Source organism: Taudactylus pleione, unplaced genomic scaffold (assembly GCF_031769625.1).
Source record: "Taudactylus pleione unplaced genomic scaffold, aTauple2 ptg000095l, whole genome shotgun sequence".
In the NCBI taxonomy this organism is placed as follows: Eukaryota; Metazoa; Chordata; class Amphibia; order Anura; family Myobatrachidae; genus Taudactylus; species Taudactylus pleione.
The window spans coordinates 21,202,044-21,269,204 of NW_028284497.1; the positions used below are offsets into that span (position 1 = coordinate 21,202,044).

The window sequence follows — 67,161 nt, forward strand, 5'->3', positions numbered from 1 at the left end:
CTGTATTGTTTTGTGCCAGTAATTCCACTAATGCTTGCACCACTGTTGGCGAAAATGTGTCTGTGTGGGAGTGACCAGGTAAAGGCTGTAGGGGTTACTATGTGTCTGCTGGGGAGGGTGCCATACGTGTGTGCAGTCACTAAATGCTGGCAGAAAGCCCAGGCTGAGGGAGAGGAGAGACACGCTGCAGCATCTCGCCCCCCCTGTGACAGTAATCTACACACGCAGGAACAATACCCCCCTACTGTGAGTACATTTCAAGCAGAGCAGAAGGCTGACTTTGGACAAGTGATGTCACACTGTGTGCCAGCTATCTCCAAGTCTATTGAACCAAGTGACTCATCTCAGGTGTTATGTGATGGTTTTAAATGGTGCCAGGATGTGACTCTGTGTAAAGCACCTGAAATGCCCGGTGACCATTGTGCATATTCTAATGGAATAGGGATATGTGGAGATGAGAAGCGGATAGGTACCAGAGGGAACCCTCAAAATTATAGGGACTTGCAAGGTACCCGATATAGTGTGGAATGATGACAAAACCCCTAATACTGATATGTTTAGGGAGAGTACGGTCACCCATGCTCCTGGGTTAGAAGGTAAATCGGTCTGTCCTCCAATTCAAGTGTCTGGATTGGGAAGCAGGACAAGGCATTAGAGAAGAGAGTCATTTGCCTATTAATGGTTTGCTGAGGGCAGATCTGGGAAGGTATTTGAAGGTCCCAGAGGAATGTTCTGTTGTAAGGAAGTCTGCTAACGCCACTTCCCCTCAGGTACCCGTGGATGCTCATCTGGGCATGGGTAAAGATGCTAATGGGGCTGATAATGGGTCTTTGTTGAGAAATGGCCTGTTGGAACCCCTATGCCGTACTGAACTTTCCTCTGAACTAACAAATACTTTGGTGAATATCTGTGGTATCGGTGGTAATACTGTTGCTGGGAAACGTGTGTCAGACACAGGCAGTCAGAGTGGAGGCCAGGACTCAGGTGATGTGATGCTGAGGGAGGTGTCTGTGGCCGCTGAGGTCACACAGCCTACACAAGTCTGTGAGGGAGACCTGCATGATTTTGCAGACTCCCCCCTCTTGCCATCAGCTCACGTACACACACGAGCAGATCTCCACCCCCTTCTTCAGCCCTCTATGAAAAGCCTAGCTATTCAGATGGAACAGGGGTCTGTCTGCAGCACAGAACAGGGGGAGGATAGGAGTGGGTGTGAAACAGAGGTTGCTGTATGTCCCACTGTATGGGATGATACAGAACCTTCTTTCACCTTTGAGACAGCCATTGCTAGAGAAATGAACAGGAGTTTGTTAGCAACCATGGGTGTACCAAACTTTGTGGCTGCTGACACACTGCAGGTAGCATCCCTGCCCACCAGAGTGGAGCTCATTAGACTGGTTACCATGGGCAATGAGGGGCCTGATATAGTAACTCATATGCTAGACTCTACTCTTGATAGTCGAAACATAGGGACAGATGAGTCTGGTCCCCAAGACATGATGTCTAAATCTATAGTGAACAAGTTATGTTCCCCACATGTTTCTGATGGGACATGTAGGATTTCTGGAGTACCAGCAACAGCAGATTGTCAAATGTTGCTTTGTACTGAGATGGTTTCAGAGGGGGGAGACTTGTCCAGCCCCCTGGACCTGCCAAATCAGGACATGCAGGTAATGATAGATGGTAATGCCTTGGCTGACACTGCTAAGAAGGGTCTGTCAGTCTCAGCCTGCACTCCAGGAAACCCCATCCCCTGAGCCAGCAACCCAGGAGAACGATAACCACATTAGTAAAAATATGATGTCTGGGTGTGCTGTCTATCCTGATATAGGTACTAGGGAACGAGACATGGATGTTTGTTCTCAGGTGCTATATATGGAAATGGTAAGCCCGAGTTCTATGGAGGCAGGACAGAGGGACAAAGGCACCAGGTTCTGGATGGGCCTCAGGAGTCTGAGTAAGCCCACAGTGTTTGATGCCTATCCATTGCCCAGGATGGATGAACTGTTAGTACCCTGCCTGATTGGGCTGAGCTGACAGCTGCTAGGGCACAGCACAGATAACTGAGGCATGCATTGCCTCTGCCCCTGTGCTGAACTAAAGGGGAGGTGTCACGAAAAGACAGATTTTGCGTCCGTGTGGGCATAACTGCGCTGAATGCAAATGGCATAAACATGTAACTTGTTTCTTTTTTTTTTATCCTCTTTAACTTGGCATGAAATGTTATCTGTGTGTAGAAAATGATAAGTCTTTGAACATAGGGCCTGATTCAGAGCTGAATGCTCTGACCAGAGCGCTCGCTCTGAATCGGGGCCCTCCTACCTTTTTTTGGAACGTCCTCATGGACGCTCGCATAGCTGTGGGTTACCACCCACAGCTATAGCGAGCGTCCATGATGGTCGCGATGGTCTTGACCATCGCGACCATCGGGCTTGCGACGGAGACCCTGCGGTAGAGTCTCGCTGCCGCAAGCCCTGGAGTGATTTTGGCTCTATCAGAGCCAAAATCACTCCCACTGACATCACTAGCGATGTCAGTGGGGCCGGCTTGAGACGGTAGGCGTTTCCATGGGAACGCCTCCGTCTGGCAGGTACGCCCCCGGCACGCCCACCAAAGGGGGCGTGCTGTCAATCAACATCGACAACACGCCCCCTTTGGTGCGAGACCCGGAGTGATGGTGAGCCCGTCGCTCGCCGGGTCTCGCGCATGCGCACGACGGAGCTCCCTCCGTCGTGCGCATGCGCAGTGGGGAACATCGACCCGCTTGCGAGCGTCCTGCCGCTCGCGAGCGGGTCTGAATGACCCCCGTAGGTTGAATGAGAGGTTAAGGAAGTTCTGTGTTCCTGCCCAGACATAAATGTCCAAGGGTACTGTTTACATTGTATGTGCAATCTAACTATTCTCTGTAGAAGAAATGCTTTTAAAATTGTATAACAGAGTTAATGGACTGGCTAGTGTTTACTTATTGCCCTAGGCTCAGGGTACAAGCTGTTAATGTCTGTGGTTTCCTCACGTGAAGCAGGAATGAAAGAGTGGAGTCTGGTTATAACCCCACAGGGGGTTAGGCTTACAGGACAACGAGAGTCAGACTGACCAGCCAGGTGTCAAATCATTCCCCTAGCCATCTTTAAGAAGTGTCCAGTTCTGTGGACACAGGCCTAATCTCTGAGCTCCAAACAGGATGGAGTGAGCAATGATTAATTAAATGAATTAACCCTTGCTCAAGTGACCAAGAAACCCTGTGTTTCAGTCACCTAAGCAATGGAAGGGTTAAACTACCCCAAGGGAGGGGAGTGACCCAGAGCTGCCTGGAGAAACAGGCATAAAACTGTAACCAACTTCTGGGTCAGCGTTCATTTCTGAGGGGCTATCATGTGATACAGATTGAATTGGAGTTCGTCACTAGGGGCTGCCCTGTCCCCCATATCACTTAAGACAACGGTGTGGTTTGTTTCTTCCCTTTTATTTTATTTTTGAAATTGTAAGTAACTTGTGTGCAACCTTTTAATATTATTATAATCTTGTAACTTTCTGTAACTAAGCTTTGAAAGTATTCTTGAATTAAAACATTAATTCTAGTTCTGGAACTGTGTTTTTAGGACCCAAGGCCTAAACTTGGCCCACGTTATCTCTTTTATATAAGCGTGTATGCAGGTGAGAGCAAAAGCTCACCTTATGCTGAAGCATTAAAGTTACTTTTGCTGGTGGCAGCTTACAGGTTTATTTAACCACGCGTGCCGAGTTAACTTGTAAAAGTCACGGGCGGCAATTCTCAGATTGGCGTATCTGGAGAGATTGGCCGGAGCTTTGTGACAATTGTATCTCTGATTTGCTGATATTGATGCGATATCCGGCTGTCATGCCAAAAGAGTCAATTAATTTTAAAATCTCTGGTATCGAGGTTGAGTTTGAGACGAATAGGAGCATGTCGTCTGCAACCAAGGATACTTTCAGCTCAACATCTCCAACTTTAATTCCTTGAAAAAGAGTATGATGCTCGTTGCGCTATTGCCATGGGTTCTAAAGCAATGGCAGATAAGAGAGGAGAAAGAGGGCAGCCCTGCCTTGTTCCTTTTTGAATAGAAATAGGGGAGGAAGTAAGGCCATTACAGGATATTTGAGTTAGGGGTTGGGAGTATAAATTTTTTAAAATTTCAATGACTGGTTCTGGGAATCCGAACCGGGTGAGGGTCTTGAATAAATGTTCCCATTCTATTAACTTGGATGCATTTTCGGTGTATAGGGATAAAATCACGTTTGTTTGTGGAGTTTGGATCGCAGAGGAAGCATGTATAGTTGATATAACTCTCCTTACGTTAACTTCTGAATGATGGCCCCATATGAAGCCTGTTTGGTCTGTGTGGATTATATAAAAGAGAATGACTTTTATTCAGTCTGCTAAGACTTTGGTTAGCAATTTGTAATCGAAGTTTAACAGGGAAATGGGGCGATAGGAGCCTGGGAGTGAGAAATCTCTTCCAGGTTTCGGAAGGACTTTTAGGATTGCAGAATTAAAATGAGGAGGTAGCTTTACTGAACTATGCAAATAATTTAGCACCAATACTAGGGAATCTCCTATTCTAGGGAGTAGTATTTTGTAAAAGTCCGCTGTATGCATCTTGGCCGGGGGCTTTGTCACTCTTAAGAAGGCAGATGGAGTGTTGAATTTCCTCTAAAGTTATTGGGGTTAGAAGTGATTGAGCCATCTCAGGTGTAAATTTGGGAACAAGGCAGGGCATCCCAAAAGTCTGGGGAAGATGGGGTAGGTGTGGGAGTGACAGCTCTAGGAGAGGAATAAAGGTTAGCATAGAAAGATCGGAGAGTTTCCACTATTTCTGAGTTGGATGATGTAAGGGAGCCCTGGGGAGTTTGAAGTGGGTGGACTACCATTGGAGTACGGGGTGCTATTGAGTAAGTTAGTAAGAAGTTTTCCAGTGATTTACAGAAAAGAGATATCTTTCCCCCAATCCCTCCATATGTTTGTCAAAAGTGTGTCTTAGCCAAGACACACAGTTGCTTGTTGTGAGGGTTCAGGTTAATTTTAAATTGATGAAATGCCGTTGTGAGTGAAGACTGGAAATTTAGGTATTGTTTCGCATATTTTGTGGTTGAGACATAAGAGATTATCACACCTCTAATAACTGATTCAGCTGTTAGCCAAAACAAAAGGGGATCTGATTCTAAATGTGAAATATTGTCATTTTTATATTCCTCCCATGCAGGCTACAGTCTGCTCCTCAACTTAGTGGATTTGGAGAGATAAGATGGGAATTTCCAGGATTTTGAAGCACCAGAAAGCTCAGGAATATGTAGGGTGGCCATACCTAAGGCATGGTCAGATACTGAAATTGATTCTTTTTGGGAATCGGTGATATTAGAGAATATGGTTTGTGCTCCGAAGATGTAATCTTTCCTGGAGAAAGTATGGTGGGCAGCAGATAAGTAGGAATATTCCCTCTCAATTGGATGGAGGGCTCTCCAAACATCTATATATTGAAGATCCTTAGTCATAGAAGGGATTCCCAATTTAGGCAAAGAAGGGGGATGACGTAGTTGTTGAGATTTGTCCAAAATCTCTGAAGATATAAGATTAAAGTCTTTGCGTAAAATTAGGGGAGTTTGAAGGAGTGGCGTTAGATGAGCTAGCAGTTTTTGGAAAAATATTTTAAACATTAGAGAGTAGATATGGGTACCCCCTGATTTTGAGAGATAATGTCACAAATCTACCATTTGGATCAGTGTCTGCAAAACCTCCACTGGGATGTGGCGTTTAATTACAATAGCTACACCCCGTGCTTTGGAATTGTAGGAGCTGGATCTCAATACATGCCAATTGAGCATATTAAGTTTCATGACCTCCTCAGGAACCAGGTGTGTCTCCTGTAAAAATGCCAGGTCTACATTATGTTTATTAAGATACAGGAGTATTTTTCTCCTTTTTGCTGGAGTATTAAAACCACCCACATTTAAAGTACCTATTCTCAGATCAGCCATAGAGTATCAAAGGGTATATACACATTACAGACAGCATATAAGAGAGGGAGGGGAGGAAAGATGGGAAGGGGTCATCCAGGGTAGGTAGTACCATATACACATATGGCAACATATTATAGAGACACGGTATCTATACCGTACTTCCGGGATACTAATCTGTAAGTGCGCAAGCAATATATCACAGACTAGGTGAAACAAACAGTAGTCGCGAGAATGAGCACCGACAGGATCGCCAAGACTTCAGAAAATGTTTGAACACATATCATTAAAATATACCCATTAGCAACCAGGGTAGCTTTTAAATGGGATAGTGAGTACTGTCCTAATAGTAGATGAGGTAAGGTGAACATTAGAGATCTATTAGGTGTGAGCAACAAACAATTTAAAGCAATGTAGTAGACATTAAGTAACACACATAATTAAACCGTGTCCATTTGCAGGAGGACATCCTACATGTGACATTGAGTGCCGTCCTAACAGTAGATGTAGGAAACAATAGAAATCTATTAAGTGTGAACAACAAGCAATTCAAAGCAATATAGTAGTCATCAAGTCAAATATCAGGGACAACAGATGACACAGAGAATAAACTGAATATGCGTACGAGAAAAAGAAACAAAAAAAAAAAAAAAAAAAAAATATGTGAGGAACAATATTAAAATAACCAATGAGCAAAGGGGTCCAACATTTAGTAGGATAAGATTATCATGTGGCTTAGACAATAGGGGGATCACCGATGTCAGCATCTGCAGCCTGTGTTAGCTCTAAATATGCTGTTGCATCAGCCAGTGAGATGAAATCTGTGTGGGAAGATCCGGCATAGATACGGAGACGAGCCGGATAAATTAGGCTAAATTTACGGCCTTCTGCACTTAATTTCGAGCATGTGGGTGAAAACGCTTTCCTGGCCTTTGTTTTCCAAGATTATTCAGTGGAATTAACTAAGTTTGTGACCTTCCCAAGTCAGATTTTTAATGTGACGAGAAGCTTTCCAGAACGCGACCTTGTGAAAGTAGTTTAAACATTTGAAGAGAGTGACCCTGGGACGTGGTTTATTCGGAGAGGGGGTTGGTCCAACCCTATGCACTCTTTCGATGACTAAGTCACTGCATTCTTGTTCAATCCCCAATAGTGAAGGAAGGGTATTACGTACAAAATGTGTTTAAAGAGCTTCCCTTTACGGATTCAGGTAATCCTACCAATCGTATATTGTTCCTGCGAGAACGATTTTCTATGTCGTCTAATTTGTTGTGAATCTGATAATTTTCTGTAGTGAGCTCCTTAACAGCTTGTTTAAGAATTTCTACCTCATGCACTGTTGCTCCTATTTGGTTTTCTGCGTGTGAAACCCTCTGGGAGAGCTGTTGCATTTGCTGTGCTATATCATGTACAGCCTGTGAAAGGAGTGGAGCCATGGTGGACTGTATTGCCTTCACTACATCCCCATATGTGACCGGTAAGTCCAGCAATGGGCATACCTTTGTCCCCCACAGTAATGTCAGCCTCTGCCATAGGCTTCTTAGAGCTGGGAGAAGCTGGGTCGGGCCAGCGTCCGGCACCATATTGCCTGTTGCGCTGCGTTTTTCCTGGCGTGTCTGCTACTGCAGGACCGGCGTTGCGGAGATGACGAAGCGGTCCATGGTGTGCCAGCGATATCGGGGAGTAGAGTGATTGATTTACATCAGTGCTGAAGTGGGAGCAAGACTAGGGGCCAAATGTAATAGGGTGAGAGTGTAGAAAAGTGAGAGTTTCTGACACTTTTTAAACTTTGCCAATGTAAGAGTCCAAAAACAAAGTAACAGAGCGAACTTGCATGTTTTTTTAGACTTAAAAAACTCTCAAGATTTAAAATCTCATACAGATGTTTTCCCATTTTGAAGATAAAACTCAACCAATGTGAGAGTTTACTGCTAAACTCTCACATTTTCTAAACTCTCACCCTATTACATTTGGCCCCAGGTATTTAAACAAATCATTTAAGAGCTAGAATCTTCAAACCCTGAGGTATTATGGGTTTTAATTCCAACATTGTATACAGGTTCTTATTGGCTTTCCATACCATGTGGATAAAAGGGCTGGCATCTTGTTCTGTTTTACCATGCAGTTTGGCATGAACAAAATGTAAAAAATGTTAAACCCATTTTTGGCAATGTAAAAATGGGTTTTAAAACCAACACATTAGATGCGGTTTTCATTTTCAGGTTTCTAAATCCTGCAGTATATATCTGAAAACTGTATCCAATGTGTGGCGGTGTGCAAATCGCATTATAAGGTGCGTATCCACTACACGAGAGTGGAACGACTGCACGAATACAACATTGTAATCGTTCTCCATCCTGTGCAGTGGATAATGGGCCTGATTCAGACCCACTCGCAAGCGGCTGTCCGCTCGCAAGTGGGTCAATGGTGTGCACTGCGCTTGCGCACGACGGAGGGAGCTCCGTTGTGCGCATGCGCGAGACGCGACGAGCGAAGGACTTTATTTCGCTCGTTGTGTCTGATCAAAGGGGGCGTGCTGTCGATGTTGATTGACAGCATGCCCCCTTTGTTGGGCGTGCCGGGGGCGTGCCTGCCAGACGGAGGCGTTCCCATGGGAACGCCTACCGTCAGAAGCCGGCCCCACTGACATCACTAGTGATGTCAGTGGGAGTGATTTTGGCTCTGATAGAGCCAAAATCACTCCTGGCCTTGCGGTTGAGAAACTCAACCGCAGGCTTCTGCTCGCACTGGCGATGGTCAAGACCATCGCGACCATCATCCTGCACGCTCGTATAGGCTGTGGGTGGTGACCCACAGCTATACGAGCGTCCAGGAGGACGCTCCATATTAATGGAGGTGGGTCCTGATTCAGAGCGAGCGCTCTGGTCAGAGCGTCCGGCGCTGAATCAGGGCCAATGTGCCTACACTGAACGATATGTTGTTCAGTGCAGACACCCTCCCTCCACGAACATGCCCAATCTGTCGTTATCGGCAGATTGACCGGCGTGTTCAGGCGATGATTGATGTCGAAAACGACCAACGGGAGCGCGCATCGCTGGTTGTTTTTCACATTTTAATGCCCGATTTGTGAACAATTAATGAGCGATTGAACGATAACTATGTAGTTATCGTTCAATCGCTCATTTTAATCGCCTAGTGGATACGCACCATTAGTAAGTCTCTCCATAAATCTAATTTCTTACAACTACTTTAGTGTTTAAATAAGTTTTAAGAGAATTATGATAAAGATATAAAAACCTCAGCTTAATTTTGCTCGTAAATGAAAGGTCAGCATCAATAAATTATTCACATATTTATTGACCATAAAAAACATCATATTTGGTAATTGTTAAAAAAAAAAAAAAGTACAATATGCAAATGTTAGCATTTAGATCATAATTGTGGCTTCAGTCCTTCAAAATGTGGTAAATAGATTATTGGGAACTTCATTGCCACCATTCATTCTCAAATCACAAAATGATGTTTAATGACAGATCACGTTCTCTGCAATTCTCTTATCATTAGAATTCTAGATCATGTGTTTAAATGTAATATCCTGTTCTAAACTCAAACAGCATTTTTTCTTATTGCCCGCAAATATAGGGCTGCTCCAATACCAAATAAAATGGTCATTGTAATGTCATCAGGTCTGGTGTGTAGATATGTCTTCAGGTCTGTGCATTGGGACACCTTGAACAACAAATCTGCATGAAAGATCAACCTGAATAAATGTGGAGTCCCCCTTTAAGTAGAAGGTAATCAATTGGTGGATCAATCTCTCCTGATCATAAACCAGATTACAATAAGAAACTTGTCCATTTAGAAAAAAACAGGTAATTGTAATGTCAGTTGAAATATCTAATTGCCAACACTTGATTAATAAAAGTCTATGATGTAATATTACTGTGATTTATATAATTTCTTAAATTTTCAGATTTGCAATGGTTTTACTTTTCTCTAAAGCCACTATGTAATAAATGCAGATTAAATCCTACAGTATTTTCATGGTACATTGCAATGATGATCTTATTTTTTAAAGGACCAATTCAATCTGTAAAGTGAAACCCAAGTGATTGTGAATTAGTACGGAATTACATTGAAATACAATGTTCATTATCAGGACTATAGTCCTAACTGGAAGTTCAGTTTCACATTCGATTTCAATATGGTATACTGCACCATACACATTTTGGAGTGTGACCAAATCAAAATAAGGACATGTCATTGCAGATCAGTATTTAATATAATCAGTTGTTAATTATTTGAAGGATATTTAAAGTGATATTGCATTTTAACTCAGAGCTGGCAAATTACATTTTAAAGCCATCCTTGGTAAGTACAGTATATGGGTTCCCCTGCAGTATACTGACCCTGACTGCCACTGAGCTGCAATGTTCCCAAGCTGGAGTCATTTGATGTGGATAAACCCTTTATACCCATATACATGTGGAGTTTACTCTTTTTCGTTGTGTACTTCCAGCAGTAGCAAACAATGGTCTGTAATGTACAGTATTCTGATACATTTATTACTTAGAACCAGTCTTGCTACTGTTGAGATATAGCTGAAAATAATTGGTTGTGTTCATTCATATGATCTTATTTTTCAAATATTAATGAAAATGTTATCAGTCTAATGCAGTGGTTCTCAAACTCGATCCTTAGCACCCCAAACAGTTCACATTTTCCAGGTTACCCAGCAAGTGCACAGGTGTAGTCATTACTCACCGACACATTTTAAAAGATCCATAAGTGGAGCTAATTATTTCACTTGTGATTCTACGAGGAGACCTGGAAAACATGAACTGTTTGGGGTCCTGAGGACAGAGTTTGAGAACCTATGGTCTAATAGCAAAGCGATTTACACCTTTAATTTTAAACACTATACGCCATGTGGTGCAAGTGAGCCGCCAGGTGCACAAATGACCTGGTCAGAATAACAAAGTTATCATGCGGACATGATAAAATAAAGTTGAATGCTTAAAATCCTTCTTGCAAACTGACTTAGGGTCCATTCTAACCGTATCTCACTCAGAAAAGGTGCAGGGACCCATTCTTGAAGCAGAAGTAATCATAAATGGAAATTGAACATGTCATTAGCAACAGTTTCCTCAAGGTTCAGCGCATATGGAGAATAGTTTTCCTCTAGCATCCTTTTCCACACTTTAACTGGAACATACAAAAAAAAAAAAAAAAATCTCAATTAGCAAAAATAATTATAGGAGTTAAATGAAGCTAATAACAGACTACACGGTCATAGTCTTTACATTTGGCCTCGTTTATAGTAAATTCATCACCAGGTTTACAGCGCTGACAAACCATGTTGCACTAAATGAAGGGGGAGTGGTGGTGGGCTAACATGTGCTTACAGATGTACAGTTGTGAGTGCACTGCATCCTAACTCAACTATAAATCACAGTGAAGAAAGAAACCTGCCTGGTATTTGTGTGCTAGATTGAAAAGCAGGATATATTTTCCATCCATGTAAAAAACAGAAATTAGCTGCATTTGCAACCCCCAAATTTACACCCTCTAAAGGATTTGCTGCCAACTCTACATAAACCCCGTAGCGTGTATATCTGTACACTAGCCAGAGAACACTAAGAGGCACAATTACAGAACTTTTACATAATTGAGTTTTTTCTTTTGCAATAAGCAACAGTTACAAATTCATGGGTACTTCCAAAAAGACAATCAGCAATATTTGACTTACAGCGTAAGTAGTATTTAAAAAAAGAGGCTGAATGCAGTTCAAACCTGACGTACCATGGATGCAGAGAAGCGCTGTGTGTACGCAGCCTTAGATAACAAATTTGAATTGAACACATATGCGAACATGCATTTACTGTACTTGACCCATCTTAGTTCGCCCCTATGCTTCCCGCCTCTCCAGGTGCATGCGGGTGTAAGACTGATGCAAATAATTATGGACATGCCTGTGTTCTGGGAATGCGCGCACACACAGTGTGTGTATTTACGTAGGTCTCATTGAGCCCCATTATATTTTATGCTGATGAATGAGGAATTAAGGAGTAGATGTGGACAATAGAGAGACTACAATTCCAATGGATCCTGTGTGACTCGGTAAGCCCCTATACCTTCCTGGTTTATAAATGAAGATCTGTGTTTGAGGCAGGCTCAAAATCCTCCAAAGCTCCCTGTAGAGTAAGGTCTTGTGTATACTGATATGAGGAGTTATAAACATACCGTGAATAGGAAAAAATGTAGGACACATGCCAAAACATTAAATAGGCTTCTGTGTAGAATGTTACTCTGTACCAGGCATTGGGCATCATTATCAGCATTCCTTCCACATTCTAACTAGCAGAGCTATCTTCCCTTGAGTAATAAAAAACAAAATCATAAAATGCCAGTGTTAAGAGAACAATGAATAATGCTGACATGTGCCATTATATCACCGCCTATATAAGGGAGCAATTTGCCGGTCTGAAAAGGTCTGTGATCCTCAATGATGATCTCATCAAAACTGAAGGACAAAACCTTGCCCAAATTGGTAATTGTGTGTGTGGCCAAACTGATCATCATCCCATAACTTTTATTTATTTTATAAATAGAGAACAAGACCTAAGGTGACCATTAGGCAGAGGCGCTGGGTTCTGGCACATGAATATGTTGGTGGTTTCTTACTGTAGTTTGGCTCATCTGCATCGTCTGGAGTGTACGCTGTGCTCACTTCCACAGGTTTCTGCTCAGTAGTTCCCAAGTCATTCCACTCTACCTCATCTTCTGTCTGCTGCTCTTGTAATGAGGCAACCATGTCTGTATAGGCTTTTCTAGCTTCCATTGTGAGTTCATATAACTTGTGGAAATGAACCTAGAAGACAAGTGAAAACAGACAATAAATATGTACAGGCCCTAGCAAGTCCTGTCATGCCCAATTTAAATGGCTGCTAGGGCACTAATTGCCCAGGGGTGTTGTGAAAAACCCTAGTACTATCAGCATGGGGCTGGTTCCCCCTCAGGGGAGTGGATAATATTTTGCAGGCCCGATAGAGCCCTGTGCTGACCAGCACTATGACAGTGTGGGCCCTAGTTCTTGTTTTAGAAAACTTGGGGGGTTCCCAAACTTTTTTTTATCACACAAAAATGCCCAAAGCGCATCACGGAAAGGCTTGGCTTCTCAGCCTTCAAATGACATAAAAAATGGAGGTCAAAATGCCATAAAAATCACAAAATATTCCATTCTAGCCTCTGTTTTGTTTTCACCAAAAATGACCTTGTGCATTAATACTAAGCAAATCCACTTTGATCTTATCTGTACAAAGGACATTGATCCATAAGTCATGATTTAATCAGATGCAACTTTACAAACTTAAGCCGAACCTCAATATTTCTTTGTTTAGAACAGAGGTTCCCAAACTTTTTTGAATCGCGGCGCCTTAGTGCATCAGATTTGTTTTCACGGCACCCCTATGCCAGAAGTTTGTTATTGAGAAATTCAGAAAAAAAATGTAGTAAAGTGAAGTAAATTGTGCTTACCTGTCATCCTTAGGCTCAGTTATGTGGTGGTGGACAGGTTTGCGCTTCTGTTTGTCCACATATTTACATTACATTCACCATAAATTATGTGATTTGGTGCTGGACCACCAACCTGAGGCACCCCTGCAAAAGTCCCGAGGCACCCCACGGTGACGCGGCGCACAGTTTGGGAACCACTGGTTTAGAACATAGGTTCTTAAACTCAGTCCTTAGGATCCCAAACAGTTCATGTTGTCCAGATCTCCTCACAGAATCACAAGTGGATCTTTTAAAATGTGTCAGTGAGTAATGACTACACCTTTGCACCTGCTGGGTGAGCTAGAAAACGTGACCTGTGTGGGGTCGTGAGGATAGAGTTTGAGAACCACTAGTTTAGAAGAAGGGCATTCTCCTGCTACCCTCCCATCCTAGCCATGCTTGTAAAGTCTTCCTGATAGTATAGTCATGATTGTTAACTATTACAATGTTGACAAATTATTGTAGATCCCTTGACATGGCTTCTTCATGTTGGCTTATGTGAAGATGAAGAATAAGAACAGAAAAAACACATAATAATCTGTTATAGGTTATTTGCCACATGAGATTAGATGTAGCAAATTTTTTATTTTATGTAAAAATACTTAAAAAAAAAATACAAAATAATAATTTAGGACTTTGACAGTGGCGATAACTTTCATATTTTATTATTTAGTAGACACGCCATACATCTGTGTAATAGATATAGGAGCATATTGTATTAAATCTGCTATTATACTTAGGTTACATGGAAAGAGGATTACATGTACACCTGAACAGGCTTTATTATTTTCCCAGTTACCTCAACCCTGTTCCCCAGAAATATATTAGGACTTCTAATATTTGTAGTTACAGAACAATTATAAAAGATGTTACATTTTGTAAATGTCTTTTCTCCCCATCAGGAAAGCCACATCTATTAAATTACAAGCAATATTAAGCAAAAATGTGCTTAGATGTCACAAATAACAAATCTCCTGAGAACACACTGATATACAAGAGATAATTTCATGCAGGGCTTTAACTAGGGCGGTGTGACCGATGCCCCAGCACAGTGAGCAGGGTGCCCTGGGGGTGGAACTGGCCGCCACCGCACTCTCCATTTGCCGGGTGCTCGCTGCACTGCTACTAGAGGCGCACCTGGCTCCTTCCTCTCCTGGTCTTTCTCCCCACACACAGTGCCAAACTCCTCCCCTTATTCACACCCCCCTCCACACACACCCACCTTTGCTGCTCTCTCCCCTCATACAGCTCCAAACCCCACCATTCGCAGCACCACCGAACCCTCCCACTTCCACACCTGTTCCCCTCACCTGCGCTCTCCCCTCACACAGATCCAAACTCCACACCCCCCACCTCCTCTCCCGGTCTCTCTATCCAGACAGATCCAAAAATTCCTTCATTGACTTCACTGAAAGATATCTGTCAGTGTGTACACCCAATATCGTTTGTCCTGCACTACAGAAAGTTCAAGGGAAATCTTTCACAAATATCCTTTATACAGCACATCGTCCTGTGTGTATGCACCTGTACTTTCTAATTCTCTATACAATGAATGCTATTTTACTAGAAGATAAAGGTTAAAAAGCTCCTCACCTGGGCTCCATCATAACTGAATATCCCAACCACACTAACAGGGACAGCTTTGTTCACACAGCGGCCCAGAGTTTTGCGATTAAGTGCAAACACAAAGGGAACATTCTGCTCACAGGCACAGTTAATAATTGTTTGCAGAGTGTCATCCAAACCACCTGGAAAAAGATATACATAAAGTCATTGGTACAGTATCACTGACATTTACTCACACATTATCCTCTTATAATCTACATACCACACTGACATTGTCAGTTTTCAACACAAATGAGAAGAAAAAAATTAATTATATAATTTTTTATTTATATCTAGGACGGTCTTTCAGTCCAAATAACACACAGTGAGGCATCACCCATGAACAAAAAATGAGAGTCCATTTCTGGGTGGGGGTGCCGGGTAATGACATTACCCAGCACCATAGTAACATACTGTATATACAATGAGCAGCAGTGATAAGCACACACTGTAATGTAAATGAATACAACCTCTACAAAATACAGGTGCAAATTCATCATATAAACACAACAATGCAATTGGAAACTATATCAAATAATAATATATGTAAACATCACAATATTGCACAATGCCCACGTGTCTTACTAGCAGCAAAATTGAAAGGGGCCACGGGCCCTCTATAAGAAAATAACAGTTCCTTTATATAAATAGCCAATGTAGCATTATAGAGCTACTAGTCAGAGAGAAACCTAAAAATAATAGTGCCATCGTCTACAAAGGTCTTATGAAGCCATAGCAATAGAGGACATATCCGAATTCCATGTAAACAAAAAAATCCATATAAACAAAGAGTCAACACAAGAAATAAAACAAGTATGAAGTACACAGAATGGGGGGGAAAAAACCTCCAAATACAAAACCAGGGAGTCAGATTGACCTAGGACTAAGCAATGTATGTAGTGTATGCTTATCACGGCTGGTAATTGTATATATGTTACCATGATGATGGGTCCTGAAGACAGTTGCAATACTGAATCGTTGCTGACAGCACCAATGTGTGATTTATAGATATATACACACAGTGGCAGAACTTGTGAGTGGTGAGCCCAGGTGCAAAGATTTGCTTTGGGCCCGCCTCCTCAGCCCTACTACAAGTTCAAAGTGCAGAGGGTGACAAGTAGGGGTAGAGGGTGACGGGGAGAGCCAAGATGTAGACAAAGAGGTAAGAAGGTGACAGGGAGAGATAACAGGCAGGGGGTGACAGGGTGATGCAGTGGATGCCTCCACAGATTATGCCACCCCTAGTGGCCCCCCCAGATTATGCTACACTGTTGTGCCCACACATTATGCCACCTGTAGTGCACACACATTATGCTACACTGTAGTGCACACACAGTGTGCTCACCAGCAGCATCCTCAGGCATCTGACAGAGCAGCAGTCACAGCCTCACAATACGTCACACCCATGAGGCTGCGCTGCTGCTAAACTCCAGGTAAGAGGTGCATGTGAAGGGCTCCTCCAATCAGAGCTCAGCAGATGCTCCTCTAACCCCACTGCACATACTATTGGTGCATATTACCCAGTAGTGCACTGCAGTGCTGAGCCTGACTGCACTGTACCCCGGTTCTCTCTGCGTGTAGCTGCTGGCCAGCTCATTCACAGCCTTGCTGACTGCCCAGCAAGCAGCTGCACCGCAACCTGCCATACAACTACAAACGGCACCGGGCAGTGTGGATCCTAATATTGCGGTGCTGCTGCACCGCCGGTAGTTCCGCCCCTGTATACACACACAGTCAGTACTTTACCTAGCTTATACATGATTTAATCACAAATATCAATTTCCAGTTTAGACAAGTACCTTTAGATTGTATTTTTTCACAGTTGGGAGAAATTATTACACATTTCAGTTTCTTAAGTTTCAAGTGTTTCAACACTTCCCGTAAACCCATCACCAGACGCCTTTTGGCCTTTGCCTTCACTGGATCTTTAAGATACAAGCGATCCTGGAATCGGACCAGCTCCTTTAAGAGATCTGTCACACAGCTATCCACTTCTTTGCTGAGGACCTGGCTACAGTACCTAGAAAACAGTCAGACATTGCCTAAACAAGATCACTCCCATCATAACAATAGAATCTTGAACCTAGAAACACATGATATTACTTTACAATCCCAGCTCAGCTATATCCTGATTTCCAGTTTCATGTCAGAGGCATTTTGAGACAAAATAAAACATTTAAAAAAATTAACTCTCCCTATAGTGCTCTCCTCCTTAAGCAAATAGGCCCACCCTAGTGATGCACGAGGCACTCGGTGCCTGAAGAAACAGTCTGTCCATAGTGCTAAACAGCAGTAGTTCCACGGAGCACTATGGACGGCTTTTGCTGTACACTAGTTATCCCTGCCGCGGCCTGGCAGAATTCTGAATGAAGGTGTATACAGATGATTATACAACTGCCCACTAAATGGAGAATCATCATTTACACTGCAGCAACAACACACCTGTCTGATCATTGGGACTCCAACCTATAATGCAAGTTGTTCTGAATAAAAGGATAAACACAGAACCAGTAGGATGAGTACTGTAATAGCAGACAAGGTTACTGCTGTAACTTCTGTACAGGTCTATATTATTATTAGGGGGGGGTGGATTTAACCTTCTTTAGAGGAAAAGTACAGACGTTTCTCATAGCATCCAATCAGCTTCTAGCAATTATTTAACTAGTCTATAAAGTACATAGGACCTGATTAGTTCCTATGGGAAACTTCTCCACTTGTCCTCTTTAGAAGTTTTGATTCATCTCCCCCTGATTGCTTGTTAACTATTATTATTGGTTTATTACTGGGCACTGTGGTTACAACTGGCTTATTGATGGGCATTATTACAGCTGAAATGTTAATTGGTATTCAGAGCTGGATTAAGGGGGCCACAGGGGGCAAGTAACTCCGGGCCCTACTCTCACAAGGGGCCCCCTGGACTCATAGGAAACTATCATATTTTGGCCCCAAGGTCACGCAGCTGGATTGCTGCCATCATTGAGGCTGTGCTGAGCTGTCCTTCACACACTACCACCAATGGGCTACTCCCTCCCCTTCTGCTCTGTGATGCCCCCGCCCCTTTCTCTCCTATACCCTATGCTTGTGCTTCTCCTCCCCTAGTCTCCACCCCATCCTCTCCTCACCCCTGTCTGTGGTGTGTGTCCCTGTCTCTCCTCCTACCTTGGAGCGCCGCAAATTGCTGAGAGCAGTTAGCCTACTTCCAGTTGAGGTAAGTATATGGGGAGGTGTGGGAGGCATATTAATGCAGTCTGTGGTTGGATGTATTAATATTCTATGTAGGGCTACCCAGTCATGTTAATGACATGGGGTGTGTTCCAATATTAAGAGAGGAATATTACCGATATCTGGGTGGTGGGGAGGCTGTATAGTAATACTGGGCCTGATTCAGAGGTGGACGGATCTGCAGTAGCAGCTGCAACAAAAATGTAGCCACCATTGCGTCTTTATGACAATGCTGCGGGTGGTGGGCATTCTTTTGAGCTGCTGACCACCAGCCACTACACAAATCCATCACTGTGCGCGCAAAGACTCCATCGATCGAACATCGGCTGCACCATCGGACATTAGAGCAACCATATTTGTTTTTTCGTTGTGGTTCTTAACATTGACACGCCCACCGATGTTAGCCGCTTCCCCCAGTCCCTGCCCAGGAATGCTCATGGAAGTTAAATGGATCTCCATGCAATTCCAATATGCATCCCTGGCAGTAACCATCAGGACAGTGCGTGTGCACAGAAGTAAAACATTGACCGTTTGCGTTCAATGTTTTTCTAGCATCTACCCCTGAATCAGGCCCACTATGTTGGGTGAGGAGTATGGTAATATAGCATCTGAGAGCAGATAAGGCAATGCTGTATGTCTAAATTAGATGGATAGATCTATCTACCTACATACACACACACTCATACACAGCCTGTGGTGCTTGTTAATATATATTGGCCCCACTTTTTTGCTAGGATTTACACCTTTACATCTCTGCAGATATGGAGGCTCGGGCTGAGAGAACCAACTATACAGAAGAGATGATCATTGGATTGGAGCAGATGCACTCAGCAGTAATTAACTAACATGCAAACCCCCCACCCACCCGCCCTCGTTACTGCCGGTAGTGGCTTCTATTAGTTACTAGAAAAGCAGCTGTAGCTGACAAATCATTTGATACACATACTCGTGGCCTGCAATGCTAGCCTGCGGTAGTAAAGTAATGGTTGGTCTGTATTCTTGGTATTTATGAACAGACTGTATGTGCAGACAATAAGACAAGTACTTCAGTGAAGTGGATTAGTGCTTACTGGCTCATCTTAACAGTATTAGCTGTTAGTATTACTCCTCAGCAGAGATTCTCAATTTATCTTGTTCATTATTATTTAGGCAAGATTAAAAGAAAATGGAATGTGCAGCCTTTGGAAGAGTCCATTTACCAAATGAAGCACCAAAAATGTAGCAGGTTTCCTACCACTGGTACACAATCTGAGACTGGCATATTGAAAACTGGTTGCGTTTTTCGGTGTTAAATAGCGATAGAATACGAGTTGGCATTACATTCTCATAACAGAAACCACATTAATCATACCAGGGTAGATGTCCTAAGCCTAGGAGAGAGTTAAAGGGGTGATAAAATACCAACCAATAAGCTTCTGTTATTTTTCAAACGCAGCCTGGAAAATGACAGTTAGGAGTGGATTGGTTGGTACTTTCTCGCTCTCCAAGGCTTAATACATTTACCCCCAGGTATCATAGTGACAGTATAAAAAGAACTTACTCACGAAATCGCCTGCTGTGAATTTTGGGGAGATTGGAACTTGGATGCTGAATAGGCACAGCAACATTGGTGGCATCAGGAAGGTCCTTTGATTGGTCAATAAAAGTAATGGTATCAGCTGATTCCAGTCTCTTACCTGCTGTTATAGAGAGGATAGCTTATTAAAGCGCTATCAGTCCAGAAATGAAAAGTTGATTGCACACTAATCATCTTTGTGTATCAGTACTGCACAACAGAAGGAGAAGGAAAAGTGAGTTTTGTCTTCAGAAATAGACTCTGTTTAAACAGTAATGATCACCAAAAGCCACGGAGTTCCAAGAACCCTACAGAAGCGAGTGAGAATGGATCAGACTAGAGCTCCAGGAGTTGCTACAACAGATTCTCCATGTAGTCACTGGAGAGAAGCAGCACTGGAGTAATTTGCTGTAGAAACCAAGGGGTGTAATTAATCTTGTTCCAGGAGAAAAAAAAAAAAAGATTGAAATATAAGGAAATAACACGATCTATAGTATGAAGTAGTAATGATATAGAAATAAAAGTAATCACTTTTGTCCGTGGTTTAGAGTCCCAAAACAGTGCAGTACATTTATCCCTAACACGCTTCTTCCCTATGAAGTTTCCATCAGAGGAAAGAAACGCGTTAGTGACTTTATTCAGTGACTAGCACGTGGTTTCTCTTCATCTGCCAGCTGTTACATTGATGAAAATTTAGCTTGAGAAGTACAAGCATTCATGGTTTATTTAATAGTTTATTAATTAATTATTGTGGTTCACGAATGTATCAGTTTGGTTTTATTGCTGTTATTTAGCGTACTTTATTAGCAACCATTTTCTATTGATTATGAATTATTGTTGCATTGGACGTTTAATACATTTTTCAGATTAGCACATTTGTACTTTAAAATAAATAATGAATAATATAAAAAAAATGTATAAAGATGCTTCTATACTCCTATAGCGCTGTTTTTCCTATATTATTTGTGATTGCATTAGTATAAGTCTCTGAATCAGTCCCACTATACGATATTTTGGCCGATCTTGCGATCGATATGGATCGCAGGGACCGTAGTATATTGTGTACCCCAAAAATCACCCAATTTATCGTTCGATGAATTGGGTTGTTGCATCTTCCCATCTGATGTGCTGCACGGACGACGAGGATTAGTTACATTAAGCTTGTAACGATATACTGCGTTGTGGTACGGCAATGCGATACATCATTACAGTGCATTGCTGCATTGTTGAGGTGTGCACCCAGTTTTTCAGTTAAAGAGTCTAGTGACTAAGTACCATTAATATGAGTAGTCAATAACGGTTAGAAGTAAGGAACCCAAGACATTGCCACCCTGGGTAAACCCCCAGAGTGGCAATGTAAGACCTTCCTGTCATGCAGACCGAACAGCAAAGCAAGAAAGTACTGATAAAATCAAGTACTGTATGACAGTTCCTGTAAAAGTTATTACCACCAGTATTCTTTGAGTGGTCACAATTTAGACAGATGATTTGATCTTTATTACCCATATCATTAGGATGCGGAGAAGGTGAAGACTGTTCAGGTAGGGTCTGACTCTCTGACTCTTCTACATTATCCGGAGAAATCTCTACCACTGGCTGGGCTGCATCTTGAGACTGCGACGACTGGATCTGTTTACGCTGTTCTCGCTCTTTCAAAATAATCTATTAAAATATAAATACATATAGAAAACAAGTGTAAACTAACACATTAAACAATTTAACAAAATGGTTTCTTGTAGACAGAGAAATAGGGGCAGATTCAATACTCAGTTTAAGGAAAGAAAAACTAAGTTTTGGTTCTCCTTAATTTATACTGGCTATACCCTGGCTGTACTCTGAACAGAATGCTGTACAGTAACATAATGAAGAATATAAATTCATTATGGTCTCTTATAACCATGAGACTTAAATTTCATGAGGCTGCATTTTGACGTTACTGTGGCTCAGTAAATGTTCAACCATACATTGTGCAGACTAGCAGGATACTGGTACCTGTCTGGGAGGTAAAGGGTATTCTAACCTACTATAGGTTGAGTACAGTAAGGGTGTTTTTGGGAAATTGCAAACAGATGCATATGCTCCTTAGAAAATAATATTAGTTTGCGAGTGGATCCAGGTGCAAATTCCAGATGATGATGGATATCAGCACCAGTGATCGGTTTGTTGGTGCTATCTTCATACATATATTAGAGGATTTGGGGCTGATTCTGAGTTGGACTTATCAGCATCCGCTGCAACCTGCTTTCTACCTTATGCCAATGCGAGTATTTGCTCATGTATGTCAAGTATCTATACAATTGCATGCAGAAAGCTGGTCGCTGCATGCTACTGATCTGCTTACATCTCATCATATGAAGTCCTCAGCATATGGGCATAAATACACTATTTTTATATCCAGCTGTTTTGAGTGTACATTACATCCAACTCTGCATCAGGCCCTGTGTATTTCCGTACAGAGGAAATACTTGTGTTCCCATTAGCATCCTTTACACTAACCTTTTTAAGTGAAGTAGGTTTCTTTGCTTTGGGCACCTCTCGTTGCTTCCCTTTCTTAATCAGAGGAGCGCTAGAATCAAGGGGGTTGTGTGGTGCTAGGCCTTGCTTTGATTGCGTGTGTTTGGTTATAGTGACTGGCTCTCTTGATAGCACAGGTATACCACCACCAACTATAATATCGAAAAATAATAATAAAGAAACAAAAAGTTAATTGTGTCCAAAAGTTGAATAGTCTTTAATGGGGCCCATACACCTACACGATGAGCTTCCGATCCGATTTACATCCGATTAGCCTGCAGTTCCGTCGGCACTTTTTAATTTTTTTTCTTTGCACAGGATCAGTCGTATGAGCCTCACGCGCTCATTAGGGAATGGGGACAAACAGTATTGCCATACGATGGATCGCATAAAAAAAAAAAAAAAACAACACGTTCTGAACACGATACGATGGAACATGTGCTGCACATATGATCATAAGATACGACTGAAGGATCCACGGTAGGGAGCATCGGATGAAAAAATGCATGATTTCTGAACGTACGTCGAGTCGAAAATCGTGTGATAGTCTACAAATCGCGTAGGTGTATGGGGGCCTTTAAGCTAAATTTGTGAAAGATACAAAATGACTCCTATAAAAGAAAAAAAAAAGGAAACTTTTTGCGTTTTATTACAAACAAAATTATTTTAGGGGTAATTTTAGGCCAATTTCCTTTTTAAATGAAAAAGATAATAAAGCAATTATTTTTCATTTAAATAAATGCTTTAATTAAATTTGGAGTGAATAAATTAACAAGAAAATTGATTTTGAGGTTATTTGAGGCCATTATTGGTTTCAACAACCAATAATGACATGTAATTATTGGACTAATTAGGCCAATTAGAAACTTTCAATTGCTAAATTAGTCATTAATCATTAGGGAGGGGTGTTTTAGGGGTTCTGAAGCAAATCCTGCCAATTTTTCCTTAACGATTTTAGGAAACATTGGACTTGCTCAGAAGCTGTGAGAAAAAAAAAAAAAAGCATGGTTAAGTTCTATAGAAAATTAGGCACGCTAATTTCTCGCAGGCAATTGAATAGGAAAAACCTTGCGGGAAAAACCCAGTGCCCCAAGATTTTTTCAAATTTCTTCCGCAACTGAATATGCCCCTAAGTGCTACATTTATACTGTGGAAAGCATTTTTTCCACATCAGTGCTTGCATTTAATTGTCAGTCACCAATAGCTACATTTTATACACAACTATGTGCTTTTTTTCCATATTAATGCATCAAAAATGTCTCCTTCCAATTAGAAAAACATTATTACAATTTTGGGGACCCAGTTTAATTTGCTCTTAAACTTCCTTACTCAGTTAAACCTCTAACTGGCCAATTAATTTTTTTCTTCTTTTTATTAATTACTAGCTGAAGTACCAGGCGTTGCCCGGGTTTAAATCTTCAAGTTATAAAATTTTATGTGATGTCGTCCAAATCCATCCAGTGGAAAACCCAGAACAGGCTGTCTGGGTCAAAGTTCTGCCTGACGCACTCCGCAGCAAGGTCCGACCTGGACCTCAATCACTCTACTAGTCATCCCAGACCAGTTACACCCCTCTGTGGGTCAAAAGTCTGCCCAGCGTATACCAACGGGAGGTCCGACAGGGACCTCAACATCTCTAGTTCAGGGGTGGCCAGTCAGTCAGAGGCAAAGAGCCAAAAAATATCTGTAGTCAAGCTAAAGAGCTGACAGAATGCACACGCCGAAGGCCACGTCCCATTTTTGTGTGCACACCTTTTTTATGACATTTGCAGGCGCATAACCTTGTGTCACAGCCCCCACAGTTTTTCAAGAGCCCCATTCTGCCCCCATAAGCATGAAAGGAGACATCATCCCCCAGGTCTCAGGCTGCCCCCCCCCACTGGCTCTCAGGAAGTAGTGCCCATTATGCCGTACCCCCTGTATTTGTGCACCTTATGTTGGACCCCCTGTAGTTTGCCCCATATGCAGTGCCCCCTAAAGTAGTGCCCCCAGCCCAGTACTTACCCAGCCACACTGGCTCCGGCACCCGCTGCCTCTGACTGGATGCAACTAAAGCCAGCAGGCGCGCGCAAGGCAGGCTCCTCACATCACTGGGAATGCTGGCCTCTGAAGTGATCAAAGGCTTCTTTAGCCCCTGACCACTTCAGAGACCAGTGTTCACAGTTAAATTGGCGGGAGCCGCATCTCAAAACCTAAAGAGCCGCATGCGGCTCGAGAGCCGTGGGTAGGCCACCCCTGCCCTAGTAGGACCCAGTGTTACCACTCCGAACTTTTCGTCCAAATCCATCCAGTGGAAGGCTCAGAACAGGCTCCCCGGGTCAAAGTTATGCACAGCGTACACAAACAGGAGGTCCGACCAGGGCTTTAACCCCTCCCCCCCACCCCTAAAAACTGGGCAGGATCCAACTGAACCAGTTCATGCTGGTTTCATCCCAATCGGTGGAGGGGTGTCCAACTGGACAAACAAACAGACCAATACATTTTATATAGAAGATTTGTTTGGATTTTGCAATCCACTGAAAAACGCCCTACCTCTACTCCTGTGTGTATTTCATGCTAAACCAATTCAAAACCTTGCATATGGACTTTAATTCAATAATCAATTAATTCATTAATATATAATAATCTTGGCCAACAGACCCCTGAGCAACTTAATCTTTAATGACATCACCAAAAATGTAAGGGGCAGTCTTTAAGACAGAGAAATTCTCAACATGAATAACTCTGTTGAATACAGTAATGTTTTTCTCATACTGTAGTGTAGATACCATAAAAATGTTAATTAATTTGGGCTGGTGATCTCCTGCAGGGTGGGATATACTAGCAACAAGTGAACAATCTGTTCTTGATGTTGAGGTGTTGGAAGCAGGAGAAATGGGCAAGCATAAGGATCTGAGCGACAAGGGCCAAACTTCATCGAACGAACGGACATCGGCATGTCAGGCGAGAAACATCGGAGAACAAACACCCTGCAATCATTGCAGGAAGAACACAAGCTAGTGGTGGCAACGTTATGGTCTGTGGAATGTTTTCATGGCATTCTCTGGGCCCACTCATCCATGTGGAAGGCACCCTCAACCAATTTGGTTATGAATCCATCCTTGCAGAGCACGTACACCCATACATGCAGATTGTCTTCCCTGAGGTGGATGGTATCTATCAGCAAGTGCAACATGTCACACGGCTATAAATGTCAGACAGTGGTTGGATGAGCACGACCAAGACTTCCCTTGCCCCCAAATTCCCTGAACTTGAACCCAATTGAGCATCTTTGGGACCACCTCGATCATTGTGTTCGCTCCATGGATACTCCACCACACAACCCTCCAGGAGCTGTCAGATGCACTGCAGTCAGCAGGCTCCATACCTGTGCCAACCTTACAGTACCTTACTGAGTCACTCCCAGTCCATCTAGCAGCTGTTTGTGCTGCACACGGCGGTTACTCTTGCTATTAGCTGGTGGTCATAATATTGTGGATAAATTATATATATATATATGCACACACACACACATACATATACACACACACACAGTCAGGTGCATAAATATTGGGACATTGACAGAATTTTCATATTTTGGCCTCTATTCACCACCACAATGGCTTTGAAATGAAACAAACAAGATGTGCTTTAACTGCAGACTTTCAGATTTAATTTGAGGGTAATTACATCTAAATCAGTTGAACGGTGTAGCCGTCCAGCCAGGTGTTTCTGAGCATCGTAGAGAACCAGTAGGGAATCCGTACGACAGAGGCCAGAAGTTCTGTCCAAGTAGATCCCGCAGGGCCTGGATGACGTCCAACAAAGTCAGATCGTCCCGGTAAGTCTCTTATGGAGAAAAACACAGGAAAGACAGTTTTCTGGTTCAAATAGAAAGCCAAAACAACCTTCGGTTGGAATGAGGGTACTTTTCGGAGAACCGCCCGATAGTCGTGGAATATGAGGAACGGTGGTTTGCAAGACAAGGCTCCCAACTCTGAAACGGCCATAAGGAAAACCAAAATTTCCACATGACGAATTTAAAGTCCACGGAAACCAAAGGCTCAGAGGGAGCCTGCGGAGAGGACTAAGTTAAGATCCCATTGAGCCACCGGCGGCTGAAACGAAGGTTGAACTCATAACACCACTTGCAAAAAGATCCAAACCTCTTTCAGAAGGGCTAGATGTAGCTAAATATTAATAGACAATGCTGTCCAACAGAACCAGAAGCTGAGGTGAAGAAGTCATCCGTGCGTCCCTACCAATTTCAGAGAATTTCCCACAGGAATTCCTGCGAGTGGAAGCAGGCATACTGGATGGTCTCAAAAGGTGGAGACCATCGTACCAAACAGCTTCATGCACAGCCAGATGGACAAGCAAGGCACAGACAGCACAGTCGTGACCAAATCCTGGAGGGCCCGGACTTTGGATTTGGGTAGGAAGACTCGATGGAGGGAGGTGTAAAAGATCACTCCCAGGAGCATCAGGCGCTGGCAAGGAGTCAGGTGCGACTTCTCTAGGTTCAGGATTCAGCCGTGATCCTGAAGCACCTGCACCGTACGGTCTAGATGGTGCTGCTGTTGATCTTATATCCTCAGGAAATTATGCCCTGCACCCAGGCATCGGCTGTCCACGCCACCCACCGGTACCCTGAACTGGAGCAGACGTCCACCTACACCGACCAAACTGGGTGGGCAAGACTCAGTCATGCGCTAGGCTTATCAGGAGCCTTGGTTCCAGAGTGCCTGTAAGTATCCGAAAACCTTCCCCCGAAGAGCTGAACCTCTGCTGTGGAAAAACCTGCTGCAGGCAGACTGACCTCTAGTAAACCCCTTGAAAAGGCACAAAACCACAGTCCCCGCTGTTTTTGGGCCACTATGGGTGGGAAAGTGCCTTAGCCTGGGCAATAACTGTGTACAACTCCGTGCCAAACAGATCCCCTGCCAAAGGGGAGAGGATCCAAAGAACGCTTGGATTCGTCGTGCGCATCCCAGGCACGGAACCAGAGCGCCCGCCGAGCTGAGATGGCCGTAGCCGAAACCCTGGAGGCCACCCGAGAGCAGTCCTGGACGGCCTCACACACATATTCCGGGAAAGTAAAAGCAGGGAAAGTAACCATCATCTTGCGCCTCTACGCTTGAACGGTCCCACCGCTTGCGCATCCAAGGCCAGGGACTGCTGCATTGCCGTAATGAGGTCTTCCACACTCTGAACTAAAGAGGGCTCCAGATCCGCCCACTCGGGGATAACCTCCTCCTCCAGAAGTTCACCCTCTTCTTCGGAATCCGAAAAGTCTAATGGCCCCCTGGAAAAAGGAAGACGCTTATGTGCCTTGCGCAGCTTAGGATTTTCAAAGTTCCATATAAGAGGAAACTTTCTCGAATCCTGGCGATGTGTGCTCCATGGTACGAAGCCACGGTTGGTCGGGTCCTGGCTGGAAGCAGCGCACAGTACCTGTATAAGAATGCAAAATATATATTACAAATAAAATAAAAATAATCCCTAGCAACAAAGGGCTGCAACGCAGCCCTTCCACAACATGCCCAACTTCACAGGCAATTAAACTACACTGACATGATAGGGTTCCAGAGGGGAGGAGCCTAGTGTTAAAGCTACAAGTTTAGTTAAGTGCCAGCTCCTGCAGTCCCAGCTATAACCCCATGGTCCAGTGTCACCCAGCATTGAAGAAAGAAAGGAAAGGTACAGTACAAGGTCTACAAAAATAAGATATATTTATGAGCGTCCCCGGGTTGGAAGTTTCAGTAGTGTAGGTGACAAATGGCCATAAGGGTCTATACTAGGCACCATTATAAAGGGTGTGAATAAGATTTTCTGAGATCAAACACTTCTAGGCAGGAAAGGGAGGGGACAAATAAAAGGGTTAGAGCACCACTCATATCTCAGGTGAGTTGAAGTACTAAGAACCAGTTTGTGATCTTACAGGCTGTCGAAATATATACCCCATTTTTTGTGAAAGGATGTCACTCCCTTTTCAATATGAAACTTAGCCGTGCAGCGTTGAGGATAAAGGAACTCCAGTAAAGCTAGCTTCCATTCCACTAATGTAGGGACGGTCTGAGAGATCCAGTGCTGTAATAGGAGACGTCCACAAAGAGTAGGACTCTAGCCATCATAGCCAAGTGATCAAGGAGTTTATTCCAGAATTTACTGATCTTTCTACAAGACCATAAATGATGAGAAAGTGTAGCAGAAGGGAAATTACATTTAAGGCATGAACCCATTTTGGTGGCAATAAAGTGTTTTCTTTGCGAGGGTGAAATATAGGTTTTATTTAGTACCCTAATATAGATTTCCTGCAAACAAGCCGACTTCAAGATCCTTGTGGTATACGGAACATTTCCCCAAGATCGGGTAAGTCTGGTATTTCATATTTTCATGTGTCAGAAATCATCGACCATGAGGATCCAATTAGTTCGTTGAGATCCGGATAAAGATAGCGGATTTTAAATTTACGTGTTTGGCTAAGGATGAAGACACCCTGAAGGTGGAGGCAGTCCGTGTAAGGCCTAAAATGGTCAGTAAACGACAGAATATAATGTTATCAAAGAGGTCTTTGATAACCAGGATCCCCCTACAGTACCAAGATATGTAGGCCGGGTTACCTAGGGAGGGAAGAAAGGTCGGATTTTCCTACAAGGGTATATAAAAAGGTGTAGAAAGTGGGTCGCCCTGAAGGAATTTGCAAATAGCAATCCAGGCTTTATTTGTGTCCGTAAAGTTTATTATTTTGACTCTGATCAGATTCTGTAAATTAAGAAAATTAACCCTGATATAAAATCATTTTAATAACAAATGTTTGTTAATAAAATTATACTGAATCGGGTTGAATAGCTATTTATGTAATTTGATGCTAAAAAAATATATAGAAATATTAGCCAGTTTAGTGGTTAAGGGATTATCTGGGTGACAGCTGGAAAAAAAACATTCAAACCCATTTACATCATCAGCAAATATTCAGAGGAAAAATATCTACTTCTCAAAGAGCATGAAAGCAAAAAAAGAGCATGAATCAAGGAAATATGTATTTTTTCCCCTATAATACTCTACATCAGTGAGAGACAACCTGATTCACTTCAGGGGCTGCATTGGGGTGGCCCTCTAACCTTTAAAAAGGCCATACAGTGCTCATTTGAAGGCATGCATTTTATTAATGAAAGACATCTATATCATCATATCAGGTCTTTTAAATAAGCATTATAAGCTATAACAAAAAAAAATCTGACAACAAGCATAAAGGAGGGCAGTCTGTTGCACATCACTGCTCCTGCTCTACATAGACTGAACAACATTTAACAATTACAATATGATACAAAAAGAGCCTCCGATATCCCACAGCTTACCGCACAGGGTAACAAGTATTGTTATATTGTAAGCCCCAGAGTATGCACTGCACATAGATTTTTCCTCGCAGCTCCTGAAGCTGCAAGGAAAGATCTGCGTTAAGTGCAGCCTCTGGGGCTTACCGCACGAGGTAGCGACAGTAATTGAAGAGCTCAGGGCAGAGCTGCAGCCACACGGTAAGCCCTGTGACTAATTGAATCTACCCCCAAGTGTATGAGTTTCCCCTGTCGCCTTTTTCTTTCTGCACACTTGCACCATTTAAATTGCAGAAAAAAAACAAATTCTGCACTTGCAATCACAGCTGAATAGTAGCCATGCTTTGTCTGGAAAACAAGTGACAAAGAAACGTGGTAACACATTCCCAGCTTGGGGATGATAAATTGACACACTGTATGTGCTACTATATTCATCTATTGCAGGGTTTCCCAAACGGTGCGCCGCGGCACACTTCCAGGGGTACCGCAGTCGGGTGGTCCAGTCCGGGCTGGCAAGTTAGTAGGCTGTGCCGTGCGCTGCTTTAGCAACAGCTTCAGCGCACAGCCATTTACACAGAGCAGGGCACCCAGCACAGGCTGCTGCACTGTGCATTGCAATAATACAGTTGTCGTGCATAACTGGCTCCGCCCCCACCATTTTCCCTCCTCCTCTGTGTGGCTACTCCACAGAAGACAGAACTAAGTCGGACCCTGTCCCAATAGTGGTGTCACTGGTGTGGAGAACAGCATGCCGATTAATAAGCAGGAAGTGCAGGGCTCCACCCCCTTCCTCTGCAGGCAGGACGGCACTGAAAAGGTACAGTAAGCAAAAGTGGGAAATGTTTGCAAAAATACTTTAATTTGTGACCAGAACTAGATGTGAATAAATATTTTCTAATGTAGAAACACTGTAGGCTACATGTAGTGCTCTATCTGCTGTGGAACTAAAAGTTCCAGCATAAGGTCATCCTATCTGTCCCCACTCCTATCTTACATCTGTTCCTGCAACCCTTTTGTATCCCACCTTCTCTCCCCCCTTGCCTTCTGCTTTTCATGCCTCTCCTTTCTACTGTTCTTTTCAGGGTGATAACTTAGCAATAGCCAATGTTGGTGAACAACCACAACCATGTCCATCACCCCATAATTAAAGCGAAGGATGGCAAGAAAGTTCAAAATTCTGATTTTCAAAATTTTTACTTAGTAACTCAACAGGAAACTATTTAAGCGCTGCACACAGGAGGTTATTATGTTAAGAGAATCTTGCCAGTTTTTGCTAGTGTGAGTGGTTCCAATGGAACCCCAACACTAGTTGAATCTATCCCCGTTGCCATAGGGGTGCCTCGAAAAAAGTCTGAGGCACTAAGGGTGCCATAAACCGGAAAAGTTTGGGAACCACTTAATGTATGACCAAAACTGACTGAACATATGCACAGGCCATACTTTAGTGTAATATGGTAAAGTAAAACACATTCAATAGTAGTGGAACTATAAACACAACTACATGGTTTTACATACCAGATAACACGATGGGCTTGGCAGACTGCTTGGCTTTTACTGTGTGTTGTTTCTGCTCCAATGCAGCCAACATGTCCCCTAAATCCAACTTCACAGGAGTTTTGCTCTTCTTCCCACTTCCTTTCGTCTTTGAGGACTCCTAAAAATAACAAAATGAATTTAGCAATTTATGACCAAGGTGTTTCAACTATAACTATTGTTTAGATTATGGGAAAGATTTCTGGACTGCACAACCTGACTATATATATGATGGGAGGTGCTACCTGATGAGACTAATTGCAGGCACAGAAACAGACAAATCTCAGGTGCACAACTCCAAATTATTAATAATATATATAAATGCAATACAATTTTGCAATCAATAGAGGTTTTTAGCATAATCATGGCCAAGGTTATGGGCCTACCCACCATATCCAGGCAACCTCTTTCGAGTAGGTATTGTTTAGATTAGCCAAACAAATGCCAGCTCATCCCCACCATTCCCATACTGCTCTATCTAACCGCAGCGCTCTGTAAAAATGGGTACACACCGTACACTATATTGGCAGTTCTTGCAATTCGCGATGGATCTCAATGACCATCGTATAAGTGCGTGCGGGCAAATCCCCCCCATTTCATTGTTTAATTAATTGGGTGGTTGCATCTCCCATCTAGTGTGCCGCACATCAGATGGGACGATGCCACGGATGAAGCGCTGCAGTTACATGAAGCATGTAACGATATATTGTATCGTCGGATGACAGATTGTGTAGTGTGTGCGATGTCGCAATATATCATAACACATACCCAGGTCGGACCATCATTCAGGTGTGTACCCAGATTAAGTATTGAGTCCTTAAGAGTTAGAAAAGTACAAATACATGTGAAATCTATTAGGTCAGAGGTTCCCAAACGCGGTCCTCAAGGCACCCCAACAGTTCATATTTTAGAGATATAGATTGTTGAGCACAGGTGGTTAAATCTCATTGACTGAGGTACTGATTAAGTCACCTGTGCTCAACCATGGATATATCTAAAACCTGAACTGTTGGTGAGTCCTGAGGACCGTGTTTGGGAACCTCTGTATTAGGTACGGTTCCAACTCCACAAAATTGCCCACATCAGACCCTTCATCTCCCAGGATGCCACCAAAACCATTGTCCACTGACTGTTCATCTTTCACATGGACTACTGCAACCATCTCCTCACTGAACTCCTCTGCTCCCATTTCGTTCCTCTCCAATCTACTCAACACTGCAAGCAGACTTATCTTTTTATTCAAACTACTAAGCATTACGTACAAGGCCCTCTCCAACTCCACAGTTCCTTACATCACCAACCTCATATCCTTATATGCTCCCTCCTGCCCTCACTGTTCGGCCAATGACCGCCACCTTTTCTCCACTCTGCTTACCACATCTCACTCCAAAATTTTTCTTGTGCTGTCCCCCAACATTGGAATGACCTCCCTTGTTCCATCAGCCTGCCTTGTTCTAAGCACGCAGTAAAAACCCACCTGTTCATAAAGCATATCCATCCACCATTAAAACATGTCACCACATAGTTTACCTCTTGCACTCTCCAATTCTTTCACCCCAGCTCCGGCCCTTTTACTGGCTCACTCTTTATGTCTTTCGTTTGTCTCCTCATTCCCTTTATACTATAACCTCCATGAGCAGAGACCTCCCGTTCTCATTACCTACTTCTCTTGCACACCTGCTACACTCTACACCTCCTCTTAGGTTCTTTGGCCCTGCACTCTGCTAATACGACCAATACCCTTTGCACCGCTGCCAATATATACAAGTTTCAGCTTACGCTGAATATTTCTATTGCACCTCTTGTATCAGTGGCTGTGCTGAGATTTGTAGTGCTAATTGTTACTTGTCCACTGTATTGCACGGTTTTACCCTGTATTAGCTCACTGTTTTGCCCTCTGTACGGCGCTGCAGACCACTTGTGGCACCCTATAAAGTTTATTACAGTTTCTAAAAAAGCAGAGTCAACAAAAGTACTCAAAAGACTGAAGCAAATCACACATTTGTTGTAGTAATGCAAAGGTAATATTAAATCAGACAGGCACAACAAGTAAACATTCTTGTACTAATGTAACACAAAATAAATACTGAAAGCTTGATTTTAGTGTATTCAAGTTTCGTCAATGAATTCCTTACCAATGCCTCTCTTGGTCCCCAGCTGTAGCTACTGTTACTTTTGCTGGTGTTCCCTCTCTCAGAAGCACCTGCAGAAGAGATGAGGTCAGGGAACTCTTCATCATCCTACAAGGAAAACGTATTGTGTGACTGCTTAGTAACGATGGGAATTAAGCAGTGAAGGCCATAAAGATGCTGGTGATAGGAGATTCAGTTATTAGAAGAACAATGAGTACATGGTTGCCAGGACTGTTCAACAAGGTTTAGAATTTGAACGGCAGGACATATTTAGGAGGACACAGAAAGATAGTAATGAGCGATTATGTGTAATGCATTATGTACACAAACTTGTTTAAGAGCTGCCTAGTGAGAGTAGAAATTTGAAAATTATGGAAATGTACAGACCTTATGGGTAGATACACAGAGAAAAATATACACTAGGCCAGTGGTTCTCAAACTCTGGTCCTCAGGACCCTAAGCACTTCACATTTTCCAGGTCCCCTAGTAAACACTTTGAGAAAGTCCGGCCACGTGGATGAAACACATCAGTGAGCTCCTCTCATCTAGCAGACCTGGCATTACAGATTCACCTGCAGCCAGCTTCCACCTCTGGTCCTGCACCACGATCCACATATAGCTTCCGGAAGGAAGCATTTGTCTTCGAGAAAAACTGTCTCACAGCACATTCCACCACAGTCTATTGGAACTGAGCACTGGCAGCCCGGCTTATTAACCACGGCTGCTTCACTGTTTCGCCTGCTGCTGGAGCGAACAGGTAGCTCTGCAGTACATCGCACCACCTCAAATTGCAGCCGGGCAACACCAGCCCGGCTTCTCTGAAGAGCGGGACACACATCATCCAGGAGGCTGGGGAAGACTACATGCATTCGGATCCATTGATGTAATCAGGACACTTGCTTCGAGGATAAGATAAGTCCTTTAGAAACGGCATTCATAAAGATCATCGTAGGGTGGCCACCCTTAATACCGGTAACTCGTATGCCATTTTTTAAGGTGGTGTTTTTTTTTCCCTTGTGTCAAGTATTTATTGAGCCCTACACAAAACAATACTAATGCCCTACGCTGACTGAGCAGAATTATATGGGTTGTATATCAGGCTGACACCTACTTATCTGCTTTTATTTATCCAGATCATTCCTGGATGGTTTTTACTATTTCATTATTGCTGCATTCTCGAATTTAATATTTTCTATACTTTATATTCTATGCTTTGATGTTTTTCATGGTCAATAAGAGGTCCAGACCACATATGTATAGATACATAAATCCCACTCTAGAATGTAACCAACTTTTGCAACATCTACCAATTGTTACATTGTGAGTCACATTTTAGATACAAAGGTTCCAGTGTACATCTACTGGCTTTTTGGTCGCTTACAGGGTATGATGTTTGATGTGATTTGGGACATATACAAGTATCTGTACTTGGTCTAGGGATGTTTTAGAAGGCGCACACATGTTTTGCTTATGTATAACTTTTTTTTATTTATGAACTAGTATAAATAAAATATACAAGGATTATATAATAAATAATTTATGTTTTAAAGCCAATAATATTATTCTATACTCAGGTCTAGGGCTGATATTCCATTCTCTTTGAAAAGGTTCACCTAGCAGGTGCACAGGTGTATTCATTACTAACCGATACATTTTAAAAGATACAAATGTGGAGCTAATTATTTCACTTGTGTTTCTGTGAGGAGACCTGGAAAACATGTATTGTTTGAGGTCCAGAGGACAGAGGGCGTGATTCAAAGCCGGACGCTCTTTGAGAGCACTCGGTCTGAATCAGGGCGTTCTTGTTTTTTTTTTTTTTTTTTAAAGACGGCCTCCTGGCCGCTCGCTAAGCTGTGGGTGACCACCCACAGGTTTAGCGAGCTGCCAGGTGATGGTCACGACCATCAGGGCTTGCGACGAGACCCTTGTGGTAGGGTCTCGTTCCCGCAAGCCCCAGTGAGCTTTCGGCTCTAATAGACATCACGAGTGATGTCAGTGGGGCCGCCCCCTAACGGCAGGCGTTCCTTCGGGAACGCCTCCGTTTGGCCAGCCACCCCCCCGCCCGCCTCCAAAATGGGGCAAGCTGTCAATCAAAATCGACAGCTACCCCGCTTTGGTGCGAGACCCGTAGCGACGGAGCGTCCATCGCTGGCAGGGTCTCGCGTAAGCGCAGTGGGGGACCATCGACCCGCTTGCGACCGGGTCTGAATCAGGCCCAGAGTTTGAGAACCTATGCACTAGTAAAATAGAATTTGGAGTTTGTTATAAGCAAGCCAGCATTAAAACTGTATTGGAATTCCCAGTACAGACATATAAAGAATAGATACACTTCAATTTGTCCTCGCAAAGTATCAACCTGCTTCCTAGTGGCCGAGAAGCTGCCCGCTGGACCCATATTTTCGTGACTTGGCTCTGGAGCCCACCCCTATCTCCACAAAAACGTGGTCTCTGTATTGTTAACCTGTTTAGCTTTGCCTGTCATAACTCCTACAAGGCATGCAAGACATTGCTTCCCTGAAACTGAATATAGGTAGGTGTGATCCACGCGCAGCTAGGACTCACACGGTCTCGGGAGCTGCTGAGTGTTAGAGATGTGAGGTCTCTATGGTTTGTGTCTATACAATATAAATCAAATTACACAAACCACTCACCTATGTACTATGGGATGTATTAGGTTACTAAACGGAATAGTGTGAATAAAATGGGCTACGTGTAAGACAATTGACTATGTGATTATCAAAAAATATATATTTATTTGTAGGAGACACAGTGCTCCAATAAAATATATGTAGAAATGGACCATGGCCGGAGTGTTTAACAGGAAGTTAGTAGGCTCCTTTAAGGTGCCTACACACTAGACAATATTTTGCACGATTTGGCCGATTCCGACGCATTGGAACGGCAAACCGTGCAGTGTACACCAGCGATAACGATGCCGATGATCTTCCCTACATGCAGGAAGATCTGGTAAACTCGTTAATGATTCGTTGCATATTAATCAGTCTTTAGGCACGAATGATATGTCGTTTCAGGATGTAGTTATGAAATTGTGAACAGATTTTATACTGGTTTCTTGATGAAGTAAAAATATTTTAAACTTAAAATACCAAGATGTTGTGTATCTTTTGTATATATTTTACAGCTTCTGCTGAAAAAGGATGGTCTTTTCGATAAGAAAGGATTTTGGAGACTATTTAAAACGGTCAGGCAGATAAGGTCAGTAGCTATATTTTTAAACACGCATTGTTAGTTGATGTAATGCACTATGGACACTTCCCTGTTCTTCTTGTTTTAGGTTTTAAACTTGTAATACAAGAATGCCACTAATATAAGACAGACATACCTGAAATTTTGGGAGCTCTTGAAAAACAATGTTTTCATTTGTGGACTTTACAGTTTCTGGAACTCCGCTGCTTTTCTTTTTTTTCTTTTGCTTTCTCTTTTTCTTTCCTACCACTTCTTCAGTTTCTTTAGCTATGCAAGGGGTCGGTAACCGCTGAAATTAAAGGCAAAATAGGGGAGGTGCCCATTAAACAAAAATAGAATTAGAAAAATGTTTGTGTGCGCGGTGTGCAATATGTTAGGTTCGCTGTAAGAGAAACCAGCATACTGTAGGTTATTAATGCCAGCCTATGTGCAAAGCTAAGTAGTATAATAACGGATGAAAAATTTCTCTACGCATGTTAACGAACCTACTGCCCATGTTTGTTGAAGGCTAGGTACAGAATAAGTTCCCCCCAAATTCTAGTGAGAGCTAGAAGATGCTTAGTTAAGATAGTGCAAGTCTGGTTATTTTTTTAGCCCCTTGTATTTAACCAGTAGCCTTATGGTGCATACACACGGGACGATCGACAATGATAACGATATCGTTGTTCAATCTTCTGGGTGTGCTGGACGATCGATATCGATCATCCAGCACACCATGTACCCAACGACTATAACGACCCGCAATCAACGATATGAATGATAACGATATGATCAGTATCGTTATCGTTCACATCGTCCATTTAAGTCGTGTGTACGCAGCTTTACTTAAGGTGCATTGTCAAAGCCGGATAATTGGCTGAGACAGGATCGGTTTAAAATTAAAAGCACAACGCCATTTTGCGAATGGCAATAAGACGCCATTTTGCGACTGGCCGCCCAGCGCCATTTTAGTGAAACCCATTATAAGTACATACGGCGATGTTTTTATACAGCGCCGTGCGATTCCCACGCAATAGAAAGAAGTTAAAAGTCCTCATCATATAAATACAGACAGTCACTAAAATATAAAATGATCAACCCTGCAAAACACGTACCATGGTGTACTCCACAAACACGTAGTCGCACAACGCTAACTAGCGTCTTTTCCCAAAACCCCAATACTTACACACTGAACACTTACATAAAATGTTCCCTAGCATTAAAGTGTAATATTCAAGGTTTATTCAGTATTATTAATGTTGTGAAATAAATGTAATTTGATATCTAAGGTTTAGCACATGGTAAGCAGACCGTGTTTGGTGTTGTACTGATCCGCTGTGTCTTTGCAGATTTCCGGTATCATCGGTGAGAAGATCGCAACATGTGTCGGCAAACTATGGACCATAGAGAGTTAAACATTAAAATGTACTCTGTAATGTAACCAGCTTAGATTTATTATGCAGCGGGAAACAGGACACAAAGAGCTGTTGGAGGCTGGATTGTGTCCATACGAATTGACCTATGAACTGTACTGTAACAGAAGAACCAGGAAGAAGAACCAATGGAATCATGCCAAACTGTTCTATTGTATTGCCTATCTATGCTAGAGTATATATGTAGGCTCTCTAAACCTGGATGCCAGTCTGCTTGCTTTGCTGTTGACGGAGGTTTCTACTTTGATGCCGGTATCTGGGTCCAGATCACGTGCGTATGTAACAACTGTACCTTGGGTCTGTATAATTTATTTGCGCTAATTGTATTTAGATCACAGCGTGTAACCATCTGTTTTTATATTGAATAATAACTTTTTGTGCTTTGGAACCACACTCAGTCTGAAAGCATTTATTTCTTTTGGGACTCATAACGCTAAATAGCGACAATTTTAGAAGGTATAGACAGGCAGGAATCGATAGCGTACACACGAAACGATCTGTACCACCAACGACTTGAAAGAGATCTTTCAGTGAAGTCATCCTGAGCTCTGAACAGAAAAAAAGTTGACAATATCGTCCAGATTGGCCTGCATGTACGAACGATTATAGATATCGTTATCGTTCATGCGGGAACGCGCATCGTTGGTCGTTCACTGCATAAAAATGAATGCTATGAACGAAATATCCTTGAACAATTTTGTTATCGTTCATATCCTTCATAGATATCGTACAGTGTGTACGCACCTTTACAGTATCAAACATTTAGCCAACTTTCCCTAGGCTTTGAGGTGAAAATATCACTTGAAAGAAATCCTAAATAATAAAAGAAAATAAACACACCAAGATCAATGTCCATTATATGTAGATTATCAGTATTAGAAAATGACTGAATAGTTGTATGGTAGGCTAATTTTGCAAAATTATATAAATCAGCCAAAGCTGGTAAGCACTGCAATAAATGCTAATCAGTGCAAGAGTCCCTACATTCTATATGGCACACTTGACTTACTTGTCATAGGCTCAATTAAAAATATGGCATGTTTACTTCTGCAGGATGTGACTACAGTATCTCAGTGTACTCCATTGTTCTCATTGCAGCAGGGCAGTGATTGAATTTTGTGGCAAAAAAATTGTCACGCTGCTTAGTACGAGAGGCAAAATTGTAACATTTTTGTCCAAATATGTGGCAATGTCAGAGGCGTTTAAAACAGGATTTTGGTACTTACCGATAAATCCCTTTCTCCGATTCCACAGGGGACACTGGAGGACTTCAAGACAGTGGGGTATAGACGGTGCTGAGTGGAGCTGGCACTTTAAATTTAAATGAAGTGTGACTAGCTCCTCCCCTCTATACCCCCCTATAGGCCAGTATTAGAACCGAGCCCGAGGGGAGCAGAGAAAAAAGATTGACAGAAGAGGAGGAGGCGAAAGTACAGATAACTGAAAGGTGAAAACAAAGCAAAATAGAATGAAACAAGAGACGACAAACATGTCTCTAACATTCATAACATCACCCTAGACAACTATCATGTCGCCAACAGGCATAACAGGTGTGGCAGAAAGAACAGCGCAGGGTGGGTGTCCAGTGTCCCCTGTGGAATCGGAGAAAGGGATCAGTAAGTACCAAAATCCTGTTTTCTCCTTCATCCACTAGGGGACACTGGAGGACTTCAAGACAGTGGGGACGTCCCAGAGCTCCCATCACGGGTGGGAAAGCGCTGAGAACCCTGCAAAACAGGCCGACCATATTGCGCTGCAGAAGTCGCAAAGGTGTCAAATCTGTAAAACCGAACAAAAGTATGCCGTCCTGACCAAGTAACTGCCCGTTATAGAGATTCCATAGAAACGCCTCGAGCAGCCGCCCACAAGGCACCCACTGAGCGAGTGGAATGTGCGGTAATGGAAGATGGAGGTTCTCTAAACGAGGCCAAATACGCCTGTCGTATGGTCAGACGAATCCATCGAGCCAGTATCTGTTTGGAAGCTGGCCAACCCGGACGAGCAGCATCATACAAAACAAAGAGTATCTGTCTTGCGAACGGCTGCCGTCCTGTCTACATATATGCGAAGAGCTCTAACCACATCCAAGGATCTAGAAGAAGGAGAATCCTGTGGAACAACCGGAACCACAATAGGTTGATTGATGTGGAAGGCCGAAACCACCTTTGGCAGAAAATCCATTCTGGTGCGTAGCTCAGCTCTAAGCTCATGAAATACCATATATAGTGGACGACATGATAAAGCTCCCAGCTCCGACACCCTCCTGGCGGAAGCTAGAGCCAGCAGAAGTATCACCTTCCATGAAAGATACTTCAATTCCACCGACTCCAAAGGCTCGAACAGCGAAAACTGCAAGAAAGACAGGACGAAGTCAAAGTCCCATGGAGCTGTAGGAGGAACAAAGGGTGGTTGTAATCTAACCACACCCTGCAGAAAAGTTTGCACGTCCGGTAATAATTTGGAAGCAGTAAAGGACCCTGAAGAAGCAGATCCTCTCTGAGTGGTAAGGGCCACGGATTGTCTACCAACAGGAGCTGAATGTTGGAGTAGCAAGCTCTGCGAGGCCAGTCCGGAGCTATCAGCAGGACCTTTGCCTGTTCCCTCTTGATGCGTTGAAGGATTCGAGGGAGAAGGGGAAATGGAGGAAGCAGATAAATGAATTGGAACCGCCATGGTGTTGACAGTGCATCCACAGCCACCGCTTGTGCATCCCTTGTTAGAGAGCAGTAAAGGGGCAGTTGACGGTTCTGCCTGGATGCCATGAGGTCGACCTGCGGAAGACCCCACCGTTGGACCAGCTGCTGAAACACCTGTGGATGTAGAGCCCATTCTTCTGGATGTACATCCTGACGACTGAGGTAATCTGCCTCCCAATTTTCGACGCCCGGAATGAAGATTTCCGAAATCGACCTTGCGTAGTTTTCCGCCCAGATCAGAACCCTGCTGACTTCCTTCATGGCCGCACGACTTCTGGTGCCTCCTTGTTTTTTTATGTATGCCACTGCTGTGGCATTGTCGGACTGGACCCTGACTGCTCGGCTCCTGAGAAAGTGAGCTGCTGTCTGTAATGCATAGAAAACTGCTCTTAACGCCAATATGTTGATTGGAAGACTCGATTCCTGTGCTGTCCAGCGTCCCTGGAAGTGATGCTCCAGAATTACTGCTCCCCAGCCTCTTAAGACTCGCATCTGTGGTAAGAAGTGTCCAATCTCCGAATCTCTTTCCCTCCGCAAGGTGAACTGAGTTTAGCCACCACAGTAGGGAAATCTGAGTCTTGGGTTGTAACCTGACTCTTTTATGAAGAAACAGGTGGGATCCCGACCATTGTAATAGGAGATCTAGCTGAAAAGGTCTGGAGTGAAAACGACCGTACTGGACAGCCTTGAAGGCTGCCACCATCTTCCCCAGAAGTCGGATACATGCATGAACCGAAACCTGCCGACGTCGAAGGACCAACCTCACCATCTCCTGAATGGAAGTTATTTTGTCTTGGGGAAGGAACACCCGTTGAGACTGTGTCCATGATCATTCCTAGAAACTGCAATCTCTGTGTCAGTTGCAGATGCGATTTGGGAAAATTCAGGATCCATCCATAACGAATGAGGAGGTTGTGCGTCACGGTGATGTCCTGTAATAGTTGATCCTTGGAATTCGCCTTCAGGAGTAGGTCATCCAGGTACGGAATAATAGTTATTCCTTGTTTCCGAAGGAGACTCATCATCACAGCCATAACCTTTGTGAATACCCGTGGGGCCGAAGATAAGCCGAAGGGCAAGGCCTGAAACTGGAGATGTGAATCCCGAACTACGAATCTCAGGAAAGCCTGGTGAAGTGGCCAAATGGGAATGTGCAGGTAGGCGTCCTTGATATCTAGAGATACCATGAACTCGCCCTCCTCCAAGCCTGCAATTACCGGCTGAAGAGACTCCATCTTGAACCTGAAGATCCGTAAGTATGGATTGAGATCCTTTAAGTTTAGAATGGGTCTGACCGAGCCGTCCAGCTTCAGAACGACAAAAAGACTGGAGTAAAATCCTTTTCCCTTCTGATGACTGGGGACTTGGATTACCACTTTCATGGACAGAAGCCTGTCTATTGCTTTCTGTAAGACCACACTTCTGTCGGTGGAAACTAGCAAACCTGTGGTAAAAAAACGATTCGGGGGTTGCAGTTGGAAATCTAGCTTGTACCCCCAAATTATTAGATCTCGGACCCAAGCGTCCGCCCTGGTTTCCGTCCAGACCTCGCTGAAGTCCCGAAGACGCGCTCCCACTCTGGGGTCCCCCAGGTGAGAGGGAAGCCAGTCATGCACTGGGTTTAGAAGTGGACATAACTTCCTGTAGACTCGAGCCTCTGGAGGCTGCGGTTCTACCCCGACCTCTGGTACCACGGGACGTTGACGATCCTCTGAAATGACCACGTGAACGACCCGGGGCCGAAAGGACCAAAACGAAGGTCCTGAGTAAGATCGTCTAGGTGGAGGAGCTGCAGATGGTAGAAAAGTGGATTTACCTCCAGTAGCCTGAGATATCCATTTATCTAGTACAGCCCCGAAATAGTAGATGTCCAGTGAAAGGAAGTGCTTCCACAGCCTTTTTGGATTCCGCGTCAGCCTGCCAAGTTTTGAGCCACAGCACCCGCCGTGCTGAAATTGCCAGAGCTGAAGTTCTGGAGGCAATAGAACAAACATCCTTAGATGCTTCTCCAAGGTAAGCTGCCGCTTCACCTATATGTTCTGCTAATGGAATGAGTTCCTCCATAGGTAGTTGATCTTTCATTCCGTCCACCAATTGCTTAGCCCAAATTTCGATAGCCTTGTTAGTCCAGCAGCTAACTATCGCTGGACGAAGAGTCACTCCTGCAGCGGTGTAAATGGACTTAAGAGTGTTCTCCAGTCTCCGATCGGATGTGTCCTTTAAAGAAGTGACTCCAGGAACAGGGAGTGTAGTCTTTTTTGACAATCACGATACAGATGAATCTACATTAGGGGGAGTTTCACAAGGCTTTCTATTATCTGCTGGAAAAGGGTAAAAAGATAATAAACGCCGGGACATCTGAAATTTTTTATCTGGATGTTCCCAGGCTGTCGTTAGAAGGGAATTCAGCTCTTCCGATATAGGGAAAGCCGTAGCTTGTCTTTGTTTCTTAAGAAAGAAAGACTGTTTTGCAGGACCTGAGTCCTCTTCCTGTATGTGCAATACCTGTCGTATTGCAGCAATCAAGGCTTCTATTCCCTCTGATACCTGTTCAGGATCAGACTCCAGAGGCTCTTTAGGCGAATCTGGGGCATATTCACCCTCTTCTAATTCGGGCATATCCTCCTCCTCCGGGTAATCCCAATGGAGGACTGAGGGTAACAATCTCTTTTTAGAGTCCAGCGGAGCGGACGCCATTGTCATGGCTTTGGAAATCCCCTCCATAGAAACAGCTAGGGATCTCGCCCATGCTGGTTCCTCTGTAGCAGCTGACCTGTAAGCCTCTCTATCTCTACGAGAAGCCTCCAGTTCAGCCGAGAGAGAGGACATAACAGATGTAACCTGCGTCCAAGACGGTGGTTCTGACATCTCTGCAGATTGTTGATCCGTATAACAACCGTCACACAATCTGGAGGTAGATGACTGTCCCTGTGTAAATTTTACTCCACACTTTTTGCAGTTAAATAACTTTTGTGAAGCCTTAGACCTGCCAGTCATGCTACATACAGACCCCACACAAACCACAAGAGGTTAAGTGACAGGGTAAGAAAAAACAGAATATACTGGGGTACAGAGAGATTGGAGACAACCACACTTGCCCACAACAGCGCTCCTAGCAGAGCCAGAACGCCAGGCAAAGGCTTAATTATTATTATGCTCCAAAACGCTCACTTTACATCAGCCTATACCCCTGCTGTGATACATACAGGTCCGTAGGCTGTCCAGCGCTGCCTCTCCCTGTAATGGCCGCCAGCAGTCTGCAAAGAAACGCTGGGGCTGATTGTAGGCAGGAGAAGGAAGTCGGAGCTAAATTCCGCCCCCTGCATTCTAGCGCCGTTCTGTAAACGGGCGCTTTACCCAGTATATTCTTACACACACACACATATATATATATATATATATATATATATATATATATACTGCCTCTGTATATATATACAGCCCTGCATTAGGCGGCTCAGTATTCTGCTGAGCTGCCTAATGCAGGGACAATGCCGGCTACCCTGCTAGTCAGGGAGCGCACAGGAAGCCGCCTCTGATAGCCTTAAGCTGGCTTCCCTGCTAATCAGGGAGCCAGCTGTACATAGAGACGCGCTGGCTGTACTGCCATCGGCGCGCTCTCTGGAGATCTGTGATGCCGCCTTTGTTAGCCATAAGCTGGCTTCCCTGCTAATCAGGGAGCCAGCTGTACATAGAGAGAGACGCGCTGACAGCTGAGCTGCCGCTGGCGCGCTCTGTGGGGGGTCTATGCAGCCGCCTCTGACAAGGCTAAGCTGGCTTCCCTGCTAATCAGGGAGCCAGCAGTACACAGAGCGAGAGACGCGCTGGCTCTACTGCCTTCGGCGCGCTCTCTGGGAGGTCCTGTGAGCACGCCTCTGTCAGCCCTAAGCTGGCTGCCCTGCTAATCAGGGAGTACTTAGTTCATGCGCTGTGCCGCCGGTGCGGATCTGACCGTAGGGCCACCTAATGTAGTAATAAGCTGGCTGCCCTGCTAATCAGGGAGCCAGCTGTACTCACAGGGAGATGCTGAGGAGGCTTCCTGCTGCTGCTGCCGCCGATGCAGCTCTGACTGTAGGGGGTCCGCGATGCGCGCTGCACGCAGCGCCACGTGGCCCCCCCCCGAAGACGGAGGTCTCAGGTGTCGGGGACCCCAGGCTAAGTGCATGCACTTGCGAGTCGGTCCCCTCCGGCAGCGTCCCACGTAGCAGACAGGCAGTTGCAGCTACTGCCCGTCTGTCCTCAGATTCTATTTATTAAAAACTATCCTAGCCCTTAGAGTAGGAGAAGTCTTTTTTGTGACCTGCTCCCACTCGGGCACAAACTAATACTGGCCTAAAGGGTGGTATAGAGGGGAGGAGCTAGTCATACTTCATTTAAATTTAAAGTGCCAGCTCCACTCAGCACCATCTATACCCCACTGTCTTGAAGTCCTCCAGTGTCCCCTAGTGGATGAAGGAGAAATTACTGACATTGGGGTAGATGTACGAAGCCCAGAAGCGGTATCAGCGCACGTTATGTGAACTGATACCGCTTCTCCCCGATGTATGATCGGGGGTCTGGGCGGTAAATGACAGGGGCGCTATGCGCCCGTCATTATCGGCGCTGCTATCTACAAGATAGCAGCGCCGATAGCCTGGGCTATGTATGAATGGTCAGATCGCCTGACCGTTCGGCTGGCTGTAGCTGTCGTTATCGACAGCTACAGCCTGGCGCTAGCCTATACCTACAGCAGGGACAGCGCTGTCCCTGCTGCCGGCTCCAGGGCTCCACGTTGGGATCTCGCAATACTTGCGAGATCCCGCGCATGCTCAGTGGAGCCAGCCGGGAGACACAGCGCATCAGCACTAGGGTGATGCGCTGTGGTCTCTAACGGGTATCGCCGGAGGGGGGAGTTAACGCTCCCCCTCTCTGGCCGATGAGATGTTTATACATCTCATCGGTAGTGCTTCCTGCTTCGCCTCGGTAAAGAGGGAAGCTTTATAGCGGCACGTTAAGTGCCGCTATAATACATCTACCCCATTTTGTCAAATATTGCCCAATAAAGAGTTATATATTAGTTCAGGGATGGGGAACCTCAGGCCCGGGAATCATTTGGTCTGGCCCGCTGATCTTTTTTTCTGCTAGCCTAATCTGGCTAGCAGGGTGCCTAGAATGGCACCCTGCAGCCTGAATCTATGCAGCAGTGCAGCCTGATGGGTCCTTAGGACGCATCTGATGGTCACACCACTGCCCTTAGAGCTCCCCGGAGCATCCTCAGGATGCCCTGGGCATAGCTGTAATCACCAGCGATTGTGGCCCCACCCCATGTGACATCACACGGAGGGGGCATGGCCTGCCCTAGAGCCACAAGTAATGTTATATATATCAAAATAGCCCTCGGCAGAAAAAACGTTCCCCACCCCTGTATTAGTTGAAAGCCAGTAACAGATATTCAGAGTGCTCATTTGTAAACCTTGTGTGGACTTGGATGGTGGTCAAACCTTTTGCACCTACCTTGTCACCCTGTACTGAGTGATTATAGGTGCTGCTTGGTGAAGAGCAGGTAATCTTCAATGAGGTAGTTGGAGAGATCACATTTTTCGGAGGTTGTTTAATTTTATCAGCCCATGATAATGCTGAATTAGAAGTGCTCTCAGGAGACATTTGTGTCACATCTAGAAGGCAAAAAAAACAAACAATTTTGAGAACCAGCTCAAGTCATTTGTTTTTAACTGTAAAAAATATATAAAATAAATCGGACTAATATTTTTCCTTTCTGCGATTGTATCAGCCTTTTTGGGGATGATTCAATTCTGTGCGATGTGTCAGGAATTTGTTGGTGCTAGATGAAATTGTGGGTAAAAGTAATCTCCATGATAATTTGCATTTTGATTCCAAACTCCTGGAAAATTGTTGGAGCATAATCACGTTTTTTTCTCTCGCACCCCTGTGCGGGTAAAAAAAGGTGAGGGAAGTCCTTATTTTATAGTAAAAACATAGGAACACTGTACAGCACCTCTGGTGTATCCCTTCATATGACTAATCATGCATTTGGAGGGGTTTAAAGAATTATTTGGTTTAGCGGTTTTATGCGGCTAAACCCAACCTCTATGGGCGCGATCAGCTCAATAATTAGCATCAAATTAATAGCGCCCCATGATCTCCCGTCACTTTAGACTGGAGATCGGGCACACTAAAACAACTGAATTCCGCCCAGAGTGGCTAATTTTGAGTTGGGAGAAAGACAAAAAAAAAGTTACTTTACACATTGGTAAAACCACGTTGCACCCGTTGTCGGGCAGATTTAAAATCTGCAGAGAGATTTCAATTTAGGTGGGTTGTGTCCAAACTCCTAAATTACAGTGTAAAAATAAAGCTGTCCATTACTTGTGGGCTACATGCAAAAGCAGCAGGTATTTCACCCTGTATGCAAAAATAATAAATGTATTTGCATCCCTTACATTGCAACATGCTTTGTTCCAGGTACAAAGTTACTTGCTTTATTTTTTGCTTTGCTCACACCTCAGAATCAGCAGAATATACTGGAGAGGAAAATAGACAGTAATGGATAACCTTATATCCTTGTAATCTACAGAACATGACGCATATTTTTTATAGATTTTCAAAAATGTGTACTTGCTGTATTAGCAGTCTTTTTAAATTCACCTAATCTACTAAACATGCTACCTCTGAGACAAACGGTCATAACCCCGCTTTACCAGAAGGATATATATTATGTATAGGTAACCTCGCAGGTGTGATACACATCACAGACATATCTGGCAAGATTCCTTTTCTATTAAGATAACCGGCCCTTGGTTATTAATCAGCTGTTGCACTGAATCACAAATAACTAAAGAAAACTGTAAACTGGGATAACTGTAAAGAGCACACACTGCTGGCACTGCCAGGGCACTAGCACACATGCTGCCAGGACACAGCGCACCCTGCTACCAGGACTGCCAGTTACAACATCGGCGCACAGATGACACCATGCTGTACAGGTGCTACAACAGCTTATTGGCCACCCCATTCCTAGGAGGTGCGATATCACCATGATGCATCACACCGGCGGCGCTGACTGTGGGAGAGACCTTATGGGCAGCCCCCAGCCCTGTCTGACCACCTGTGCAGGGGACTACGGAGGCGGAAGCGACCTGTGAAGTTACCGTGTGGCCGCCGCTTGCTGCTAGTGTACAGCGGCGTTAGCACAGAGTAGGGGTGGAGGGGGCAGCACATACCGCCGGCCTGCATTGCGCCTCTCTGTACAACTTCGGCCCAGCCCGAACTCGTCCGTTAAACCCCCGCGCCTTTTTGCCAGCCGCTGGCGTCACCTGACCAGCACAGCACCGGCCACTGCGGACAGCTCGGGAATCGGTATCGCGACCATCATGACTTTCAGGCTGGCTATCATGACGTCACTTTCCTTAGCTTCGTGATTGTAAACACTGAAGAGAAGTATACTACTATTTTGTCTCTATGATCAGAGACATTTTGGTGGAGCCGGTTGCATGCATACTCTATTCTAGAACTCCAGAAACATGGCCGCTTGCCATATACCAGCTATGCGTAAGTTGCTGGAGTCAGAATAATTTGTATCGAAGGAGGATACGATACGAGGCTGAAGTTAGCTTCTTATTCACCTTATTCGTGCACCAGCTTCTTATTCACTTCTTATTCATTTTCCCGCTTCTTTTTCAGAACTTTTTATATTAAAACATTTAAATAAAGTTAGATCACTAAGTTAACACTACATACCTCCCAAACTTCTGAGTCCCAGAGTCGGGACCTCCGCGCGCTGGTAGCACACGTCATGCGCACAGCATCTATTCTCGCTCTGCATACCCGCTGCTCTGCTATGCCAATTTCACACTTGGAACCAACAGAGGGTGGTCACGTACATATGACCCACTTGCCATTTGCCTTGACCAATAAGGATTTGGGCATAAATAGGGTGGTGAAGCGGGCACAGGCACCAGATTTTGTCATTTTGAATAAGTACCTGTAGTTTTGCAAGGGTTAAATAGCCTTGGTCAACAAATTTAACAATTGGGGTCATTCCCCAAATTAGTAAAAGCCCCACACCTCTGAGCATGGTCTGGTATTGGAATACAGGATTAAAAATCGGTATGGGGTTCCCCTTTTTTTCCGATAACCAGCACTAGGCTGGTTATAGGGAGAAGGGGGGTAACACTATAGCAGGGGGACACACTTAGCGTGGTGTCCTCCTGCCATCACATTAACCAGTCCCAAACTATTCAGCACAGTTCTGGAACTCTTGGAAAGTTTGTACACCGTCAGTGGCGTAATGAGGGGGGTGCATGTAGGGCACCTTGTCCTGGGCGGCATCTGATAGGCACGGCAGAGGGGGTAGCCGCCAGCCAGGGCAATGTCCAATGCTGTGACCAAGTGTTTGATCCCAGTGCCTTAGTCCTGCAGTCCGGCGAGATGTGTCCCCAGCAGAAACCATCAGTGTTCGGTGCTGGGACAGTATGTCTGTTTCCAACGCCGGCCAAGGACCAGCGGCAGCTGACGTGGCACCGGCTGCTAGCTGAGTGCAGCTCTTGGACCGCCGACCATTGAAGAGAGCTGACAATTTTGCCAATTTTAGCCAATCACGGCACGCGGACCGGCAGCCAATAGGAAGCGGCCACAGTGAGCCAACCGTTGTAAGCTACGCCTATGGCGCCTGACGTCACCAGGTGGAAGAGTTAGTTTGGCGGAAATGGGCGAAAAGCTCCAGCGGCCGTGGAAAAGTCCAGAAGACACCGGGCTCAAAAGAGAAAAAAGAAAAAGCTCCAGCGGCTGCAGAAGACAACGGGCTCAAAAGAGAAAAAGCTCCAGCGGCTGCAGAAGAGGCCAGAAGACACCGGGCTCAAGAGAGAAGAGCTCTGGCGGCGTCACTGGCCAGCAGAAGAAGAATGCAGCCGAGAACCAGAGAGTACTGCAGTGGTTGGGATGTAAAAGAGCGAATGAAGCTCCTCACTGCAGTCTCTCTCACTGGACAGGTAGGCCCTCTATGAGACTTTACCATCATTAACCCCTCCCTAGACCATGTAGGAGTAATCAGGCCTTAGGCATGTGGCACTAATAGGCGGGCATTAGGTCCATGCTTCTTAGGCTATAAGTGACCCTGGGCAATAGGCCTAGGTCACAAATAAGGGGCTGTAATTTTCTCAACCTGCCCTGGGCGCCAAACACCCTAGTTACACACCTGGACCTTGGTCACTGCTACCTGGGTGAAGATTTCTGTGGCAGTGGGAGTTGGCCAGCTCGAGGTGAAGACTACATGAAGCCCTGAGATGATTGGAGTCAGCCCACCTCGTGGCTAAACTAGGCTTAGTTCAGCCGAAGACTACTGGGCTGATAAGTCTAATTGCATTGGATTTTCATTCAATTGCATGCTATTTTGTCAGGCATTAGGCCTGTGGCCACTGTGGGCGTTAAACTCTAATTAGCAGGGATGGCCTTTGTTAGGCGGACAATAAGCCCAAGCCAGAGACAGCACTAGTCCCACAAGGCATAAGGGGAATAAGGCCCTATAGGGTTAATTTGGTTTCCACATCATTAACCCATTGTTAGGTGGGCAATAGGCCCTATATAGTGTCATTGACCCCCTATGAGGCAGGCACTAGGCCAGAGGCAGCAGAAGATCATTAAGCCATGTAGTACTGTTCTGATTTGATAAGAACATTGTTACCTCATCAGCTCAGCGCAATCAGGCCTCCATTAAAAGGTAGGCTGTAGTAAGGTACCTGCTTGTGATTATTGTAATGCTTTGTAATTTGGTAGCCCTCATCACGTGAGCACAAGGGCACTCTGCCCCGCATGTGTGTACACAGCACCCCACTACAGTTAGATACACACTACAGCTGGCTGCCCGGGAAATACCATGCTGGGCGGCCATGGGCTGCTCGTAGCCCAGCAGATCTCGGTCAGAGAAATGCAAGATGCAATGGGAATTGTAGGCAGCAGCCATGACTGAACAGAATTTGAAGACAGCGCCAGGCTTCAGTGGCCGATTTAGGACCCTCTGTGGTGATATTGCACATGCGTGAAACATTGCAGTGTTTTTACCATCGAATGCTTTTGATGCACTTATTAGCTATGTCAAAGCTGGATAATTGGCTGAGACAAGATCAGTTTAAAATTGGATCGCAGCGACGCCATCTTGCGACTGGCCGCAAGATGCCATCTTGGAAATGTGATCGCAAGACGCCATTTTGTGAATGGCCGCCCAAGCGCCATTTTAGATAAACTCACACTTTAGTACATGTGGCGATATTACTATTAGCATCATGCGATTGCATCTTACACCATTTCTCATACGCACAATTGCGCTGTTAACTAGTCGCATATTAGCGAATGCATAAGATCCTGTATGAAAACGCTGATTATTAGCTTCATGCCCCGCATCTGCCCCAAGTTAACTAGCGTCTTTACATCAAACCCCACATACTCACACATTACATATTCACATACAAGGTTTCATAAGCTACAAGATTCAATTATGCACATTTATTATAATTGCAAGAAAAATAAAGATTTCGTAACTAAGGTTTTATACGTGATAAGTAAGCCATGTTTGGTATTGTATTGATGCGTACTCTCAACAGTATTCCGGTAATATCAATGGAGGGATCGCAACATGCATTCTCAACTTATGGACCGCAGAGACTTCAAGCAACAAAATGTACATTATATGACCGTTAGGATTTGCATGAGGCGGGAAACCAGAGACCACCAGTTGTTAGAGGCTGGACTGTGTCCATTTGAACCAACCTGTTAAATGTCTTGTAACATATGCCCTCTCCTTTAGGACCAATGGTATTAGCAACAAACTTCTCTATTGTGTTGTTTATTTCTGGGGGGTATAAATAATGTGTGCGCTCTGACCCTGGGTTCCTAGTCTTCGTGCTGAATGCTGATTGACGAGGGGTTTCTTGCCGATGCCTACATCTGGTCCAGAGCACTGCATATGTATAACTGTACTTGGGTCTGTATAATTCCAAATTGTACTTCTAACTAGCGTGTAATTGACTGTACTTTTACTTGAATAATACTTTGTGCTTTGAAACCACAGGTTTTAGGTCTGGAGTCTTTATTTACTGTATAACTGCGTACGCAAAATAGAGTCATCCTTAAAGGTTTATAGGCAGGATATCAGAAGGTATAGGCGGGGGTGTATAGAGGTTCAAAGGCAGTATCGTTAGCTACAATTACAATATTAGTTGGTGGAAGCCCATCCCACCATTCAATGACAGGTTTCCAATGTCCATCCCTAGACGACAGGATTGTGAGGTAAGCTGGCATACTAAAAGGGCCTATTTATCATTTTCTGTGAAAATTCATATCACCTTAAATTGTAATATTAAAAGGATTGTACCTATTTAATTACATGGATAACTCAGGAGATATGTGATATCTCCCACTTTTCAATCTAGATGCAGTCCATCTAAATTCTTCTAGCACCAAATTTGTTTGCAGAGCTTGACTGTTACGCTGGGTATATACTAAAATATATCATACAGCAAGTATGCCTAATTGTGCAGTCAGGGGTCATTCATCACATCATCCACCTGCTGTGCTGCATAGCAGATGGGATGATGCAATAAATGATGCCATGCTCTAACAAGTAGCATGGAATACTACATTGCACCATCGTACACCAGATCATGCAGTGTGTACAGCGCACAGTGTGTATTGTTACACTGCATTAAGATGTCACTGGGTACACATTACAGTGTGCGCCCAGCTTTAGTTGCAGGAGCCTCACCCCTTCCTATGTGAAGGTGTTCCGGGATGTGAAGGATCCCTACTGATTCTTCTGCCGCTGGCATTCCATATCGGGCACCGGATCACCCAGTGTCAGCAGGGGGTCGCATTGCTGGGTACACGTAGTTTAGTGTACCCAGCTTAACAGTCCAGGTTTTAAGGATATCAATGCTTGACTACAGGTAATTTAATTAGTACCTTAATCATATGACTCAACCATGAACAGCTCTAAAACTATTGGGGTGTCTTGATCACATTTGGGAACCTCTGAACTAGACCCTTGCTCACAACCTCAGATGTGTGCTTTTACAGTGTACAGCAGGGAATACAACGTGGCCCTCCAGCTACTGTGAAACTACACATCAACAATGCTAGTCAGTTTTGTAATTGGACAGAGCATGATAAAACTGGCAGGGCATGCTGGGATGTGTAGTTCCACAGCAGCTGGAGGGCCACATGTTGAATACCCCTGGTGTAAAGTCTCACTCCATTGCAGAGGTCAGCCTATGCTGCCTCCAATATATATTTTGGCTTGCAGGATAATCTGGTAATGCAGTCAGTAGCTAGTTTAGGACACCAGTCATTATGATCAATAACTAATTCATACTGGGGCAATGAATTAGTGAGTCAACAAGCCTGGATGTATATTTTAGCCACCAGAGTGGCCTTTCAGTTTGCTTTATTAATAGTTGTAACAAAGTTAATACATGCAAACTTAAATGTATAGTCATTTATCAGAATAACTGTGGCACATTGGGTAGTTCCTTTTTGCTATTGCAGCTAGGCTGTACAGTACTTTATACATCACATGGCAAGTCGCAGCTGAAAGCTATAAGGTACTATCCAACACACTTAGAGGGTTACACATCATAAAATAGTCAAAACCATTTAATATAATGTAACTTTGTTTTATTTACAAACAATTTGGCACCTGATCTCCTTGTACATACGGTCAGATTACAATGGAAGACAGTCTGCTCCTTCATTCAGCAATGTACAGTATATTGCATGTAATGTTCTACAGAGCCATTTGTGAGTAGTAGGATGCATCATATTAAATCTAACAATAAAAATTCTTCTAAGTACATTTTGCCTTTTATTGTGTGTCAAAATGTGGCCACTAAACAAAATCAAGACATTAACGCAAAATGTAAGATCAAACATGCATAGAACATGTAAACTTTATTAAACAGTGGTCTGGAGAGAGGGGGGTTCACACAGATGTGACAGCATAAGGAAGTCAGAAGAACAGAACACAATAGCAGCTCCATCATGTAGGCACTCTCACTGAGCTCATGTGCTGTTAAGAATACAGCTCTTGCACAGCTGTGGTTGTGAGGGTCATAGTCCTTGTATTCACTGAATACTACAATATATACAGATTGTCCCAAAAGATTCAAGTGAAGAGCAGTTCATTTCTGTTGGTCTTTTGGAAGAGGCCTTCTAAAAAGTAGTATGTGGGGTTCTGTAAAAGGAGAAAACAAATAAGATCATTCAAATAATTCCAGGATTTTCCCTCCATGAGCATCTATTGTATACATATTCTTTCAATATAAATAAAATTTGTATACCAGTTCCACAAAAGCCAAATTTACATTTCTAACTTATAACCTCTTATGTTGGTTTACCGCTCAAATGGGGTCAGCAGACTAGCCATGTTGGCTTGTTGTCAATGTATATTTTCATGCAGCACAATGGGCTCAATCCCATTACCTGCAAAGAGAGCGAGTCGTCTTAGACAGCACTGCAACATGCCCCCTCGCAGGCTGATCTTACCCCAGACTCGTGGATTATTGTATGCACTCCTATGCTGACGCACTTACTCGTGCAGCGAGGGAATTCGTGGCCAATAGGATTGAACCCAATAACTGTCCATTTGTGATCAAACAACCAGAAAATAGCACTTCCCATTGATTTTTTTTTACTAGCGTTTTTCACTATACGCTGTCAGATGCTTTTTTTTTTTTTAAAAACTAAAAAAGCATAGACCAGTATATTAACAGTAGAAATCATGCTTTCTAGTGTTAGAGCCATTTATACATTAAAGAAGTGTAAACAAAAAAAACACCAGTGTGAGCACTGAGAAAGTCCTTGTTGAAAGGCATGTTCCCAAAAACAGTACATTCCTTTCTACCACAAATTGTTATTACAACTTATAATGCAGCTTCAGAAACCAGTTTATTAGCTCCCTAAATACTTGTCATTAGCCATAATATGCTATTACATGTAAAAAGTTATTGCTGCCTCAGAAGTGTTTTGAGAGAAAGCTTTGGACCTTTTTGGATCTTTAAAATTAGTCACTTCTGTGTTTCTCAAACACAAGAATCTACTGTACATACATAACAATATAAAACTAACTTCCTCGAACCTGGCAAAATTGGTCATTTTGACCTCAGCCATTTAACAGGAGAGGATTAAAATTAAGTCCTAGGTGCCCAATTAAACATGGATATCTAAACTTATCCCACAATTTCCTGGAAAGAGCACACTTCAATACAGTTGGTCGGCTAACATGGACCAAAGACACTCCAATTTGGTTTTCATTTGTGGGCTTCTTACTTTTGTCTATAAGCCTACTGAATAAGCATGTTTCCTTGTTTTCCCCATCTTACATTCTTCTATGCCAAGTTACTCATGAAAGATTTGTAAATGAGCCTTCTATCAATAATCCAAGTCGGTTAATGACTAAAGATTTATTAAGTTACCTATATTAGTGGTGATGGTCCCTCAGTATGATCTGGGATAAATGGTTGGTCTGTGCATACCACAATCACACAGCCATCATTGACATTTGGAACCTATATATTTCAGCATGTTTTATGCACACTCAGAACTTGAAAAACATCCCCTACGTATTCTTGTTCAGTGGGCTTCTATTTACTTTTAATGTACCAGATTTGCGCTGGAATGTACGAGTAAACCCATGCATTTGTACTCACATTTTTTAATTATTTTTTGTACTGACATATTGGCATTCGATTAGTAAATCCAATCAGCACCCACACTTTGTAAAGCAGTCAGCTGTTATCACTAAGGTATGTCATTAGAACATAGGTAACAATTAATGTTGAATAGCAGCTTATTCTATGCTCTATTTTAGACATAACACAGAAGATGGTGGCAAATTAAAGTTTACTTTGACTTGTCATTCAGTGACTGTCATATGCAGGAAAACCTGGGGAGCAGTAAAGTATGTTCAATGCACCAGTGTTTCATTTAACACCAAAACCACTACACTTTACATTTTAAAACCATATTCATCATCAGCTGCATTAGATGTTCACCACATACCTGGTTCATGAATCATGTAATGAACCCAACCAAGGCTTTGTTGAACACCGAGTCTTCTCCACTCTTCCTCAGACATCAGATGCGTTTTTGGTACTTGTTTTGCCAATTCTTTTGGCAGCATAACATGCCTAGTTAATAAAAAAAAATATTCAACTTATTTTAAAATGATTTGGTACAAACAATAATAAAATAAATACATATTTAAACTAAAATGATTTTAAGCATTAATAACTTCATGTACATGTCAAACAGTTAATGGTCATAACCAAGTGTACATTTCTCTTTGCCCATAATGGCATTGAATCTGTTAAACACCTGAAAGAATATCTTGGCAGTGTGATATTAAAACTGCATGTGCAATGACTGTGCTTAACCAACAGCAATGTGATATAATTTTATACTACAGATAGGTCTGATTGGCACATAAAAGGATTGTACCCCAGAGCAACCATTTGGTGACAGAAGACATTCACGTGAAGGTGGTGCTTGATTCCCCAATCCACATTATAGCATCAATGAGGATTTGAAAGGTGTACCCCTCACTAAGGGGTCTATTTACTAAGCAGTGGTAGATAAAGTGAACTGTGATAAGGTACCAGCCAATCAGCTCCTGCCATGTCACAGGCTGTGTTTAAAAAATGGCAGTTAGGAGCTGATTGGCTGGCACCTTATCACCATTTACTTTATCTCCTAACACAGCTTAGTAAACAGACCCCTAATGGGGGGTATCCACTTAGCGATTTAAACAAGCGATTGCACGATAACGATGCAGTTATCGTGCAATCGCTTGTAAATTGTGCATGCATAGGGCATGTTTTGGACGGAAGCGACCTGCGATGCGCGTGTCCGCTGGTCGCTTCCGACATCGCCTGTACATGCAGTTCAACCTGACTATCTTGTCAGGTTCAGTATGTGCGGGGATGAGGGATGTGCCGGGACTGACCAAGTGAACGTTCAGTCTAGGCACATCACTAGCTATAGAAACAGCACGATTGCAATGTCGCAATTGTGCTCTCGTTTGTATATCGCTAAGTGGATACCCCCCCCCCCATTAGATTCCAAATGCAATAGGGGAGCGTTTAGCAGTAAACTCATATTGGTTGAGTTTTATCTTTAAAATGGGAAACATCTGAACGAGAGTTTAAATAGTTTTAGTCTAAATCCATGCAAGTTTCCATGCTCTGACTTTCATTGGCAGAGTTGGGGGGGAGGTGAAAAAAAGAAATGTGAGTTTACTGCTAAACTAACATTTTCTAACTTCTCCTCCGATTACATTTACCCCTATTTATCAAGCAGTGATAGCAGATTTTTCTGTCGTACTAAGCACCAAATGGGTTACTGGACATATGTCATGATTTCTCCTGCAGTCCCTTTTATTTGAGCTTTTGTTATCTCCATAGACTGGTAATGTCAGCGCAATTTAGCAAACTGCGATAAACTATAATCTGCACCAAGCCTAGCCAACCTGTGGCTCTCCAGCTGTTGTGAAACTACACATCCCAGCATGTCCTGCCAGTTTTAGCATTCCCTAATAGCAAAACTGAGCAGTGCATGCTGAGACCTGTAGTTTCACAACAGCTGGAGAGCCACAGGTTGGCCATTCCTAATCTAGACAGTTTTTGCCACGCACAAACACCATCTCATGGAAGTTTTATGAGCACTTTACTGGACGGCAAACTCCAGGAAAGTACTTCGTATGCGCCACTAGCTTGTCAAGCCCAGTATGGATAACAAGTAAACTATTAGTCGTTTTGGCTTGTGTATGCCCAGGGCAGACATTTCCTGGGCATGTGTGGGCTGGTGAGAGTATAACACTAATTTTCAGTGGTGCATCACACTGTATTGCTGTCATACAGTGCAATACAGTATGGCAAGTACAACTCAACAAATGAAGGATGATAAATACACCCTTAAATGGTTACTTGAGGGAGATAAAATTAACTTGCTAGAGTAATCCAAAGATGTGCAGTATGCATTTGGGGGACGGGGGCAAGCATCCGTTCCCCACGATTCCCACCAATTACTTAATGTAGCAAGGTCCACTATAGTGGATCAGTAAGGACCTCAGCTGGAATGCTTCAGCAGTGATCAACATAGTACTAGCTGAGAGAGATGCAAGCATGACACTTTGACCAGATATGTGCCTGTGCTCCAGACCCTTTGCGGTTCATAAAAGTTTACTGAAGCCTTTCAGCAGAGGGCTCATTACAGGATGCAGCACCCCCACCAATGTACAGTCAGTGATCGCAAAATACGCACTATAGCGCGGATTTACGTGCTACGGGCAATGAGGGTCTACCATTTTTAAAATGAGTGGGTCCTGCAGGACGCGCTGCAGCAGCCGGCCCAGCATCTTCCTAAACCAATCAGCGTCGAAGGCAGTGTCTCTTCGTCTAATGAGGAAGACACCCGCCCCATCCCCACAGCAGCTGGCCCAGCCAGCATCTTTCCAAACCAATCAGCTTCGGGCAGCAGCGTCTAATCATCCAATAAGGACGCCAATCCTGTCCCTGGCTCACCACCCACTAGCTATAAGAGGACACAACGAGGGGCCTGGATTATACAGCACACAGCAGCCACCACAGAAGGGGAGGAAAGGACTGTTTAAGAGGAGCCGACCCAGAGAGTTGGAAGCTGAAGCATGTGCTCCCAGGTACTGCACCTCCGATCTCTGCCCATCTCCTCCCCAGTACAGGCGTCACCTCCGATCCTCCCCCAGTACAGGCCCTGGCAGCACCTACAACCCCAACCCCACTACAAGCCGCACCTCCGATTTCTCCTCCCACCCCCATACAGGAACTGGCAGCTCCAGCACAAGCTGTACCTTTGATCCGCTGCTGGCCCAGCATCTTGGGTGTGATGGATAACATGTGGGGGCCGTACTAACAAGCAGAAAGCCAGAGTAGTGGCAAGTAAGATGGTCTCCCTGTCTTAATTGCCCCAGGGTGCTGACTGTGTGGTGGAACCCTTTTGTGCAATGCCAATAAAAGCCCATAACCCCCTCCTTGACCTCCCCTTGTACTGCGCCAGCTACCTACCTTCGCCACCTCCCTACCCCAGCCAATAGTCACAGCGGGCCCAGGTAACGGGGCGGTGCCTAATCATGGGTGGCATGGACAAGCCCCCTTCATGAAAAAAAAAAAAATGTCAGCGGCACGAATCACTAATGACGGGACGCTTTAAGCCCCCTCAGCCCAGCACAAAGCCAGGGGGGGGGGGGGGGGGATTCAGGATCAGTGTGATCGCTCCCCCCCCACAGGCATAGGCGACTGCTGCTCAGCCGCCACAAGCAGTCTCCCACTGCAGCTCAGCACACGCTGTGTGTTGAGCTGCAGCATCGGACCCGAGCCGCCACTGGGCCCCTCAGGAACTCCGAGCAAATGGTACCCGCTCCGCCCCCCCTCTCGGCACCCCTGACCCCAGCAATGCCGGCCCCAAGCCCCCAGCACTGTTGCAACTGTCTGCTCTTAGCCCCCTTTAGAGTTACCCCATCTTCTCCCTGCCTTTACCCCCAGCACTGTCCCAACTGCTGCCTGTCCTCATCCCCCATAATATGTGATAGATCCAGAAACAGTGGAGCGGGGATCACAATTTTTTTTTGCTCAGCACGTTCACTTACAGTACTAGTGGTAGAAAAGGATTGCAAAACGCTCCCAAAGTAGGAACCTGCAAATAATCATATTTAGATAGTTGACATTTAAAAAAAATTAAATGCACAATAAGTTTCCTTTTTAAACTTACCAGGTACATATATGGATAGAGAAAATTATTTGGCTTTCTAACCTACAGGATACAATGGCAAGCAATAAGCCTGTAATTGCTCAAAACATATGGACATTGTCTAAAGACTTAAAACATCATTGAAAAGTTAATCCAATTATAAATAGCCCCTCACCCCACCTAAAGCCTCATTCCCACTGGTGTAATTATTGTTTCAGCCTTTTTACCACCAGTACATCACTTGTAACCATGCCAGAAAAAAATACAAAAAAAAACAAACACTTATCAATAACCCCATACCCACTTGTAGCTATGTTACAACAGGAGCAATGCTGCTTCCTCCCTGGATGCCGGCTGTCCCATCCATTTGGCAGTACAAGTGCACGCTGGGAAAGCCTGTGCAGCCTCCAATCACCTTCCTAGTAAGACCATAGCCACTAAGCATAGTATCAGAACACCATCACCTCGCTCATGATGAAGCCTCACTGCAGCACATTCCTGAGTGGGTATGAGGCTAATCTGCTCTTTTCGTGCTACAACTACCAACAAGCACCAGTGAGGGCCTATAGTGTAACTAGTAACCATCAGCAAATAACCATAATCAGCTAAATAGTTTTGTGCGGTTCCTCAGATATCAGCTTGGAGCCCCCGGCACACAGACACAAGCTGTCTGCAGGGGCCCACAACATGACAGCTGCCACGGGAGCCAGGTAATACATTGGGGGGAGAGGGGATATAAGGGACTGTGCACATCGCCGGCTCCTTTACAGCAACAGGAGTAGCCGAGCATATACCACCCTGCGCCATCACATATAGAAGCAGTATTCGTCCGGCCTTCGGGAGAGAAGGCTAATCCACCCCCCACAGGACACCCATGAGGCAGCACCCGCTTACCTGTACTCGTACTTCTCATCCGTATACTTGTCGGAGTAGTAAATGTTCTTGAAGGACATGGTGCCGGTGAGGGCGGCCGGGCCGCGGTCAGGCTGCTGTGTGAGGCCGGTGAAGGCGGCGGCAGTGTCTGTACGCGCTGCTGGACGAGATCGTTTCTTTACGTAACTGCCGCCGAAAGTTCACGTTTTGAATTGCGCAGCACTCGCCTTCTATTGGTCCACAGCGGCGGCGCCGGCAGCCAATCACGGATTCATGTTTTTTTATTTTTCAACGCCGGCGTGCACAAGCATCCGACCAATCGCAGTCCTGTTGCTGAGGCTCCCCCGGAAGGAGGTGAAAGTACAGGGAGACGCACGGGGCGGAGTCACAGGGGGCGGGTGCTGCTGCCGCTACAGCATACAGTACAGTAATTACAGTATATACACCACCAGCGGCGGAGTCACTCAGTCACGGTGTGCACTGTGCAGCATTACCTGGGTGACACAGCACTGACAGCTCTCCGCCCATAGATGCTACGACGCTTTCATGAAAATAGTTCCATATTCTCCAGCAAAGATGAAAGATCAGCTGCAGAGCAGAGCATTGTCCATTAGCAGCTTTGTGACCGGCTATGTCCTGTCACTGTGTTCCTGTCCCGAATTATACGCAGGTGCAGCCATAATAGAGGACAATGGGGGAGATGTAAGAAGAGGTGGTAAGTGCCGAATGTGCTATAACCAGCGCTATTTCACACTTACATTGAACCTTGTTATGAAAGCAGGTAACAGAGAAAAATCACTTTTATCTACGTTATGTGCAAACATCTAACCCAATAAGCGCACCTTTCTGGCTTATAGTTCTTTCCCCATATCTGCAGGATCACCTACCTGTACGTATGTTAATCTGCAGCCCGGGCGACTTGTGTGAGGGTCTCTGGCTGCGCACAAGATCTCTCGAAGTGTGAAAGATCTTTCAAATGTGTGGAGGGGAAGGGGGGAGTTGGTACCAATTGCCCGGGCATGTTGAAGAGTTCCGGCAGGAGCCCGGGTCTGACGCCGCCCCCCCTCCCTTCCTCTTACCTGTCAGCAGCCCAGCACTCGCTGTTCTGTGCTGGGCTGCAGTTTGAGGCTGCCCACTGTTGCTGAACAGGAGCAACAGCAGTCACCTCTCCTGGCTGTGGGGGGGAGCGATCACACTGATCATAACCCCCCCCCCCTTGGATTTGCGCCAGGCTAAAGGGCACACAGTGTACTTCTCCCCAATGCACAATAGGTCTTTTGCGTTTTTCCTAAGGGGGCGTGGTCACACCTCCCGCGATTAGGCCACATACCCCTCGCCCCGGCCCTGCTCTCTACGGCCCTGTGCGCAGTGGTGCCGACGGGAGGTAAGTCAGCACATGAGCACTAGGCTGATGAGTTGTGGGTCTTGCAGGGATCACCAGAGGGCAGAGCTTTCTCTCCCCCACTTTGGCGACCAAGATGGTAATACATCTCTGCATTATTGCTTTGTCTTGGTAAGAGGCAAAGCAGGAAGAGCTATAGCAGCACGATAAGTACATCTACCCCAATGTTTCTGCATAATACCCCTTTTACACCAGAGCAAAACCTGGGTTTTTGCTGGGTCTACCCGGGTCGCAGCTCAGTGTAAAAGGGTCCCTGAAAAATAACCTGGGTCAAGTGACCCTGCAATCCAACCCAGGTAGTTACCAGGGTTGGACCCAGGATGGACCCAGGTAATGGTGCAGTGTAAACGGTGCAACCCGGGTTAACTGACCTTGGTCATGCCTAAAATGAGCTGATTGGTGGTTGTGGAGCATTCACCTCCCACTTTTTATGACCTCACAGGTTTAGCAGGGCAGACCTGAGTTCAATGTGAACAGGACTGACCTGGGAGTAACCCAGATCAAAGGTGCAGTGTAAATGGGTCTGACCAGGGTTGGAACCATGTCCAAAAACTCAGGTCGGACCTGGGTTTTTGGTGGAAAAGAGGTACAAGAGGCACATATGATAAGCTCTAGATTTATGTATTTATTTACCATCAGAGAGTTTTGTGTTGAGTGATCAGAATTACCAAGTACATAGGCAAATGCAGGGGGGGTCCGGTTGCCTGGAAACCCCCCTCCTCAGCCCACAATAGAAATAGTAATACTATATAATAGAATTTTATTAGTGCTGCATGTTCTTCTCAGTATCACAAATGAAATAATTAGCACCACTTGTGGATCATTTAACATATGTCAGCCAGTAATAAATACACCTGTGCACCAACTAGGAGATATGGAAAACATGGACTAATGCTGTATGATAATACACTATCCACATATACATATAGTTCCAGGACAGTGCTTAGGTTCTTCTGCTGCTCCCTCAGACTCCCGGACTTGCTCCAATGCTCTGGAATGGTGCCCACATAAGAAATAAAAACATCTCAGGCAGGATGGCCCTACTGCTGCTTCTAATGGCTTCCTGTGATCGCTGGTCCTGTATATGCTGGAATTATGACACACACTACACTTTGTATGATGCATATTAAAGTTGGCTAAATGCGAATTATACCCTCTTCATGGACTGGTCACACTCACTCTACAATCAATCATTTGGAAATCCCCCCCCTAGAAATTCTGTGTTTGCCACTGAAGTAAATCCATTTTGATTCCATGATGTAAGAAAATAAAATATATAAAGGGGCAGATTCTGAGTCGCATGCTGCTGCGACTGCATTAGCGTCTTTTGCCTTAGTCGCGTCTGCTACTTTATGCTAATGCCCATCTTCTGGCATATAGCCATGTTTCTGAATGCAGAACTGCTTTTTAGGGATTTTGACAAATGATCAGTCACAAGAATTCACCAACTAGCATGAATATCGGCTTTGTGTACAGCTGAGAATCAGCCCCAAAATGTGAAATACGTGTTACATTTGTTTTAACCGATGTAGGTGTTGGAGAGCAACCTGTCTGAGCTGATATCTGGCACATTGCAACTAATAACCCTTCCATTTTCCCTTAACACATACTACAGACAGCATTAGTGACCTCCATATACTGCACACAGCATTAGTGACTGCCATATACTACAGATAGCATTAGTGACTTCCATACATTGCACACAGCATTAGTGACCGCCATATACTACAGACAGCATTAGTGACTGCTATATACTACACACGGCATTAGTGACTACCAAATACTGCACACAGCATTAGTGAGCTTCATATCCTATAGACCGCATAAGTGACTGACTGTGACAGAGTGTGTCTCTCCCACATTCTGAGGAAAGGGTTAACCTCCCTGTAGCCAGAGAGGAACCACACCCTTACCTCAATTAAGACCAGCGCTAAGGTATAAAAACATGGTAAGTTTAGTCATTCAGTGGAAATGTAAGGGAGAGATTGCACCTTCATCAGCTCTCTATGCTGGACAATCTGAACCATGACTGAGCTGGGAATACTCTGCTTGTTTGAACTGCTGTCTCATGTAAGCTGTATTATTGTTCCTGAACTGTGTTTGCCGTATGTAAGAAGTCATTACACTGGCTCTGTCTTTTCAAGCATGGAATAAAAAGCTTACCTGTTTGCATCATCTCAGTCTCCCATTGGTCGTCTGAACTTACCCACTACACTGACATATGCTAAAGACCGCATTACTGACTGACATAATACTACAGACAACATTAGTGACTGCCATATACTACAGACTGCATTAGTGACCGCTATATACTACACACAGCATTAGTGACATCCATTTCCTATAGACCGCATTAGCGACCTACATATTAGCGACTGAAATATACTACAGACAGCATTAGCGACTGAAATATACTACAGACAGCATTAGTGACTGCAATATAATACAGACAGCATTCATGAACACCAGGCGCCATGGCGACTAAGATTTTAGTCCTGGCGACTGGGATTTCCAAGCCCTCCCACGGGGAAGCTCCATTTTCCGGGCGCCCGCTAAAATTTTACCAGCGAGCCCCCGACTCCCTGCAGTGGCAGCTGGAGCTCGCTCCTGAGCTCTGGCGTCCAGCTCCCCCCATGGGCACTATGGGAGAGACGTGGCAGCAGAAGCTCACTCCTGAGCTCCAGTGTCCAGCTCCCCCCACGGGCACTAAGGAAGATGTCATGACGTCTGTCCCATAGTTCCGAAGAGTGGCAGACGGCAGCGGACACAAGATCGTGGCCTAAGGTAAGTATTCTGGGTTTTTTTGTACGTGCGCGGCACACTTAGAGGGGGCTTAGTACTGGGGGCACTTTTAGAGGGGGCTTAATACTGGGGGGCACTATTAGAGGGAGCTTAGTACTGGGGGCACTATTAGAGGGAGCTTAGTACTGGGGGCACTATTACAGGGGGCTTACTACTGGGGGCACTATTACAGGGAGCCTACTACTGGGGTAACTATTACAAGGGGCTTACTACTGGAGGAAATATTACAGGGAGCTTACTACTGGGGGAAATATTACAGGGAGCTTACTACTGGGGGAAATATTACAAGGGGCTTACTACTGGGGGAAATATTACAGGGGGCTTACTAGGTTGAGGAGCACTGAAAGGGCATGTGTGGTGGTCTATACAAGCTTTCATATATTTTGGTAATGGACAGTGGTCTGACTCCTAAACTTTTAAGATGGCTCCTAGATTTTACAAAAATTTGTCGAGCCCTATTAGAGCAGGAAGTTCACTCGGGCTTGCGGGAACCGAGACCCTACCACAAGGGTCTCATCGCAAGCCCGATGGTCGTGATAATCGTGACCATCGCTAGGCTACTCGCAAAAGCTGTGGGTGGTCACCCACAGCTATGCGAGCAGCCTGGAGGTCCTATGTATGAATTTTTTTTTTTCATAAAATTATGTAGAAACTGCAGTTTCTGCATCATTTTATGAATTGTTGCTATATATTAATAGCACAAAGCATGAGATTTTACAGAAATCTCTGGAAGAGTGCTAATTAGCCCTGCAGATCATAGTCCCCCTCATATTATCAATGGGGACTATGATCTCAGGAGCAGATTCATACCATCTCGCTCGGATGCGAACGCTCGTAGCTGAAAACTAGTTGCAATCTGCACATGCGCAAACCACTGTGAAAGATCAGAGTGCGTTCGCTCGTTGCGCATAGACAGCCCAGCAGAATGAGTGACAAGAAAAGCCGTTTGTGGGTGGTGACAGGGTCAGTCCACTAGAAGCGGAGGTGCAAACGCAGGCGTGCCTGAGTGTTTCAACGCCGTTTCAGAGGTGTGCATAATTAAAAGGCAGTGTCATAGTACACGTCACTTGGTGGAATTTCACACTGAAGTGATCGCAGTGCTCGTGGCAGGGTATAGTCAACCTCAAACGCTGCGATCGCATCCGATGGTGCTGAATGTACCAATGTTGTCATGCACTTCCAGGAGATGACGTGCACAAATGGGCGTCTTATGAATGGCTGGTGGGCGTCTGCATACACAGTGATCGCACGCCAAGATATAGTGGGTGTGCTAATGCCTTGCGATCGCCTGCCTTACTTGACGTGCGCTGGATTTGCATATGCAGGCTGTGAGCGATCGCATCTAGCGAGCTCCTCAGCCCTATGTTCCAAACTCCGAAAAGTTTTGCTTTTCGGACTTTGGCCCTGGTAGGTACAAACCATCTTTAGATGGTGTAAACCGCTTTAAGCCTATGGAGGCTTAGAAACAGGATAGAGATCTACCTGCAGCCTATGGCCGGCGGCGGAGCTTGACACTGTCGGCATGTGCACACGTGGAGAAGTCTTTCACAAATACTTCAACAAAATTGCGGGTTATTACCACAATTGCTGTCCCTGAAAGTTTCCCTTTGTACATAGTGGGGATATTTTCATTAAAAATGTAAATATCCTCCGCGATATAGATCTTGGCCCCTTAGACTAATGGCTGTATGTATGTTATAAATACTCGGAATGGAGTGCCGGAAGTACAATGGATATAGTCTAATGAATACTCGGAGTGCTGGAAGCACGATGGATATAGGGCCTGATTCAGACTTGGGAATAGAGAGAGATATCTCTCTCAACTGATCATCTTGGTGAAACCATACTGCACTGCAGGTGGGGAAGATTTAAAATGTGCAGAGAGATTTAGATTTGGGAGGAAGGTGTCCAAACTGAAAGTGTAAAAATAAAGCTATTCAGCATTTGTGAGCTACATGCATAAGCAGCCAGTATTTACTGCATATGAAAAAAATATATATGTATTTGCACCCCATGCTTTGTCCATGTACACCGTTATTTACTTTATCTTAAGCCGGGTACACACCAGACAATATGTTATCGGATCGGACGACATATCGTCCACATCGGGCAGTGTGTATACGCTGTATCACTGGCAATGCGCACTCCCGTGCGTCAGCAACATCGCCCGCCGCTGCCGGCATCGGATGCCGGCTCCTCGTCCAGGACCTGCCGCAGATTACATTGTGCTGGGTACATATTGTTAAGTGTGTACTCAGTATTACTCTATTCCCAACTGTGAATAAGGCCCTGAGAGAGGAGTAGAAGACAATTATTATCATTTATTTATATGACGCCACAAATATTCTGCAGCGCCTTACAAAGTACATAATCAAGTTGTAGACAAGCGACTTACAGAACAATACAATACAGGACCAGGACATGGATAATATATATTGCTACATTAGCGACCATAACACCCAGATAAGCAACAGAGCATAAGCAACCAAGTGTTAGGTGCCCTAGTGGGGAGTAAGAAGTAGATGAAACTAAAGTAGGGAGAAGCACAAGAGGGTAGAGGGCCCTGCTTGTAAGAGCTTACATTCTAAAACATTTAGCAAGAAAGATTAACCTTGCAGCTGTATTCAAAATGGATTGTA

The 67,161-nt window shown here is 44.4% G+C and overlaps 2 protein-coding genes across 5 annotated transcripts; both read right to left on the reverse strand.

The window, feature by feature from the left end:
* Positions 1–9,271: 9,271 nt before the first annotated feature.
* On the reverse strand, positions 9,272–48,095 carry SECISBP2 (SECIS binding protein 2). Of its 4 annotated transcripts, none has more exons than XM_088470052.1 (12): positions 47,901–48,095; positions 46,174–46,334; positions 36,709–36,861; positions 33,369–33,473; positions 31,216–31,354; positions 22,367–22,536; positions 21,373–21,532; positions 19,856–19,991; positions 16,893–17,113; positions 15,082–15,236; positions 12,619–12,805; positions 9,272–11,139 (listed from the first exon to the last, which is right to left on the reverse strand). In XM_088470052.1, the coding sequence occupies exons 1-12, from the start codon at positions 47,911–47,913 to the stop codon at positions 11,042–11,044; spliced, it is 1,698 nt and encodes a 565-aa protein (XP_088326178.1). In that variant the 5' UTR covers positions 47,914–48,095; the 3' UTR covers positions 9,272–11,041. The 4 variants fall into 4 exon arrangements, with proteins under 4 accessions (XP_088326178.1, XP_088326177.1, XP_088326176.1 ...); XM_088470051.1 differs by having other exon boundaries at positions 19,856–19,994; XM_088470050.1 differs by having other exon boundaries at positions 47,829–48,095.
* Positions 48,096–53,321: 5,226 nt separating this feature from the next.
* Positions 53,322–60,573, reverse strand: CKS2 (CDC28 protein kinase regulatory subunit 2). The gene is made up of 3 exons (XM_088470257.1): positions 60,340–60,573; positions 55,726–55,853; positions 53,322–53,899 (listed from the first exon to the last, which is right to left on the reverse strand). The coding sequence occupies exons 1-3, from the start codon at positions 60,396–60,398 to the stop codon at positions 53,847–53,849; spliced, it is 240 nt and encodes a 79-aa protein (XP_088326383.1). The 5' UTR covers positions 60,399–60,573; the 3' UTR covers positions 53,322–53,846.
* Positions 60,574–67,161: the final 6,588 nt, after the last annotated feature.

What these genes read in the sequence shown, in the direction of transcription:
- SECISBP2 (XM_088470048.1), bottom strand. Translation starts at nt 47,913, where the DNA reads ATGCAGGCCGGCGGTATGTGCTGCCCCCTCCACCCCTACTCTGTGCTA. An exon ending in CAGCAAGCGGCGGCCACACG is followed by an intron (nt 46,335 to 47,828) that starts GTAACTTCACAG and finishes TTTGCCTTCTAG; the next exon opens with ATGTGACACAAATGTCTCCT. An exon ending in TGCAGATGAGCCAAACTACA is followed by an intron (nt 11,140 to 12,618) that starts GTAAGAAACCAC and finishes TGTATGTTCCAG; the next exon opens with TTAAAGTGTGGAAAAGGATG.
- CKS2 (XM_088470257.1), bottom strand. Translation starts at nt 60,398, where the DNA reads ATGTCCTTCAAGAACATTTACTACTCCGACAAGTATACGGATGAGAAG. An exon ending in GATGAGAAGTACGAGTACAG is followed by an intron (nt 55,854 to 60,339) that starts GTAAGCGGGTGC and finishes TTTATTAACTAG; the next exon opens with GCATGTTATGCTGCCAAAAG. An exon ending in TTACATGATTCATGAACCAG is followed by an intron (nt 53,900 to 55,725) that starts GTATGTGGTGAA and finishes CTCCTTTTACAG; the next exon opens with AACCCCACATACTACTTTTT.